Source organism: Nicotiana tabacum, chromosome 15 (assembly GCF_000715075.1).
Source record: "Nicotiana tabacum cultivar K326 chromosome 15, ASM71507v2, whole genome shotgun sequence".
Classification (NCBI taxonomy): Eukaryota; Viridiplantae; Streptophyta; class Magnoliopsida; order Solanales; family Solanaceae; genus Nicotiana; species Nicotiana tabacum.
In genome coordinates, this window is record NC_134094.1 from 50,750,398 (window position 1) to 50,822,486 (window position 72,089).

The window sequence follows — 72,089 nt, forward strand, 5'->3', positions numbered from 1 at the left end:
CACAAGGTTATTCATATGAAGTTATTTTGTAGGACTTGCCTAATTGTTCTTCTACTTTAATCTATTATTGTTAATAGTCTCTCTATTATTTGCTTTCTGCTTTTTACTTGTACAAATTTATAAAGTGAGTGTGTTTTCTTATCCTTTTCACTACCTTGATGGGGTTGGGCTCGATACTTACTGAGTACATATGGTCGATTATACCCATAATATATTTCTAAGCTTTTTGTGCAGATTTATGTAGTGGTACTAGTGGAGTTCCAGAGGTGCTTAGTCGTTACTAGTTGGAGACTTGAGGTAGTGCTGCATACTCGTTCACATGCTCTGGAGTTAACCTCATTATTTTTTTCTACTATTTACTTGATCCAGATAGTATTTTATTTATTTTAGACCTTGTATTTGGCACTATGTAGAGCTCATTCACTCAGTGACACCAGCGCTGGGGAGTGGTATAAACAGTTGTGGTGGTTGTGAACTTATTATGCTTATTTAGGAGTTTTTAATCTTTATTTATGACATTATGCTAGGTGTTTAATTATACTTTTATTATTGTCATTAAGTGTTTGTGTCACGACCCAAAATCCCACCGGAGTCATGATAGCGCCTAACACTAGTTGCTAGGCAAGCCAACAACAAATATGCGGAAATAACCTTAACAATAATAATAAATACTCCCAAAAAGAGGAATGGTATAAATAACTGATGTTAGATTGTCAATACAAATGAACCCCACCCCCACCCCCACCCCCCAAAAAAAACAATTTGGTGTCACCGAATGCACGAGACTTTATATAATACTATCTACAAAGTCTGAACATAATACAATAATGTCTGGAAGACTGAACAATAAGAACATAAGATAAAAGGGAGGGCTTCAAGGACCACAAACGAAACAACAGTGCCATGTCGAAACCCCCAAGCAAATCCGGATATAGCTCATTGGCAACCTCTGCTATCAGCAACACATAGATCTGCACACAAAGTGCAGAGAGTAGTATGAGTACAAGAGACCACATGTACTTAATAAGTAGCAAGACTAACCTCGGAATAAAAGAAGTGACGAGCTTGGCAAGGTCTGGTGATCACTTTCCATAGCCAACAAAAATAATAATAGCAGAACAGTAGCATATAGAGAAAAGTAGCTCAAATAACATTAGGCACATCTTAACACAATTAGAGAAGAAATAGGCATGCTTTTCAAATATAATAGTCAAGGCATCAACTTCTACATAATTCAGTCAGACATGTAATTAATAAGATAAAAATGTAAAGCAAGCTCTAAATATTAAGTGGAGACATCAAATTAAATTTAGCATGAAAAAAATTGTAACTCTATGCTTGCATGTTAGCTATACATGCCAAATTAACAAATATAACAGTTTAATGATCAAGTATATAAAATCTCAGTATACTGAAAGTGTTTGGCACACATTGCCCCTCAATCATAATCTCAACACTATCACGGTGCCTAAAAGATGTCGTGGATCCTCACATAAACACCTACACACACTCTCAGCACTGTACAAGTGCCTGACATAAGTCCCTCAACCAGCACATAACGTGTGCCTACACTCACATGGCTTAAAGTAGCATGGGTTATCACCTGACTCTGAAGGGGCAGATCCTAGCCCAAGCACTGATCGGATCAAAGTCAACGATCATCATAACTCAACCCAATATGACCTGGCGCACACATCACCTCACTATCAATATCACTCAGCCTAATATAGGCCCTGGTGTACCCGTCACCTCACTATCAATATCAATACGGCTCTATGGCCCAAGATCGGTCATCAATCAACTCAAGTTTCAAGATACTCAAATCTCACACTACCAAAATCAAAATACCGCACGGAATATTCCAATGTGCCACATCTCAGCTCAAACACGTGTCACATAAACAAAGACACCAACAACATATGAGATAACACATAAAAAGTGCACAGAGACAAAGATATAACATGTGTATGTAATATCATGAGTGAAAAATAAGACTACAATTAAGGCAAAGAGTCCCACATTGCAAAAACATCCCTATAGCCTAGACATGATTTCTAGCCCGAATAATAGCCCACGTAGTCATACAAGCGGAGAAAGCACGAAATCAAAAAAGAGTGATAGAAAAATATGGCATATAATGGCCTAAGAACTATCCGGATCATGAATAACCATGGTGCATACATATACGCTCGTCACCTTACATATACGCCAACCCCAACAAGTAGAAAATATCATAGCCAATGAAGAAATTATCCTCAAATCAAGCTTAGGAGAGATACTTACCTCATCCGGACTAGTCGTCAACCTCGAATCGCATCAAAACCTCAATCTAGCGCTCCAATTGTGCAAATCCAATCCAAACATCATCTAAGGAAGTCAACAATGCCTTGGGAAGAGATCCCAATCCGTAAAGCTTTGATCTTTGAAGAAATTCTCAAAAGCCAACATAGTCAACTGAAGCCCACATGCTCGAAATCCGAAACCAATACAAAATTTGATGACCCATAATCTACGAGTCCAAATATGTATTTAGTTTCCAAAATTGAGTTCAAATCGGTGCTCAAATCCCCAAAATACACTCTCTTATGGTGTAGGCAAAAATCCCAAATTTCCTTTCAAAATTTCAAGTTTTAGGTGTAGAAATTCATAATTAAGCAAGAAATAAAGCAAAATTCAAACAAAAATTTCTTACCTCCAATGTAGTAGTGAAATTACTCTTCAAATTTGCCTCGCCTCAAAGTCTAGGGCTTAAAATATGGAATAATAGGAAAAAAGTGCCCGAAAATAGCAATATAAATAATCTACCCAACAGTGTTCTACATGATCGCGGCAAAGCCATTGCAATCATGATTCACCAATCCACACAGCCCCTGAATCCCTTCTACATGAACACAGCTAGAGTCACGCGAACATGATGGCCAACTGGCCCCAAGCTACGTGAATGCGGAAGACCAGTTGCGAATGTGATCTCTGCTGATACCTGAACCCAACACACCGCGAACGGGATGCCGGATGCGCAAACGCGATAAACATTTCTCACAACACTCCACGAATGCGCTTCCCCTAATGAGAACGCGATGCATAAACCACCAGGGACCCGAAAACACACTTCACGATTGCAAAGATCCTACCATAATCATGATGCTCATCATAATAGCACCAGAATCAGCAATGCAACCAAAATGGTCTGAAACCACCCAGAACCACACTCGAGCCCCACAGGACGAAATTCAATCATGCCAACAATTCCAAATACGATATCCAAACTTATCCAAAGGTTTGAAATGCCATAAATAACATCAAAATCGATAATAGAAGATCAAAATCATTTCTTAACTTTAAGAACATCCTACTTCCGACAAAGTGTCCGATTCATGCCTAACCAATACGGATTCCAACCAAACTTTGCACACAAGTCCCAAATGACAAAATGAACCTAATCTTACTTCCAAAACAACAATATGCCTGATACCATCAAAGTTAACTCTCGATCGAACTTATAAACTCTCTAATTCTTCAAATTACCAAATCTCGGCAAATAGAACCAAAAGCTTTTTGGAACATCCAAATACAAATCCAAACATATGCCAAGGTCCAAATAACCATACGAACCTATTGAAACCATCAAATCCATTTCCAATGATGTTTACTCAAAAGTCAAATCTTGATCAACTCTTCTAACTTAAAGCTTCCGAGTTGAGAATTACTCTTTCAAATCAACTCCGGACGTCTCGAATTGGACAACCGCATCATAACCTATACCTTTCTTTGTGCTTAAATGCACAACCCCTCTCTTGGTGCGACCTCCTCGAGCGCACTGAAAACGTGCAACTTCAGACGAAGACCAAAGTGAAGGCGACAAGCATGTAAAAGCAAAGTAAGCAAAGTCCAAGACAATCGAATACATGACTTATGGAAAACAAAAAGGAAACTCTGCAAAATCAAAAGGAGGATCCAACAAGACTAAGAAAACTTCCACAAATTCAAAGGAAAAAAAAAGGAGAAAACTCCTCAAATTCAAAGAGAAGAAACTTCAACAAAGAAGGGAAAACTCTTGCAAAGCTAGAGAAACCTCTAAAAAATTCCAAAAATGGAAGAAGAACCTCTGACAAGTTCGAAAGAAGTCAAAACAAAAGCAAAGAAAGGGACATCAAGGCAAAAAGATCAAGTGTCGAAGCGTGGTTTAAATACCAAAAATCTGGACACAGTGCAGTGCTCAAGTGTCATGGCCCAACTCTTACCATAGGTTGTGATGGTGCCCAACGCTGCTGCTAGGCAAGCCAACAATTAAATCAACCAGTTGATAGATAATTCAAGTGCATCTCAAAGCAAATAATAAAATAAATAACCAGAATCGTTCATTTTCATAAAACAATATTGATATTAATTTAAAGGTTCAAATACGGTCAACTTATAAACCCAAATACATAACAGGATACAGAACAAGAATCTAAATCCCCAAAAACCCGGTGGCACAAGTGTATGAGCATCTAGAAGGAAGTACAATACTACTACAATATTCGTCTGAAACATAAAATAGACAGGATATAGTAAATGAATAAGACAGGGATTCCGTGTGCTACAGATTGTAACATGTAGTGCAGCTCACCAGAAAGTCTCCTCAGCAGATGTGCATATGCGCCAAGATGACCGCCAATTATACATGTCTCAGTACCTGCACAATTAGTATGAGTACGTAAATCAATGTGTACCCAGTAAGTATCTAGCCTAACCTTGAAGAAGTAGTGATGAGGGGTTGATGCTTACTAGTTTTCCAATAAATCCAGCACAATCAAGGTGGGCAAGTATGAAGCATGGAAAGTAAAACAGTGAAAACAGATATATGTACATAACACAATCCTCAACAGAATAGTAAACACAAAATCCTCGAAAGCCGAATACTACCACGAATGGAATGTATGTCAAGTCAATAACTACTAATATATCACGTCTCAAGTCAGATAAATTCTTAGATACACTTACTCCTTATCGAATATTATACACGATTCTACCGAGCCGAACGACCTGGTCCCATAAGAGTGACGGTATAATAACCTGTCGTGGCATACGACCCTATCCCATAAGAGTAGTGTACAATGCTGAGGTCGTATGGCCTAATCCTTAGATGCATCTCATAATAATGTCGAGGCGAACGACCCGATCCCATACGAATATGTTTCATGATACTACTGAGGCGAATGGACCGATCCCATAAGAATACTGTTGAGGCGTTCAGCTATGTCCCATAAGAATATAAAACTTTGATGGGTCACTGGCCCCACTCACAAATATATGTGTGATTTATGACATTCAAGAAACATTCGGACGAATACACACAACGCGGAAGAAATCCGTAAAAGGAAGTATTAATTCCACGACTAATCAAGTAGCTCGTCAAGTATTTAAATAGCAAGTCCAATACTTTACGCAAGTGTAGTCTAAGGCTAAAATGTAAATTAAAGTATTTAAACAAGCAAGGATAACTCAAGTTATACAGTTAAAACATGATGTGATTCTATGTCTACTCGGACATGATCAAGAATCTAGCATAACGCATGGACACTCATCACCTTTTACATGCTCCCATAACACGTAGCACGTAATAAATATAGCACTTACGGAGGTAAATTCCCTATTACAAGATTAGACAAAAGACTTACCTCACTCTAAAATCTGATAATCGGCTCCAACGCCTCTCTAACGCTTCAAAGACATGTAATTTAATAATTAAAAACAAATTCCCAACTCTGCATGAAAAGTCAACAAAGTCAACCCTCGCGCTCACGTGTCCGAATTTCGAAAAATTCTTAAAGATAAATACTACCCATATGTAATGACTCGACCGCCATTTTGTGTATTTGAGCACAGTTTCCCCATTTGAAGCTTCCCATGTGTGTAGTAGTGGCTATGTAACTTGGGGGATGGTTGGTTTTGTTTTGAGGAGGTTTTAGATTGATTTGGAATGCTTGGTTCTTAGTTTGGAAGCTTAAGTTAGAAATATTGACCGAGGTTTGAATTTTATAAAACAAAAGCTCCGAAATGGTATTTTGATGGTTCCAATATGTTTGTATGGAGATTTTAGACTTAGATGTATGCTCGAAATTATATTCAGATGTTGTTAGGTTGATTTGGATATTTTTGCCGAAAGTTGGCAATTAAGGTTTAGAAATTTTCTATGTTTGACTAGGGGTTAAATTTGTGGCTATCGGGTTTGGATTTTTATTTTAGGACTTCAAATACATCTTTTTGTCATTTGGAACTTGTCTGCAAAATTTGGCGTCATTCTGAGTTGGTTTGATAAGAATTGAATGCTTTGTTGTGTTTTTAGAAGTTCTTGAGTTTCATGGCGATTCTTATGTATTTTGGTGTTTGATTCAGGTTCTGGATATTATTTTGGTATTTTAATCTTGCGAGCAAGTTTGTGTGATATTTCTAAACTTGTGTGAATATTTAGTGTGGAGCCTCGGGGGGCTCAGGTGTGTTTCAGACGCGTTTCGGAGTGTTTCGGGTTGTTTTATAATTTTTCTGGTTCATTGCTTGTGCTTCATGTGTCGCAGAGATGAGATCCTGTTTGCATTTGCGGACCTCGCATTTGCGAGGTAGGCACCGCATTGCAAGGTTTGACTGTGTGGACTGGCTTCGCAATTGCGAAGCCAATGCAAAATTTGCGATAAGCTTCTAGGGGCTGGGTAGGTCTCTTTTGCGACCCTATGGTCGCTTTTGCGATAGGCCTGCCTTCGCATTTGCGATGCATATATTGCATTTGCGACAATTCCCATTGCTGGAAAAGTTCACTTTTGCGATCCCTGTGTGGCATTTGCGGAGGTCCCATTTACGAACCTCTGATCGCAAATGCGGCATCTGCAGCTGGTTTTAAGGATTGGATTTCGGGACTTGGTGGGAGACGATTTTTGGAGTGAATTTTCACATCTAGGTATTGGGTAAATGATTTTGACTCAATTTCAACATTTTAACTTGACTTCTTATGGATTTTAACATCAAAATCATAGGATTTGAAATGAATATTTTGGGATTTTTTTACTATGTTTTAAAAAATAAAAATTTGAGATTTGAGAGTCGAATTGGACTCGAATTTGAAAATCAAACATATATTTGAACTCGTGGGGCTGTGGGTAGTCGAAACCTACACTTTTGTTGACTTTTTAGGAAATGTGTAAGGATCTTAACTTTATTAAAATAAATTGGTCTCTCGTGCATTGTTTGATATTATTAATTCATTATTGGCCAGATTTGAGCCGAGCAGAGGTGAATTTTAAGGAAAAGCTATTTTGGAGTGTTGATTTGGAAATTTGAGATAAGTATCTTGCCTAACTTTGTGTGGGGGAATTACCCCTTAGGATTTGGCTTAATTGCTTATTTGTGTTATGTGTAAATGATGTATACACGACAAGTGTGTACAAGGACATATGTGTGTCGGATTGACCCGAGGTTGCTCTATTGCCTTGTTTATATTTAGAGATCTCTCCACAACATGTTTTCGCTTTGGTTTATTATTTGAGTTTATGTTCCATGCTAGAGAACACAATTTAGGTTTGTAATTCCTAATTGGCCAAGTTGGACGTTTGTGAGATTGTTGCAAATTCGACATAGCTTTCACGCTTATGTGTTGAACACCCATCCGCATTTCCTTATTGAACTGTCCTTGTGCACGACATTGGCAGATTATGACTTTATGTCTCGGTGACAATTGTTGGCATGTTGTGTTGTTATGATTATGGAACATGCGGACTTGTTGGGCGGATTGTTTGGGGTTTTGCACTAGGTTTCTGTCGTGTTATTGTTATTGTTGATATTGCACATGTGGCGTGACAAGGCGGGCTATATATCTGGTTTGCATATGTAAAGAGACAAGGTGGGATGATTATTAGAGCGTGTGTGGTGAGACAAGGTGGGGATTTACTTTGGTGTTGCACATGCGGTGAGATAAGAGTGGCTATGTAGGGATGATATGTGATGGCCTTGGGGAGTTTATTGATGATGTTTGTGTGGTGGTGAAAATGGGTATTCTTGTTTGTGATTATGACTACTTTGTGTATGTCATGCATTATACATGATTTGTTTTGTGATTTCTTACATGTCAATTTATGCCTCTGTTATTACTTGATGTTCCGGTTGTCAAGATAGATTCACCTACGCGGAGTTGTCTTGACTTTATTTGATTCTTAAAAAGTTCTATTGAACGTGTTATTTGGAAATTGGTATGGAATTGGGTTACTATGTAGCACGAGGTCTTTTCTGTGCAAGTGTGACTTATATTGTGGCACGAGGTCTTTACCGTGCAAGTGTGACAGATATTGTGGCACGAGGTCATTGTCGTACGGGGTGTGATGTATGTTATGGCATGAGGTCGTTGTCGTGCAAGGGCGGTTGGTAATGTAGGTACGAGGTGCCATAGGTGTGCGATCTATTTATTGACTCGTTGTTGAAACTAAGCCTTTACTTGTATTAAGTTATTATCACTTGTTCTGATGAGATTACAGCAATCACTTTCTATTATTCTTCTTGTTGCAGTCTTTGATATGTTGTTCATGTTATTTGACTTGTGGGTGTCTGGACTTGAACCTCATCACTACTCCACCGAGGTTAGTCTTAATACTTACTGGGTACTGACTGTGGTGTATTGATACTATTATTCTACACATTCTTTGTACTGATCTAGGAACTTTAGAGCGTGTCGGTCATTAGTGAGCTGATTTTGAGTTGCTGTAGAGACTTCAAGGTATATTTGTTGTTCCACTCAGAGGCCTCAGAATCACCTTCTACTGTTCCCTTTCTACTATTTATTGTACTTCAATAAGTTCTGTATTTTAAGACTCATTATGTACCTCTTGTAGAGCTTATGACTCAGTATTACCGGTTTTGGGATTGGGATTATTGTATTATCATATTAGTTATGTTATAGGCCATTTTCACAATGTTATTTAATTATTAAGTTGTTATATTCTATTCGGTGTTGTTGCGTGATAGGATTACCCAGTCGTATGGACTAGGTGCCATCACGATCCTCAATGTAGGATTTTGGATTGTGACAAGTTAGTATTAGAGCTCTAGGTTCATAGGTTCTACGAGTCATACGAAAGTTTAGTAGAGTCTTGCGGATCGGTATGGAGACATTTGTACTTATCTTTGAGAGGCTATGGAACTATTAGGAAATTTTACTACTTTCATTCCTTATCGTGCGGATTTATTGATTTTGGAGTTTGAGCCTTTGTCCTTCTATTCTCTCACAGATGGTGAGGACACGAGCTATAGTTACTGATGATGCCTTCCCTAAGGCCGGTGTTGATAGCGGCTGAGGTATAGGAAGAGGCCAAGGAAGGGTACGTGCTACGGCAAGAGTACCTGCCAGAGCATCAGCTGAGGAGCCACTTGTATCGCCGGTTGGGGAGCAGGCACCCGAGGCGCTTGCTGCTACCCCTGGACTCTAGGAGATTTTAGCCCACTTCTTGATCATGTTTTCTACCTTGGCTTAGGCATGATTGATTCCAATTGCACCAGCTACTTCTCAGGCCAGGGGAGGAGCTCAAACACCCATTGCCCGTACTCCAGAGCAGCGGGCTCATGTTGATCAGGCTCTAGGTGTTATGCCAGTATAGCCCGTAATTGTGGTTCAGCCTAAGGTCAGGCCGGTGGAGTAAGAGGAGGAGTTGAAGCGGTTATAGAGGTTCAAGAAGTATTTTCCTCCTACTTTCAATGGCATAACTTCTGAGGATGCATAGGGTTTCCTAGACAGTATCACCATATTCTACGCACTATAGGCATAGTGGGGTTGAGTGGGGTCGCCATTACTACTTTCCAACTGATGGGGCCGGTATATAGGTGGTGGCAGACTTATAAGGAGAGTAGAAGAGTTAGCGCAATGCCACTTACTTGGAGCTGAGTTCACTGATCTATTTTTGAGGGAGATCGTTCCACAGACCCTCATGGATGTGTTGTGCATCAAATTTGAGTAGTTGCGCTAGGAGAGTATGACTGTGTCTGAGTATGCTATGAGTTGTGCATCGAGTTTGAGCAGTTGCGCTAGGGGACTATGACTGTGTCTGAGTATGCTATAAGCTTTGCTGAGTTATCTTGTCATGCACCTGCTTTGGTTTCCACTATTAGAGAGAGACTCCACAGATTTATTGAGGGACTCAATTATGGTCTCAGATTTAGGATGGCACTAGAGTTGGAGACTGATACTCCATTCTAGTAGGTTGTGGAGATCGCTAGGAGGTTAGAGCGTATCCACGATCTAGAGAGGGAGGATAGGGAGGCTAAGAAGCCTCGTAGATCTATAGGATCTATTGATCTCTATTTCGGGGGCAGGATACATCATGGTAGAGGTTTTGTTTGTCACCCAATTAAGTTTGCACTTCAGGCTTCACGTGGTGATCCAATTATCCATAGAGTATCTAGAGCACCTACCAAAGCAACAGCTGAGGAGCCACCAGTAGCTCCGGTTGGGGAGCAGGCACCTGAGGCACTTGCTACTACCCCTAGACTATAGGAAACTTTAGCCCACTTCTTGAGCATGTTTGGTACCTTGGCTTAGGCGGGATTGATTCCAGTTGCACTAGCTACTTCTCAAGCTGGGGGAGGAGCTCAAAAACCCGTTGCCCGTACTCCAGAGCAGTGGGCTCATGTTGATCAGGCTCCGGGTATTTGCCAGTGAAGCCTATGATTGTGGTTTAGCCTAAGGTCAGGCCGATGGCATCAGAGGAGGAGTTAAAGCGGTTAGAGAGGTTCAAAAAGTATTTTCCTCCTACTTTTAGTGGAACCACTTCTGAGGATACATAGGGCTTCATAGACCAGTGTCACCATATTCTACGCACTATGGGCATAGTGGAGTTAAGGGGGGGTCACCCTTACTACTTTCCAATTGATGGGTCCGTTATATAGGTTGTGCAGACTTATGAGGAGAGTAGAAGAGTTGGCGCAATGCCACTTACTTGGGCTGAGTTCACTGATCTATTTTTGAGGGATATAGTTCCATAGACCCTCAGGGATGCGTTGCGCATCGAGTTTGAGAAGTTGCACCAGGGGATATTGATTGTGTCTAAGTATGCTATGAGGTTTGCTGAGTTATCTCATCATGCACCTGCTTTCCTTTCCACTGTTAGAGAGAGACTACGCATATTTATTGAGGGACTCAGTTACGGTCTCAGATTTGGGATGGCATGGGAGTTGGAGACTGATATTCCATTCCAACAGGTTGTGGAGATCGCTAGGAGGTTGGAGCATATTCACGATCTAGAGAGGGAGGATATGGAGGCTAAGAAGCCTCGTGGATCTAGAGGATCTATTTATCCCTATTTCGGGGGCAGGGTGCATCATAGTAGAGGTTTAGTTGGTCATCTAGTTCAGTCTGCACTTCGGGCTTCATGTGGTAATCCAATTATCTACGGGTTCTAGAGCACTCATTCTAGACAGCTCCCACAACCACGTCAGTAGAGAGGCTGCTTTGAGTGTGGGGGTATCAGGCACATAGTGAGAGATTATCCAAGGCTTCGGGTGGGTGTGCCTCTGCAGTGTATTGAGGATATGGTTCCCACCCCAGTTGCTCCTACACCTGCACAGTCAGTGAGAGACGGGGGACATGCAGGTAGAAGGCATCCTAGAGGGGGAGGCCAGGCCCGTTGTGCTGCTTTCCCTAGTAGGACCGAGGCTGCTACACCAGATGATGTCATTACATTTATTGTTCCGATTTTTCATAGAGATGCATCAGGTTTACTTGATCTGGGTCCTACTTATTTGTATGTATCTTCCTATTTTGCTTCATGTATGGATATTCTTCGTGATTCATTAGTACCCTTGTTTATGTTTCTATGCCCGTTGGGGATTCTATTGTACTAGACCGTGTCTATCATTCTTACTGGGTCGCTATTAGGGGTCTTGATACTAGGGTTGACCTCATGTTACGTAATATGGTGGATTTTATATGTGAGTTTGGGATGGGTTAGCCCGACTTGCAGTTGAGGTGCTCTACAGGCATGTAGAGTTCGTTACTTGTTGTGTTTTTGTTATACGGGATTGAGATAGTGAAAGTTTTTCGGTTGATGGGATGTTTATCCTACTTGTGATTCTAAGTTGAGAATGGGGTCCTCGTGTTTTCATGTGGATAGCTATGTTTGGACCGCACTACGTGCCATGGTAGAGTTATGTTAGGATGAGATTCTTTGTTGTTATTTTGTGTGTTTTGCTTCTCCCTTGTGGAATGGATTCATATTATGATACTGTTGGGGAGTAGTACTTGTTGAACTTGTTGGATAGTTGTCTCATGTGTTTCTTTCTCCATCTTTAGTTATATTCGAGTTGTGCTTGTTGTGGTACGGATTGCGACGTATGTGACTTGGTGGCATTTAGGTATGGCTAGTCAATCATATAGTTTGTACTGAATGAGATGAGATCATTGGATCTAAAATTAGTGCAATCGGACTTTGATGAGGTATGTCTGGATAAGAATGTCGTTGATCAACTTAGAGCTTGGCATTGGTTTTTGGCGGGCGAGAGAACTCCACGACTTGTTGGTTGGGCAAGTAGTATGAGTTTTCACATGTTTCTTACATCATCATCAGTGTTCTGAAGGTTTGGAACAAGGTTCTACCTGATATGAGGTTATTTACCGGTACTGGGTTTGGTAACGGGTAGCTATTGTGGTCGATGGTGTTGCTATGGGCATATGAGTGGTGAGTGACGTTGTGTGGTTATACCTTGTGCATGTATTGGGGTCTATTATAGCTGTTTGGGGTCGATATGATGTGTATATGTGATGATCGGGTCTTAGGAGGAGGTGTGGATGTTGAAATTTGGTTCCAAGGCTTATCAGTAAGGGTGGAAGGAATAATCTTCATTCGGGATGATGTTGACGGGCTAATGTGAATTGGGGTGATGTGGTATCACCATGGGTATGTGTATGGTGAGTCTATAATGTGATTTGATGGCTCTGGAGCAACTCTTGGCATGTTCGAGGATGAACGTTTGCTTAAGAGTGGGAGAATATAAGGACCCGACTGGTCGTATTGTGTATGAGAATACCCATCGAGCCAAAATGTCCATACTCACTAGAAACACGTATATCAACCACAAACATGCCAAGTGCATAAACATAACATTGGGGAGACAGATAACATCATGTGCCACAAAGGGCCAAGCAACACTAAGGTGCAATAAACAACGAGCATCACGAGAGCCATGTTACTCATATAACACCACAAGCCTACACAGGACCATAACACGCATGTGAATAATAAAGTTGCCTCACAACTCACATAGTATAAAGGAGTAAAACATGAAATAGATGACGACATGAATAACATCCACCATGCCTAAGGACTAATCCAAAGGCAAATGCTACGCTGAGTAAGCATTTTTGATCTTGTGTAGAATATACATTCACGTTAGGCCTGCCAATGGATCTCTAAACCGATTCCGAACATCTCAAAAAAGATAAGTATCCTTTCAAGATATACAATGACCATATCCATGACAAATACAAACAACTGTCAAATCCTGAACAAACTTTCATAGTCCACAACCATAGGAATAGTGCGCTTCTCAGTCATAAACTCTCCAATCCGCAGCAGTACTAGAAGCTCCATACCTGACCACAATCTCTACTACTTAAAAAACTGACATGTCACACCTACACAATCATCAATGGGAGATACTCCTACAACCTTCTGTACCATGTAACAAAATCTGTACATCCATGAGCAGCAACATGTTATAGCACTAGTGCTAACAAAAATCCACAAATCAATACACAATGCCTCATCCACAGAACAAACCATTCATAGGCGACACAAAAATAGCGCCAGCATAATCTGAACATCTAAAATCTCTCCTACTCCTTCGAACTCAAGACATCCTTGTCAAAACTGAATCGCAATCTAGACTCCTCAAATCCCAATTCTACACCGCTCACTGCACATATCATGTTATTATGCGAGTGTACCGTAATTTCATCATAACTCCTGAATCACCATTGGAATAAATACTTTATCGGCTAGAAACCTCCATTAGATAACTCATTTCAGGAGAAATTACGACACGCAAATGATTTCCCATAACCGCAAAAGATACAAACCTCAAGTCATGGTCGAAACCATCATAACAACTTTGCGACCCGTTTGCACATAATCGAACCATTAATACCGAGTCTCCTAAATCTACCGAGTCACGTAGACTGCCAAACTCACAAGTATAGCCACGAACACCTATATAGCTTTATCGCAGTGAAGGAAACGATCGTTTCCCTTACCATGTAGATCTAAACCACTACTAAACTGACCCAACTTCTTCAAATTTCCTCTTGGCTTGCTTTTAAGACAACATTTCTCTTCACATCACATAGTGGATTTCAATCAACCCTCATCCCGAGTGACCCTAATTCACAAGACCACATCGTCTCGATACCCATAAGCCATTTTACACCCTCTCATGCACTCAATAGCACCTCCAACTGATACACTTGTTCCGATGAGACCTTTTTGCTAATCCAAAACTGTTTCTTCCATCTCCCTAACACTGCACTGCAGACCCAGTGATAACTTAGAGATACTCCAAGTCTATATCACAATCCGCTGCAATACTCAATCCTTAGCTACAAAACGAACCCGAAAATCCTTAGCCAAATAACCAATGCTCTGTTAGAACACGAACACTCTAAAAGAAGCAACCGAATAAATCTATTCCCTTGCACATCAGGTTCACAAGGAAGTGTAAAATCTGAGTCATTCCACAATCTTCACATGAATCAATAAGCCAAAATGTAGCACACATCCATCAGATTCCTTGCTTGAATTAATTTTGATGTCCTCCTCTTCAGTCATAACTAATTCATCAATGTACCAAAATCCAAAAACTGTAAAGACACGTGACCACGTGCCCTAATAACCGATGGTAGGCTCTCCCACTTGGCGTTAATCTACGATGACATAGCCCAAGAGCCCACAATAATTTCTCCTCCTTAGCTACGATATGATCTCGCACTGTTACTCATCTGAATTCTCCTAAGCCATGTTGCACTAAGTATAACATATCCCAAATTATCAGCCCTAAATGTATACTCGACCTCATGACAGTCACGCCATCACTCTCAACTGATCCTAGCCCACAAAGTAGTACATGCCATCGGTTGCCTAAAAAGGTAAACCCTACGTAGGAACCTCATAAGAAATTATGTAACCCCTAACCTTCTCACAAGAGATAGTCCACATGTATAACCCCATCTTGACATCTTCCAATGACTTTGCCATAGTTATAATAATTATAAAACCAATTAATTATCCTAGGTCCACACTCATCAACCAGCCGTAAGAATTTGTTCATCCCATTAATATCAACTAAAGGCCCAACAATATGTTAAAAAGCTCGAAGCTATATTGCATCCCAAAATGATAATCAAGCATTCACATTCCTCTACATTCTGAACAAACTCTTTTCGTCACATTTGAACTTCCTAACTATAGAAGCCACTTCAAGGATCATATCCCTCGAACTATCAACACTTGAAACACCGATTCGACCTTGAAGTCGCAATACACCTTCATCTCCGATAACTGCTTCTTATGTACCACTTTGCAATGACGTGCCCCCAATGGCAAACAAATAAAGACCACCATACAAATGAGCCTTAATGCTCTCAAACAAGAACAAAAACACAACAATACAGACAAGAAGCTCATCAACTTCAAAAATGCCCAGTCTCGCCACATTGTCGGTCAAAGCCTGAACATATGTAGCCTAATGCCCCTCATGCGCTGGAATTAAATACCGAACTGCCAACCACAAACCGAATAATCCTCCTCCTCACGCATTCACTGACGCACCACATAAGTAAACACCCCACCATTCACACTGTTGTACCCTATTTTGCACAAGTCAAAACAAACTACAAGTTATAGTACTCTACAAGGTTAATTGAAGTTTAGGGTTGTCACCTAGTATTTAAGGTATACTAGGACACCTATGTTAACACTATGTAATATATGGTTTGTTTATAGTCTACGTAACCAGTTGAGATTCTAGGTAAGGGTTCAAATTATCTCGAGGGGAAGATGTTAGGCACCCCTCAAGATCAACAAAATATGGTTCCGGTGTACTCGATCAAATAAGGGAGGGAAGGTTCAAAGATAACTAACAAATACTCAACAACTAGTGCAAATAATAAGAGAATGACTCACGTATATTCAAACGAATAGTAATGATATTAATGCTATCAAATATGTAATGAATTATGAGTGGATGAAGTATGCAAGTATTTTTATGTTTTTAAAATTAAATGATTAAAATATGTTGACTCATATGAAATATATGTATAGTGGACAAGGGAATTGTATTCCAAAGAGTAAACTAAGTATGAAAGTGAGTTCTTGGTAAAGAAGAGTAAAATATTTGACAAAATGTAGTATGTAAAAGAATTAAAATATTTAAACGATGGTACTTTAGTGTCAATTGAATAGTATGAAAAGAATGGTACCTAAAGAGTGCATGTTAACTCAAAGTGTTTGAACAAAATCTTGAACTTACAAGAATAAACTTGAAGAGGTGTGACTCATAATTAGAGCTTAACGTTTAAATGGATGACTACAACAAGAGAAAACTTATACTAAAGAATTGAGAAAAGGGGGAAAGAATATTTATTTGTAGATGAATAAATAGTTAGTAAGTAATTTGACCAAAAAGTGGAGGAAGAATTATCCTCGGATAATCTTAGTGTGTAATGGGTAAAGTAAAAGAATTTATTTGATGAATAAAGAATTGATTTAATGAATGAATACAATATAAGAAAATGTATCAAGATGTTTATGACATAAGAAAATTATTATATCAATATAAAAGAAATATTTGCATTAAAAAATGAGTTATCATTCAATGAGTGACTAAAGACAATCTCTGGAGTCATAGTCTTGAAACACAAATTATGTGAGCCTAAGCCTAAATGACTATAAGGCCCAATTCTCTAACAGAATAGTGTAACAATTCAATTACAACTTCTTTACAAATTATGTGTCAATTAAAGAATAATTTACATGTAGAGTGGTTCGAAAAGATGCTCATATAATTTTAAAACAAAGACAAATTTATTTTTTATTTTTTGGAAAAAGATGACATGTTTTTATTTTTTTATGTATATGACTAGTTTAATTAGTTAGGTATACATCCGTTCTAATTAATTAACCATTTTAGAAAATATATTCAACATTCCATACAAACTTTAAAAATTACTTAACACACAATATTGCAAGTTAATAAGATTATTAAATTGATGCAATTCCATAAGTGTTCAGCAAACCAGCAATATCAAAGTAAACAAGCAATACGACATATATCTATATTTTTACTATACTTCCATTTTTAATACATCATAGAATAGGAAGTACGACGTGGGGAGCTTGACAAGGATTTGTCTTTTCTTCTTCGGGTGTCATCTCCTGAAAGCAATTCCATGTGATAGTACCTCGCAACACAAGAAAAGTGAAATTATTAGAAAAGTATAAAGTAAGACAATAAACAAATTTATTGTTTGAAATTATTTTATTTAAAGTCGTTTTTCGTACATTGTCGTTTAGAAATGATTTAAGAAAATATTTTGGAAAATTGCTTTTGTTTTTGAAAATGTCTAAAAAATATTTTTGGAGGCTCGGATAGTGTATGCCATAGCAAATAGACATTAGAATGTGAACGCCGACTTGGTTGCAACTCCGGCGGCCAACTGTCTTGCCTTCCGAAGCATGTATTATCGCATTCTCATCCTTTATTTTTTCTTTAGCTTTCGTCGTCACCTCATAAAATATATTTCTTTCCGGATCCGAGGGACAGTGTAGTATCTTGTCCTTTATCAGTTAAAAATCATCGCAAGGCCTTAAAATTTATATCTTTTCAAGGGTCCCACAACATAATATTCCTCCGATAATCTTTAAATACAAATGGGTCGACAGATTTTCCCGCGAGACAGCAAACAGTAGCGTCCAAATAGTAACGGAAGAACAATGTCCAAAAACATCACCAAATTGCTAGCAAGGAACTGGAATCAAGCCAAACATATTATGCCCAAAGTGATCATAACGACAGAGGTACTAAAATACTGTAACACAAAAAACAAATGAGTTATTCACTAACAGCAGAGAGATGCCGGAACAGTGATAACAGGAGGAACAAACCGAAAGATCAGTAAGCATCTAGTCAAAAGAACATATAATGCAGTAAAAAGAAACACAAGAGAGGTTGCCGGAAATGACAAACATTGCCGGAAATCATTGTTTCCGGCCAACCTACAGAAATAGCAAAACATCACCATATTTGGATAGCCATGTCAAACCTGAGATGATGTTAGCTCTGTCTCAAGGCCACTACTTCAAAGGTCGGACCGGAGCAGCAGCAAAAAGGACCAACAAAGCGTCAAAGGTCGCTGGCGTTTAATCTTTCCGGTCAAAAGCTCTATCAAATGGATGGCGTTGCTTCAACAGAGTTTATCGGAACGGCGCCTTAGAGTAAAGTTCATCGAACTTCTCTTTTAGGGAAGATCCGCTTGGAACAGCCCAAATCTGACACTTTTAATGGTGGTCGGCCATGGCTACTGCTAGCCGTTCTTTGGCGACGAATGAGGCGACGAACGATGAGAAAAAAATAGTAGAGTGGCGTGAGAGAGATTAAGCATAGTGGTGAAACTGTGGCCGACGTCCGGCGATTAAATCCGGCAATGACGACCAGTAAGCGATGAGGGAGGGAGGCCCCAAAATGAGAGAGGCGGTTGTGTAGCTCTCAAAGATGAGAGAAGTGAGGTTGATAAAAATAATATGGGTTTTCCCCCTTTTAAGATATGATGGTTCCTTGGGTGTGTCAGTGTATTTTTGTTTTTGTAGTGTGTATAAAATGTGGGGTCGTGGGGTAGAAAACTTAGGGACTTGGCTTTGAAGTAAAAAAAGGTAAAAATATAAAAGAAAATAAATGATCAAAAATGAAAGAAGGTCATGTCCCATCGATGTCATGTTACATCAATGTCTTATCGTGTCATTGTCTAGTCACAAAAAATGTCTCGTGCACTAAAAAAAATTAGAATTAGCTACGAATGTCGTTACAAATCTGTCGCTAAAATATTTGTCGCCAATAGAATTTCTTGATAATCCATTGCTAATTTGTCTCTAAATAAGATTAGCGACGGAGTTTTCTGTTTAGCTACAGAATTTGTCCGTCGCTAAAACCTGATTTTTTAGTAGTGGTCACATTGAATGTTGACGGGACATTGAATTAGACCGGACTTGATCCATATTTTAAAATTAATTATACTGGCTTCCATATAATTAATATACTGTGCTACGAATTAAAAAATAATTATTTAATTAAAAAATCTTATTGTATTCTTTTAAAATGTAACTACCACAATTGTGTGGTAGTAATTATTATTTTATTTTTTTAAATGTAAATAAATTGATAGAATATCATAATATTTAATAAATAGGACAATTATCAATAAATTATTTAAAATTTAGAAAAATGCACAAAAATGGTAGTATTTAACTAATTGCAATAAAATTATAAAAATACTTAGAGACCGGAGATGATGTAATAAGAGCTAAGAATAATTATCAATAAATTACATAAGAGCTAAATAGTGTGCAAAATACTATATTTTATTATTTTTTGATTAGGAAGCCTGTAGAAATTAATTTTTAAATACGGAGGTTCAAAATTGAGTGTCAACAGCTGCCCCTCTTTGACCGGAGATGATGTAAGAGTCTTATAGCGAAGAAATTGACAACTTACTCGATTTTGACCTGACATGACAGAGCGATGGATGAAGAGATTTTGAAGATTGTGACCAAACTCTGGTATTTGAGTTGCCCACATATCTCGGGTTGTACGAGAATCAGGTCACGTGTAGTTATGAAATGCAACTAAGTACCACTTATGAATCGTAGCCTCATGGAGCGGAAGACAAATGTTCGAGGATAAAAAGGTTCGTGTGATCTCGACATTGCTTCCAAAATTGCCCGGTGTTGGACTGTGGTAACACTAGGACATGGATGTTGGATGATGGGTGGATTGATCGATGGATTTTGATGTGGATACGGCCGGGCTCAGTTTTGTGTTTTCCTACATATCTCGGATGTAACGAGAATCAAGCCAATTGTAGTTTGTGAAATTGATGGGATGATTTGATTTTTTATTTTAAATATTGCCCCAGCATCAGGCTGTGATGACGCTAGGTGTTTTATTTTGACTATGTGGGTTCGGATTACCTACACACCCCATGCCAATGAGGATATAAGAACGATATTTGGGGACATGTCGCCGAGTGTTGTTGGAAAGCTTGACGTCGGTCCTCAAAATCTGCCCCAGTTAGTGTTAGAAGATAATTACACGTTGTGTCGCGTCTTTGATCAGGAGAGTTGACTAAAATATGGTCCTATGTTGGAACTCTAATTCGAAAGGGAACCGGGCTAGATACCGATCCGAAGTGATCTGAGCACTTTGAATTTTGAAGAAAATCCAGGTTGGGTATTGGTTTGAAGTGATCGGAGCACTTTGAATTTTGAAGGAAATTCAGGCTGTGTACCGGTCCAAAGTAATCAGAGCACTTGGATTATTAAAGGAAATTCGGGCTGTATACCTGTCCAAAGTGATTGGAGCACTTTATTTGAAAGAAACTCGGGTTGTGTACAGTTTCGAAGTGATATCAGAGCACTTGAATGAAAAAACAAAATCCGAGTTGCGTACTGGTCTGAAGCGATATCGGAGCACTTGAATAAAAAAATGAAATTCGGGCTGTGTACCAGTCTGAAGCGATATCAGAACACTTGAAATCTAAATTACATGTATTTGAAGGTGGGTCCCTATAAAATTGACTTTGAAATGAAATGTCTATTAGGGAGCCTGGAAGAGCAAGAAGCTATTTTTTTTTCTATGTGAGAAGATTGATGAAGAGGGTTCTGTTATTAATGACTCGGGCAACCTACGTATCCAAATGGAATCAGGCCTTCAATTGCAATTGATGCAAAATGATAGAATTTTTGAATGATATGGCCGGATCTAACTAAGACTGCAAAACATAGTTCGATTGCAAAAGATAACTGAATCTGATGTGGATTGACTGCGTATTCCTACCGAAGGAAATCAAATCGTAGCATAGTTCCGAACATATAGAAATGATTTTTGGTTTTCTATTATAAGAGTGGAACCGGACTCTACGTGGATTGCCTACGTATCCTCCCACGGGAAGTCAGGTCGGGCGTTGTTCTATTACAATAAAGACTAACTCTACCATCAACAAAACTTGACTTTATTTTTTGTATTTTTGTTTCTTGGTGTTTGTAGTTTTTTTGTGGAGAATACTTGAAAATTTGAAGAGTAAAGAAAGACTGATTTATTGATCAATCATCTTTTTAACTTGACTTTGGTTGGTACCAACAATTAGTATTGTGTATAAGAATTTCTACCATATACTTTTCAGCAAACTGGTACCAGCTCATGGGTAATTCCTATAGCTTTGAGTAGTGCCTCAAGTATACCTAAGTTCGACAAGATTTGTTCATCTTGCTTCAATCAAAAGTTTCGAATTCTGCCTATCCTTATGTTTCAAGTGTCCTCACCACAATGAAAGTCCTAATTTTCACATATTTATGAAGTATATATGTTTTTAGGACATTTTTAGAAGTACACTCATGCTCAGAAAGATATTCTATCACGACGCAAAACCCACTATGCTAACGGTGAACTACTAGCTTACTTATTCATTTTATTATTTTTGAAATCAAGAATCTTATTGGATAGAGAAATTAATGCATTAAAAATCGTAGATACATACATTTTGGATAAAATATAAAGTAAAAGTGTGTCAATGTTAACCAAAACCATAAACAAATTCTAGAACATCCCAAAACCCGATGTCACAAGTACATGAGCGTCTACTAAAGAGTGCAATAATAATACCACAACCGTCTGGAAAAATAAAATAGACAGGATTAAGTAAATAAATAAGATGGACACTCTGAGGGCTGCAGTGCGTAGCATAGGAAGCAACTCACCATAAAGTCCCTTCAGCAGTTGTGCCTACGCGCCAGGATGACCACCAAATGAACCTGTCAGATCCTGCACGTTCAGTGCAGAAGTGTAGCATGAGTACATAAATCAAACTGTACCCAGTAAGTATCTAGACTAACCCCGGAGAAGTAGTGACGAGGGGTCGACATCGACACTTACTGGTGGTCCAATGAATAAAATGCAGGAATCATAAGCAGGCATGAAATACACCAAGAATCAATAGACTAAGGAAACAGTAGATAACGAAATCCGTTAACAAATATCATCAGTTTAAAAATCCCCAAGTACCACATGCTATCTCAACAAATAAGAACCATCAATTAAATATCCGATCTCAGGTCATAAAGAGAATATTATATAATTTCCAAGTTCAATCAAGGGGGTAATCTTGTGGGTATTCGGACTCCTAGCGATTTTACGCACGAATTATGTCGAGGTCGTTCGCCCCTATCGATATAGTCGTGCACATACACTGCCAAGGTCGTACGGCCCGATCCATGGATGCATCTCATATATGCATATACTGCCGAAGTGTTCGGCCCGATCCCGAGGAATAGAAGAAACTTATCGACTTACGAATCACATATTTACTATACAAGGTCAGAGACGTAACGTAAACATGTTATTTACAAAACCGATGCCCATCAATCTGAAACTAGTCAAACAATGTGCAAATCAATAAAAATACACTCCACTGCTGATAGTTTAACAATTTATAACCATCCTCTACTCCGTTCGAAAAGTCAACAAAGTCAACCCTCATGCCCACGTGTCCTGATTTCGAAATTTTTAAAAAATAAATATTACCCATAACACCAAGAACCCAAATATATCATTTATTCTTAATTCCATGTCCAATTTCGTGGTCAAAATACAAAAATACCAATTCGAGGTCTTCTACCAAGAATCCCGCATTTACCACTTAAGTTCTTCAGTGAACAAGCCTAAATTCGTGTATTTAACACACAAAGTGTAAAAATGACTTACCTCATGATGATGAAAATGGCGCTCAACAATCACTCCAAAGTCGGCTCTCATGGAAGAAATGAAGTGAAACTGAGCCAAATCTCCGATTTAAAACAATACTGCCAACCCGACCTTCTTTGCGAACGCGGCCTTACCCTCGCGTTCGTGAAGAGCAACCTCCACAAGCTCCAAAACTCCTGAATGAGAACGTGAGACAGGGGTCGCAAATGCGATGCTTCACCAGGCGAACACGAAAGCCAAGCTTCCAGACCCAGCCTTTTCCCCTCAGCGAACGCGATATCCTATCGTGGATGCGGTGCGCATCCGCCCACACCTTCGCGAACGCGGGATCCAATTACGAACGCGATGAACTAAAATCCTCCAGCTCAAATCCTTCTTCGCGAACACGAGCAACCCTACGCGTTCGCGATAAACAACACCAGAACCAGCAAGAACATCAGTAAAACATGGAGAAATGATCCGAAACTCACCTGAGGTCCCCCGGACGCTGTCCAATAACACCAACAAGTCCCAATACATTATCCGAACTTATCCAAATGCTCAAAACACTATGAATAACATCATAATTATGAATCGACGATCAAAATCCTTCTTTTAACTTTTAAGCATTCAAACTTCGACAAACGCATCCAAATCATACTTAAACATTTCGGAATGACGCCAAACTTTACATACAAGTCACAAATCATGATACGAACCTATTTCAAGGCTCGAAACCCCAAACGGACATCGATAACACCAAAGTCCACTTCAAATAAAATTTAGAAAATTCTAAAACTTTTAAAATGCCAACTTTTTATAATAAGCGACGAAATGCTCTCGGACCACCCGAACATGAGCCCAAGTCCGAAATTATCATACGAACCTGTTGAAACCTTCAAATTTTGATTCCGAGGTCGTTTAATCTAAAGTCAAACCTTGGTCAACTCTTCCAACTTAAAGTTTCCGAATTGAGAATTTTCCTTCGGAATAAACTCCGAATTTCCCGAAATTCAATTTCGACCACATGTACAAGTCATAAAACATGAAGTGAAGCTACTCAAGGCCTCAAACCGCCGAACGACATGCTAGAGCATAAGATGATCGGTCGGGTCGTTACATTCTCCCCCACTTAAACATACGTTCGTCCTCGAATGAGCCAAGAACTGTTCCGAAGTTGCCCAAAATTGTTGATTAACACCTCGTGCACCTACCCGTGCCACCACAACCCATGTGAGCACATTAGCTTGAGCCAGACTGAAGATCCTTCCTACTACCTTTAGCTCACAAGCCTTAGAAGCATATTCCAACATCCGAAATTCTCTACGAGACCTGATTCTAACATACGAACACCATATCAATTTTAACCCGTTGTACCAAATATGATCATGCATCCATGCTGAAACCACACAATGCACCGCATAATTCGTATGCCAATAATAAAATCCTCCAACCGTAAAAGCTTCAAATCCACTAACATGATGCCCGTAGTATACCTTATAACGCGCATAAGCCCTAATCCAACCCTCACGATTCTGCAATGATGAAAGCGACCCGTAGATGCTCATAACTGCCTGCCATATCAATAAATCATGGAGTCTCTCTGCTTGACAAGAACCATTACATTATTCTGAACTGAATAGTGATATTATCTCTTTAATATATCATCTTTCTCGAGCCATCAACATTAGAAACACTGATTCGACTTTGAAACCGCTACACACTGCCATCCGACAATCGCTTCTTAAGCACCATTTCACAACACCCTGCCCCGAAGGCAAATCAAAGAAGACCGTAACACCGATGAGCCTTGATGTGTTCCAACAAGGACGACGACACCACGCCACAATTCGTCCACCATCTGTCAGAGTCTGTTCATTCCCCATTAGCATCAACCGAAGGTCCAACAATACATTCCAAAACTCAAAGTCATATTGCATCCCAAAATGATAATCAAGCTTTCACACCCCTCTTCATTCTAAGCAAACTCCTTTCCGTCGTATTCAACCTTCCTCAGTACAGTAGCCACCATCCTAAATGAAATTCATAGACTTAGTCATTGTCCACCATGATTCCCAAATCACTCTAAACTTTCTCAAAGCATGTGGATATCCTACCACAGAATCCATATGCTACTCTGCAGCACCACTACAACTCCTCAATGCCCAATTCAAAACAAGCTCTCAACATCATATAAGAATGAGTAGGAAGGAAATAAAGGCATAAGCTTCAATGGAATCAAATCTCACGACGAAGAATCAAGAAGGAAGGTGCTCCTAACAGACCTGTAGCCTCTCAAAGATAACTACAGACGACTCCGTACCGATCCACAAGACTCTAATAGAATTGCTCATGACCCGTGAGACCCAAGTTAACCTAGAGCTCTAATACGAGGCTGCCACGACCCAAAACCCACTATAGGTCGTGATGTCGCCCAACGTCGTCGCTAGGCAAGCCAACGGTAAATAACCAGCTTACTTATTCATTTTATTAATTAATGCATTAAGAATCATAGATACATACATTTTGGATAAAATATAAAGTAAATGTGTGTCAATGTTAAGCAAAACCATAAACAAATTCTAGAACATCCCAAAATCCGGTGTCATAAGTGCATGAGCGTCTTCTAAAGAGTGCAATAATAATACAACAACTGTCTAAAAAATAAAATAGACAGGATAAAGTAAATGAATAAGATGGAGACTTTGAGGGTTGCGGTGAGTAGCATAGGAAGGAGCTCACCATAAAGTCCACTCAGCATTTGTGCCTATGCGCCTGGATGACCACCAAATGAACTTGTCAAATCCTGCACATTCAGTGCAGAAGTGTAGCGTGAGTACGTAAATCAATACGTGACTAGGAAGTATTTAGCCTAACCCCGGAAGAAGTAATGACGAGGGGTCGACATCAAAACTTACTAGTGGTCCAATGAATAGAATGCAGGAATCATAAGCAGGCATGAAATACAATAAGAATCAATAGAACAAGGAAACAGTAGATAACAAAATCTTTTAACAAATATCATCAATTTAAAAATCCACAAGTACCACATGCTATCTTAACAAATAAGAACCATCAATTAGACATCCGATCTCCGGTCATAAAGAGAATATTACATAATTTCCAAGTTCAATCATGGGGGTAATCTCTTGGGTATTCGAACTCCTAGCGATTTTACGCACGAATTATACCGAGATCGTACGGCCCGATCCATATAGTCGTGTACGTACACTGCCGAGGTCGTACGGCCCGATCCATGGATGCATATTATATATACATATACTGCCAAGGCGTTCGGATGATCCCTAGGAGAAGAAGATACTTAACGACTTACGAATCGCGTATTTACTATACAGGGCCAAAGACGTAACATAAACATGATATTTACCATCAATCGATTATCTTACAAAATAGCTCACGAAATTGAGATTTGATCTAACATGATATTTATCATCTTTTACTTATAACCTTCAAATAATTAGCCTAACAATTAAATTCAAGTAATACAATTTATTGCACTACCTGGACATAAACATGAATCTTGCTACGTACGGACTCTCGTTACCTCGTGCGTACCTAGCCCCCACAACAAGTAGTACATATCAAATACATCACCTAGGGGGTAGTTTCCCCCTTACAAGGTTACACAGGAGACTTACCTCGCTCTGAAGTTTCATAACTGGCTCTAATGCCTCTTGAACACCATAAACCAATGCCCATCAATCCGAAACTAGTCGAACAACGTGCAAATCAATCAAAATATACTCCCATACTTATAATTTAACAATTTATAACCATCCTCAACTCTGGTCAAAAAGTCAACTAATTCAACCCTCGGACCCACGTGCCAAAACATGGAGAAATGATCCGAAAACACCCTGAAAGTCACACGAGGCCCCTAGGACAACGTCAAATCACACCAACAAGTCCAAATACCTTATCCGAACTTATCCAAAGGCTTGAAATGCCCCTGGGACACTGTCAAATTAAAATCCTTCTTTCAACTCTCAAACACTCAAAGTTCGACGAACGTGTCCGAATTATACTTAAACATTCCGAAATGACGCCAAACATCACATGTAAGTCACAAGTCACGATATGAACCTATTCCAAGGTAACGGTCATCCATAAAAACAAAGTACACTTCAAATCAAACTTAGGAAATTTTAAAACTTTCAAAATGCCAACTTTCCATAATAAGCGCCGAAATGCTGCAGGACCACCCGATACTCAACCCGAACATACACCCAATTCTGAATTCATCATACAAACCTATTGGAACCTTCAAATCTCGATTCCGAGGTCGTTACTTCAAAATAAAACCTTGATCAACTCTTCCAACTTAAAGCTTCCGAAGTGAGAATTTTCCTTTCGAATCAATTGCGAACTTCCCGAAATTCAATTCCAACCACACGTACAAGTCATAAAACATGAATAAAGCTACTCAAGGCCTCAAACTGCTGAACGATAAGCTAGCGCTCAAAGCGACCGGTAATGTCGTAACATTGTCCCCCACTTAAACATATGTTCGTCCTCGAACGTGCCAAGAACCGTTTCAGAGTTGCCCAAAATCACTGATTAACACCTCGTACACCTACCCGTGCCAACACAGCCCATGTGAGCACATGAGATCGAGCCAGACTTAAGATCCTTTCCTGCTACCTTAGCCTAAAAGCCTTAGAACAGAATTCCAACGTTCGGAATACCTTACGAGATCTGATTCTAACATACGAACACCGTATCAATCTCAACCCGCTGTACCAAATATGATCATTCACCAATGCTGGAACCATACAATGCACCGCATAATTCGAATGCCCATAATAACATCCTCTAATCGTAGAAACTGTAAATCCATTTACGTGATGCCCGTAGTATACCTCATAATGCGCATAAGCCCTGATCCAACCCTCGCGATAATGCAAAGATGAAAGCGACCCGTAAAAGCTCATAATTACCTGCCAAATCAATAAAGCATGGAGTCTCTCCGCTTGACAAGAACCATTACCTCATTCTGAACTGAATAGTGACATTTTCTCTTTAATATACCCTACATAATCCGATTGCACTGATCTCATGTCCAATAACCACATCTCACCCAGTCCAAACGGCTCGGGCAATAAGCCACCTTAAATACCAACTACAATCTCATATGACGCCATCAATGCGCCAGCCTGCTACAACTCGCATATGACCTATAAGGAAGAATGAACTCTAGCAAAGAACTACCCAGCCTGTGTAACGAATAAAACGGCCGAACAGATGCTATGAACCTATCTTAGAGATGAGAAACAAGGCACACAAAATAAGTATAAGGAACCGTACTCAACATTTCATTGTTGCGGCGTGCAGCCCGATCCACACATGATACCGTTGCGGCGTGCTACCCGGTCCAAACATCATACCCATGGTGGCATGCCACCCGATCCACACATAACAATCTACAAGGAAATACCTATTGAGACAGAATGCTCTTACCCACGAAATTCCCTATATCGACCACAAGCATGCCAAGTGTGTAAATACAATCATAGGGAGAAGAATGGTGCCATGCTACTAAAATCAAGCACGACTAAGGTGCAATAAATGACTGGCATCTCGAGAGCCATCTTGCTCATTTAACGCCACAAGCTACTCGGGATCACAACACATATGCGAATAGTCAAGCCGTCTCACAACCCATATGGAATATTAGATTGTTACATAGAATAGCTGATGATAAGAATAATATCCAATGCCTGAAGAATCCTCCATAAGCAATGCTATACTGAAAGAACACATCCGACCTGATATAGAGCACCCATTCACATTAGACTAACCAACGAACCTCAAGCCGATTCCGATCATCTCATACTGGGACAATAACCTTGCAAGGATCCATAATGACCTATTCGGGACACACACGAGCAACCGTCCAATCCGGAACAAAATCCCACAATCCACAACCAAAGGAGTAGAGTGCCTCTCACGCATAAACTCTCTCATTTGAAACGGTACCAAAATCTCCATAACTGATTTCAATCTCCAACAATCAAATGACTAACACGTCACACTTATACGATCTTCCCTGGGATATACTCCCACAACATTCCGCACCAGGTAGCAAAATTTGAATGTCAATGGTCATCGACCATGCTATTTCTATAGTTTTAGCCGAGCATCAACATTTCAATACCCAACACCTCTTCCACAAATAGATCATCCTTAGGCTATCCTAAAATAGTGCCAACATACTCCAAACATCTGAAATCCTCCCCCGCTCTTCCGAGGTTGTGACATTCTCATCAGAACAGAACCGCAACCTTGATCCTGAACTTCTAAATTTCAATACTACTCACCGCACCTATCATGCTGCTATGCGAGATCACAAGAATTTCATCACGACCATTGAGCCACCAGTAGAATAAATACTTCATCGGCTAGAAACCCTATATTTACCTCATTTCAAAAGAACAATTGCAACATGCCACCAAATTCCTATAATCGCGGAAAATGCAAACCTTAAGTCGTAGTCTAAACCGCCATAACTCTTTCGGGATCCATTTACACATAACAAGGCCATCAGAATCAAATGTTGCCAAATCAATCAAATTAAGGTGGCTATCAAGACTTCATGTACAACCACGAATCACCTGTATAGCTTAACACACCGAAGGAACTGATCATTTCCACAACCATGCTGATTCAAACCATTACTAACTGACTCAACTTCTTCCACGAATCATGATTGTTGATGAAAATGGCACTCCAAAATCACTCCATAGTCGGCTCCCGTGGAAGAAATGAAGTGAAAATGAGCCAAACCCCCAATTTAAAACAACAATGCCCAGCCCGGCCTTCTTCGTGAACGCGACCTTACCATCGCATTCGCGAAGAGTAACCTATTCCAACTCCAAAACTCCTCTACACGAACGCGAGACAAGGGTCGAGAACGTGATGCTTCACCAGGCCATCTCTTCGCGGACGCGACCACTCCACTTCGAACGCAAAAGCCAAGCTTCCAGGCACATCCGCTCACACCTACGCGAATGCGATAGCCTATCGCGAACGCAGTACACATCGGCCCACACCTTTGCGAACGCGTTGAACAAAAATCCTCCACCTCAAATCCTTTTTCGTAAACACGAGTAACCCTACGCATTCATGATGAACAACACCAGAACCAGCTGCAGCAAAAAAATTGAGAAATGATCAGAAAATACCCTGAAACTCACCCGAGGCCCCCGGGACCCCGTCCAATCATACCAATAAGTCCCAATACCTTATCCGAATTTTTCCAAAGGCTCGAAACGCCACGAGTAACATCAAAATTACGAATCGACGATCAAAATCCTTCTTTCAACTTTCAAATACTCAAACTTTGACGAACGAGTCCGAACCATACTTAAACATATTAGAACGATGCCAAACATTACGTACAAGTCACAAATTATGATACGAACCAATTCTAAGACTGGGAACCCCAAACAGACATCAATAACACCCAAGTCCACTTCAAATCAAACTTAGAAAATTCTAAAACTTTCAAAATGCCAACTTTCCATAAAAAGTGTCGAAATGCTCACGGACCACCCTATACTCGACCCGAACATACGCCCAAGTCCGAAATCATCATACGAACCAATTGGAACTTTAAAATATTGATTCTGAGGTCATTTACTCTAAAGTCAAACCTTGATCAACTCTTCCTACTTAAAGCTTCTAAATGGAGAATTTTCCTTCTGAATCAACTCCGAACTTCCCGAAATTCAATTCCGACAACACGTACAAGTCATAAAATATGAAATGAAGCTACTCAAGGCCTCAAACTACCCAACGACGTGCTAGAGCTAAAAAAGAGCGGTGGGGTCATTACATATTCAATGCATGTGATTGAGACACCATATGATGGACCTTTATAGGAGTATCCACTAATGTGAGAACACTTGGAGTAGGATCATTTAGGGCTTTGTTATTGTCTTGTAAAGTCGGCTGGGGACGGGTAGGATGTTTATCTAGGCTAAAAGTAACTAATTCCTCCTTAAGCACTGCACTGTATCCGTGCCTTCGACGTTCAAACCTTGTTTCGACGCTTGATTTTGTTCGGTTCGATGTTCCTTTCTTTTGTTTTGAATTCTTATTGAACTTGTAGGAGGTTCCGCTTCCTTTTTGGGATTTGTTTCTCTTTATATATATTTGTTTCTCTTTTGAAGTTTCTTCTACTTTGCAGTAGTTTTTTCCTTCTTTTGTTGGAGTACCTCCTCTTTGAATTTGTGGAGTCTTCTCCCTTTTATGGGATTTTTCATCGAATTTGAGAAAATTCCTCCTTTAGACTTTGTGGAGTTCTCGCTTCCCCTTTTTTTTTCCTGAAGTCATCTTTTGATTGTCTTGCACTTTGTATCTTTTTCTTTTCATGCTTGTCACCTTCAATTTGGTCTTCATCCGAAATTGCACGTTTCTAGTGCGATGGAGGAGGTCGGGCCAAGAGAGGGGTAGTGCATTTAGCATAAAAAAGTGTGTAGCCTAAGACACGATTGTCCAAAGAAAAAAGGCTTAATGCTCAAAGGGGGAAATGCTAGGGATCAACATCATTTGGTGGGCTAGAAAGGCTCAATCCGGTCAAAGAAGGCCTACGATTCATTCCTAAATCAAGAGTTACTCAGTATTTCGCCTTAATAAATATTAGGGCCATGTTCTAGATCTACAATGCAATGCAATAAATTTAATCTAGGCTCACCACACATTACACATGAAATGATGAGGTCGGATTTGTTCTTACCCTAACTGTAAGCACGAGATTTTTCAAGCATCACCAAGGCATAATTGAGAGGTACCACAAGAGTCTATGGTTTTCCCGAAGTTGTATCTCTCCATCATACCACATATATACCTGTTACTTTCCCATGTACAGTCCTAACTGTGTTAATACCAACCAAGTCAATATTTGATGATTTTTCCTCTATTTTCTTTCTTTCTTCTTTTTTTTTTTAATTTTACTTAACATATATACTTTATTTTTGAATTTTTGACTTAATCAATTATTTTGTGATTTGACTTGATATATATAATTTTTTGAATTTTTGACTTAATCAATATTTTCTTTGTCAATTTTGTTTTTAGCAAATCCATTGGCAAGGTGCCTAGGGCTAGTTTTTTTATATATAAAACTCAAAATAAAATAAAGTGTCAAGGAGGTCTTACAAGATGAAAGAAATATACTTTGACGAATATATAATTCCTATTATCAATGTTGGGCAATGTGCTCGACACTGATATCACAAAAAGTAGGCTAATAAAGCAGTGAAACTGTTTTATAAAAACTAGCCATGCTAAATCTTCATAATTGAAGCCCATATGTAGCCTTCTTTTGTTGCAATTTTGACTATCTTCCCTTTGTTGTATCAACTATGAACTTAATGAAATCAGTCATGAATCTTTCAAATTGATTTGCAAACCTGTATCTGCATCTTCCTCAAGTGTGTAACTCCTACGATCATCCACATAATTTGTAGCAACTTCTATTGCAAAGCCTACTGTGTTGGAACACCCTCGTCTTTCCAGAAAAATATCGTGACTATCCTTACCCTCTGCCAATCCTATCCCTTAGTATTATTTGACTGTCATGATTCCTAGTATCCAGTAATGCAACTGCATTCTCACAGTTTCTTGGACAGCTATACTTGCTTCTCAATGAGACTAAGTTCCAGCATTTTCGAGCATGTGTGAGTATACACAGTTTGAGCAGGTAGTCGTGTGATCTCCAGCAGCCATCTGTTGATGTCAATAGTTGGCACCATTCTTGGAATGTAGAGGTACTGATATTCATTAGGGTGATGTTCCACGATGCATCCAGTGCTCCCAAGTTTGAGTTCTTAAAGCCCAAGTCATGTAGTAAATCGATTAAGCTTCTAGGCAGCTTTCTCTTGCATATCCCATATTTAGACGTATGATCGTGTGATCTCCAGTAGTAATCTATGGTAACCATTGATTGGAACTATTCTTGGATGTAGAACTAATAAGGTGTATTGGTGTTTTGCAACACAATGCACCCATTGTTCCCATATTCGACTGCCAAAATCCCCTGTCGATTAACTTTCTGGACAGAATTTTACATGTTTCCATGCTTATGACTACTATTAATACTCCTTCAAGGGAATGAGTATCAACTGCTAATACCACCCTTTGAATTTGTAGCAGATAGTAGGACATGAATACAGTAAAGATCCCTGCAAAAAAGAACACAAAGTTAGTATAAAAAAAGATCATCATCTCCTCCTCCCTAAAGACTTTAGTATGATGATCTGCAGCAACATATTATTCTGCACAGCTATTCGCCTGGCTCCCTGTATGTGATGTCAATGCTATTGGGTGCATTAGCTTTCTCCACAACACACCCCTTGATCCTGTTAACTCCAAACTGCATTCAATCCTCATTGCTTCAAGTAACCATATTTCTGCAGTTGTTTCCAGCCTGTTACTCCTCCTTGTTATGTCCTCTCCTCCTAATTTCTTGCTGCTTTTACTCTTAGATACAGGCATTGTAATTTATCATTATTCACTATCCTCCTCCCTTGATTATCTAGCTCCCAAAAACAGTGAGCCTCAATAGATCCAACATCTAATGCATAATTAGCTAGATGATCAGCCAATCTACTTTTCTCCCTTAATGTATGGGCCACTGTTACGTTGATTCTTGCCATCATTTCCTTAATCTCCTTTACCTGTGCAGTAATGGTCCATGGCACACTCCATTCTCTACTTATCACATTTTTGAGCATCATTGAATCAGTGTGAAGCTCAATAAGCACATAGGCATTTTCCACACAAAACCACAAGGCTTCCAAAATTGCCTTTGCTTCAGCTTTAGTATTTGTCCCTTCATGTACCTCCTTTCCACATCCATACATTACATCGCCCTCCTCATTTTGTAGCACAAAACCAATGGAACTTCTTCCAGGATTTCCCCTAGAAGCCCTATCTGTATTAACCTTGATCCACCCTGGACTAAAATATTCCCACATCACCTTAGTAACCTTCAGTTTAGGTATATAGGCCTTCATCATATTCAGCGGTTCTGTCCATTTATGTGGTACATTTTGCAGGCCTGGATTTCTAACTCTGACTAAGGATTCCATAGTCGTGGAAACCTGATAGATGACTCTACTTATAGATACTGCATCTCTATATTTGTAGATGTTTCTTCTCTTCCATAACTCCCACACAATAACAGCTAGTAAAGCCTGCACAATAGGCTGCAATCTAAGAATCACATAAGTAGTCCAGCACTTGGTCACAACTTGATAAAATGTAATCCCATCCAATGCAATACCTGCATGCCTAAGAAAATATTTTCACACTCTATTAGTAGCATATGATGTAAAGAAGAGATGCTGCCTTGTCTCGTCCTTTGGTTCAGCACAACACCAGTATTTAGAAGCCATTAGGTATCCCACTCTCCTGAAAAAAATCATCCAAAGGCAGCTTATTTCTCCATACTTTCCACATGAAGAAAGGAATCTTGAAAGGCAGGCCTTTCACCCATATTTTCTTTTAAGCATTGGCAGGTTCATTTCTTGTTCCCTAGTATTCCCATGCTGACTTTACACTGAACTCTCCCCTTGTTTCCAGCATCCATTGAGGCTTCTCTAGAACATCATGCACCATTGGAGGCTTCATATGCAGAAGAATATGCTCTGCAAATTCTTCTGGCAATATCTCCAAATTTTTATCTGCATTCCACACACTATCATCCATCACATCATACACATTATGGACTATTTCATCTACTCCACACTGTTGAGGAACAAGGAAATATAAAGCCCCCAGTCTCGTCTAGTTATCAAACCAAAAATGAGAGGATCCCATCTTTGGAAACCAAGTAATTTGGTGTTCAATTAAATCCCTGCACTCCAACATCTTCTTCCAAATCTGAGACCCCGCCCTCCATGGTAATATCACCGCATTTAGTTTCTTGCAATATTTTTGACTCATAAAGGCACTCCAAAGGCTTGGCTTAGTTCGAAAATGCCACCACAATTTACAGAATAGAGCCTTTGAAACATTATGTAAAGATATAAAACCAATGCTCCCCCCCATCACATGGCATGCACAAATTATTCTAAGAAGCCTAATGTCTACTACTGCCACCTATAGAACTGCTCCAGAAGAATTGAGCAAAAATCTTGTGCAATTTGTTGATGACATTATTTGGAGGATTAACTGCTGATAGTAAATGAATGGGCATGCTTTTAAGCACATGAGAGATCAACACTTCTCGACCACCTATGGATAACAATTTAACATTCCATGCTTGCAGTTTATCCATCACTTTAGTGATCAATTCTTGATAGTAATTCATCTTCCTCCAAGCGTAAAAGATAGGACATCCTAAATACGTAAATGGAAATTCCTGTCTACTAATTCCAGTGATCCTTTCCACCTTTGTAATTACCTCCATGCTAGCAGAATAATGCATATACATGGCTGATTTACTCTTATTCACCAACTGTCCGGATGCAGCTTCATATGCTCTTAAGACCTCCATCACCAATTATAAAGAAATAGTGCATGAAGAGGAGAAGATAATGGTATCATCCGCATATGATAAGTGATTGATTTTAGGACTCCACTTAGGTAATCCAAATCCACAAAAATATGGATTCAAATGCAAAGTATTTAAGCCCCTGGACAACGCTTCAGCAGCCAAAATGAATAAAGTCGGTGAGATTGGATCCCCTTGCTTGACACCTCTAGTTGATTTGAAAAACCCATGAGGTTGTCCATTTATGAGTACCGAATACCAATTGTTTGAGACAATTCCAAGCACAAGCCCTATGAATCTCTCGCTAAACCCCATCTTCCTTAATACCTTTGTCAAAAATAACTAAGAAAGTCTATCATACGCTTTGGTCATATCAAGCTTAATAACTACATTAGGTCCAACCTTAGTTCTTAACCTAATGTCCGTTATAATTTCTTGAGCTAGAAGCATATTTTCAACAATGTTCCTCCCCTTCACAAATCCAGCTTGCTCCTTAGATATTATGTTAGGAAGCAATCCTACTAACCACTCATATATCACCCTTGAGATGATTTTGTTGGTGAAGTTGCTAAGGCTTATGGGCCTCATGTCTGATAATGTTGTCACCTCTTTCTTCTTTGGCAATAAAACCAGATTTGTGTGTGTAACACATTTGGGCAACTCTTGGCCATTGAAATAAGCTCGAACCATATCAAAAATGTCATCCCCAATGATATCCCTGCAAGCATGATAAAAACTGCATGTGAATCCATCTAGACCTCCAGCACTTTCTCCGTTAAGACCATAAACAGATATCTTGACCTCCTCTTTAGTTGGCTATTTGATCAACTCTGCATTCTGTTCCATCTCTATCAATCTTGGTACATGATCAATTATGCCAAATGTTGAAGGGATAGTTGTTTCTGTGAACTGATCCTTGAAAAATCGAACTGCCTCCTCAGCCATTTCATCCTTTTCTTCTATCTGATTTCCAGCACTATATTGGATCCTTTTGAGCTGGAGTAATTTCCTTTGACCATTAACCTGTATATGAAAGAACTTAGTGTTTCTATCTCCATCCTTGAACCATTGCATTCCTGACTTTTGTTTCCAGAATTCTTCTTCAATAGCAAGATATCTGATTATTTCTGCCTGCACCTTTTGTAGTCTTTCTCTATCGACCTCCAAATCTTCATTTTTTTCGTTTTTGAAAGATTTTGCCAAAAATATCATTTTCTTCCAATTAATTCACTAATAATTCATGAATATAACCATTGAATCATGAAATATAATCACTTTAGGATATAAAATACTTACCCAAGTCCAAGTCATGTAGAACTCCTCAAAATCGCCCAAAATCCGAGATCCAAAATCCAAAACGAAAATGGAAAAATGACCAAGTTTCGATCTTTAAGTCTTCTGCCCAGGTTCGCATTTGCGGACAAAACCTTCGCATTTACGAATGAACTTTAAGCTCCAATGTACAGTGTTCGCAATTGCGATGGATAGTGTTCTCAATTGCGAATAAACAGTGTTCACAATTGCGAATGAACAGTGCCTCACCAGAAACCAGCAAACCCAAACTTCTCCAAAATAATCCGAAAGCACCCCGATCGCTACGGACACAAACCATATGTGAATTTCAATCATAAAATACGCTATGGACCCGATCGCACACTCAAAACACGTAAAAGAGGCCGTCTTGACCCGATATTCACCATGATCAAACTCCAAATTTTTAACTTTACTAGTCTCTCAACCAATGATCCAAAATACACCTAAACCCTTCGGTAACCCATCAAATCATAACAACAAGTCCAAAAACATGATACAAACTTATTCAAGGCCTCAAATCACATCAAACAATACCAAAACTATGAATCGCGTCTCGAATCGAATTATGAGTTATGAAATTTCCAAATTCTATAATTTGCATTGTAGCGTATTAAATGAATTCGGAATGACTTCAAATTTTGCACACAAGTCATAATGGACATAATGGAACTGTTCCAATTTCCAAAATCAAAATACGAGCTCGATATCAACCAAGTCAACTTTCCAACTTTTCACTAAAATGTGTTGAATTGTCCTACGGACTTCCAAATCCAAATCCGGACACACGCCTAAGTCCGAAATTGCCATACGAAGCTATTGAAATTATAAGAATTCCATTCCGGAGTCGTTTGATCAAAAGTTAAACCCCGGTCAACTCTCCCAACTTAAAGCTTCTAAATTGAGTATTTTCCTTTCGAAACAACTACGAACTTCCCGAAATCCAATTTCGACCACACGTACAAGTCATAAAACATGAAGTGAAGCTACTCGAGGCCTCAATCCGTAGAACGAAGTGCTAGAGCTCAAAGTGACTGGTCGGGTCGTTACAGTTCGGTCCTCATATGCTTCCATGATTAATTGCTACTTGCCTTAATTATCTTACTTGTACACTTTAGTTGTCATATATTTGACTTGTCCAATTTCTTGTATTAATTGTAGCATTCCTTGATTTTGTACGAGGTCCTTTTATGGCTTATTTTTTAGATTCTTTAATCGTAGAGATTCTTGTGAATTGGGTTGTTGAATTGCTTACATTTGTTGATTTTATTTATGGATCGGGTTGCACGCCGCAACGGGGGGAATAAGGGAGGATTGATATTGATATGATGAGATCGGGTTGCACGCCGCAACGAATTTTATATGTGACTTTGATATGGTAAAATAAGGGAGGAATATGATATTGACTCTGATTATATGGTGGGATCGAGTTGCGCGACATGTTATTATTGATATTGATATGGTGAAATAAGGGAGGATTATATTTGTACTGTAGGATCGTGTTGCTTTCCCCAACAGGTGAAATAAGGGAGGATTGTGTTTGTACTGTGGGATCGGGTTGCGCGCCACAACAGATTGTGTGTTTTGTATTCATTGTCGTATTGTGTTAGCTTTCAATGCTTTCATACGAGATTCTGAGTACAGGTGTTTCTGGCTTTACTGATTTCAAGGGTTGAGTTTATTTTCATAAGTTAACTGCCTTACTTTTCCCACATTTCTTTCCTATTATTATTATACTGCGTACAGATTATTGTAAGTGACCCGCTTTAGCCTCATTACTACTTCATCGAAGTTAGGCTCGGCACTTACAGAGTAGATGGGGTCGGTTGTACTCATACTACACTCTGCACTTCTTGTGCAGATTTTGGAATCGGTCCTAGCGGCGATCAATAGATTGCTCATATTGATATCCAGATTGGAGACTTGAGGTATAGCTGCTCGACATTCGTAGCCCTAATGTCCCATTCTACCTTATTCTAGCTGTTTATTTCATTTCAGATAGTTTTACTTTCATTCAGACCACTATCTGTATTATTCTAGTCGCGCGTGCACTTGTAACACCAGTTCTGGGATTGTATCTAGATATTGCGGTTATTATGGATTTTCACACTCTATTTCAGTTCTATTTTAGTTATTACAGTTTAATTGGTATTAGTTAATTTGATTTGTTAAAAATGGCTAAAAACTATTCTAACGTTGACTTGCCTAGCAAGTGAAATGTTATGCGCCATCACGACCCAGAGGATAGAAATTCTGGGTCGTGACAACAACCCTCATGTGACTTGTGTGTCATTGTGTACAACCAAGAGTCGATAGAAAAGTGATGACAATTTAATAAGGTAACATCAAAAGCATTTGACAAAGAATATACAACACAGTCATATGTAACAGAATATATAACATAGACATGTGAGAAGCATATACAACATGAGCATTATAGAGAATACGCCGCTTGAAGCGTGTGACATAGAATATACTGCTTGAAATGCATAACAAGAATATACCGCTTGAAGCGCATGACAAAGAATAGACTACTTGACGCATGCGACGAAGAATATACGGCTTGAAGCAAAGAATATACAACTTAATGCAAAGAATATAGAGGTTGAAGCAAAAAATATACAACTTGAAGCAGAGAATACACGATTTGAAGCAAACGACAGAAAGAATAGAATTTGGAGTATTAGAGAACCTGTAATCCCTAAAGCAATTGATCAAATCCGCTGTGGTTAGAACCTGAAGTATCCCCAGCAGAGTCCATGTTATTGTACCATATTTTGCACAAGTCAAAACAAACTACAACTTATAGTACTCTACAAGGTTAATTGAAGTTTAGAGTCGCCATCTAGTATTCAAGGTATACTAGGACACCTATATCAACACTATGTAATATATGCTTTAATTACAGTCTACGTAACCAGTTGAGATTCCAGGCAAGGGTCCAAATTATCTCGACGGGAAGGTATTAGGTACCCCTCAAGATCCACAAATTATGGTTCTGGTAGACACGATCAAATAAGGGAGGGAAGGTTCAAAGATAACTAACAAATACTCAACAACTATTATGAAGAATAAGAGAATGACTCACGTATACTCAAACGAATATTAATGATATTAATGATATCAAATATGTAATGAATTGTGAGCGAATGAAGTATGCAAGTACTTTTGTGTTTCTTAAATGAAATGATTAAAATATGTTGACTTGTATCAAATATATATAGTGTAGAAGGGAATCATATTCCAAAGAGTAAACTAAGTATGAAAGTGAGTTCTTGGTAAAGAAGAGTAAAATATTTGACGAAACGTATATGCAACAAAATGTAGTATGTAAAAGAATTAAAATATTTAAAGGATGGTACTTTAGTGTCAATTGAATAGTATAAAAAGAATGGTACCCAAAGAGTGCATGTTAAGTCAAAGTGTTTGAAGAAAATCTTGAACTTACAAGAATAAACTTGAAGAGGTATAACTCATAATTAGAGCTTAAAATTTAAATGGATGACTACAACAAGAAAAAACTTATACTAAAGGATTGAGAAAAAGGGGAAAGAATATTTATTTGCACATGAATAAATAGTTAGTAAGTAATTTGACCAAAAAGTGGAGGAAGAATTCTCCTCAGATAATCTTAGTGTGTAATGGGTAAAGCGAAAGAATTGACTAGATCAATAAAGAATTGATTTAATGAACGAATATGATATAAGAAAATGTATCAAGATGTTTATGACATAAGAAAATTATTATATCAATATAAAAGAAATATTTTTGTTAAAAATGATTTATCATTCAATGAGTGACTAAAGACCATCTCTGGAGTCATAGTCTTGAAACACAAATTATGTGAGCCTAAGCCCAAATAACTACTGTAAGGCCCCGTAAAATATTTCCTAAAAACCGAGTTCCGTGAAGTCGGGGTAGGCATAGAAGTTAATAATAGTAGAAATTCTTAGGACTATTCCTAAAAACCGGGGTTCAAACTTTTTAGATTGAACAGCGCACTGGGGAGTTGAAGAAAAATATTTTGCAGAGATAGGCATTTCTGCGGCCCATTATATGGGCGCATAATCACTCTGCGGGCCGCAGAGTGAAGCTGCTACTTGGGCCATTTTTATGATATTTTCGCGGCTAGTTATGCGACAACACAACCATTTAGCGGGCCGCACTTTTGTCACACAATCAGCCTTAGAATTTTTGCGGAGGGAGGTTCTGCGGGCCGCATAACGGCCGCAGAGTGAAGTAGGCCATCCCAATTCCAAAGGCCATTTTTCGTGGTCATTTCGCAGACCGCAGATCCTGCCCCGGGGCTTCATTTTTGGGTTTTTGTACCCCATCCCTACTTCGATAAAACATATGCCATAGTCAAATTTTAGCAAATTTCTAATACTTTTAGAGTGAGAAAGAGTGCTTAGTGTGGGGGAGTAACCTTCAACCTATTATCCATCAATTCTTGCTCAACCATTGAGGATTAACAAAGAAAGTATTCATCCTAGAGGTAAGAATCTATGTCCTAGCTATCAATTTCGAAAATTTACAAAAAATGGGATAATTAGAAAGACATGTGTGGGGGTTGTTATCTTGCATGCATGTGTTATCAAAGAATGCGGGAAGGTTGTGAGCTAAAAATGAAAGAGAATGGGTTGGAGAATGAATGAATCTTTTATAGAAGGGCCTTAAAAACAATAATGCAAACCTACTGTTTGATAATGTGCTCAAATGAGCTAGAATCATAACCATCTTCCTAATTTTGGTCCAACTTGTTATATTTCTAAAATAGATTGAAGTTGCTAAGAATTACAAAACGTTTTAAAGTTTAAAGGAAGCTTAATTGAGATATGTTGGCTAAACCCCCTTCTTCTTAGAATCGAATCCCATTGTGTTCATGTAATCGGTGTAAGTCCCAAATTGATCATAATAGAATTGGCTATTCTGAATGTGCCTGTGTTAAAGGATATATGCTCAATATGTATTGTAAATTCTTCATCATACCACCTTATCATTGAAGATGTGTTCAAAATATAGAATATGTGGTAAAAATGTTAAGACTTCAAGTCAAGATCAAAATAAAGGTTATTATATCCAAATTGTATGAAAAGCCTCTATGTGCCTAAGATTCCCAAATTGCTCATATGTGAATTTAATGTCTTGAATGGGAAGCCTTACTGTTGTTGATAATGATAATGATGTTTGAATGTGGAAAAGGGAACTGGAATTATGAAATACGGCCAAGAATAACTTTATAATTGTGGCCACTAGTGCCAATGAATTGAAAGGATGTGAAAGAAGTATGATGTGAGATGATTGACTGAAAAAGGTAATGTCTCGGGTGAGACGGCCTAGCCGACCGGGCAGTGACCGGACGCCATGCCGCACACATAGTGGTGACTGTGCTGGAAATTATAATGAAATTACGGTTATGGTTGATGTTTCAAATGAGACAACCTAGCCGATCGGGTCGTGATCGGACTCCGTGTCAGAATACGGTGGTATTGTGAAATATGGTAGATCGGCACTAAAGATCACAAAACCTAATAATATGGAAATTGACTTGAAAACTTATGTGATCCTTAACTTTATGTTTTAGTATTATTTGAAGCTCTTATTGAATTCTTGATTGTTTCCCCTTGTATTATTATTTATTCTATTTAGATGGTGTTTAGTTTTACATACTAGTACTATTCGACAGTACTAACATCCCTTTGGCCGGGGGCGCTGCATCTTTAAATGGATGCAGGTGGTTCCATAGCAGGCAGTGTTGATTAGCGATAGTGGTACATCCTCTTCCCAGCAGACTTGGTGAGCCCCACTTCATCCCGAGGTCATGTATTGTATCTTTTGTTCATATTATTATCACGTTTTGAGGTATAGCCAGGGTCTTATTGCCGGCACTATCATAACACTCTTTTGTATCTTTTAAAGGCTTCGTAGACACCATGTGGGTTGTACATAGGTGCTAGAAAAGTCAAACAAGTTATGTTATGTTTTGATCACTTGTTCCACTCAAACTATAAGAATATGTGTTTTTTGAGACTTAAAAGTGAAGTAATTAATGAAATGATTTAGTATTGTGTACATGATCTCCCTACTGTCTAATTAACGAAATTATGTCTTCTCTTGATCATGGGTGCATTGGGTAGAAAGCGTCTAACAGGCTTGCTTGATTGGGTTCACTCGGTTGGACGCCGGGCGCGCTTTCCGAGTTTGGGGCATGACAAACTTGGTATCAGAGCCTAAGATTTTAAAGTGTCCTAGGATGTCTCAGAGCCGTGTCTAGTAGAGTCCTCCTTATCTTTGTGTTGTGAACCACATCTATAAGTTGGAAGCTACTTGGACATTTAGGAACTATGGGGATCTATCCAGATGCTGATATAGATAGTGGCTTCTCAAGCCCAGAGATCAAATATTGCACACACTTCTTCTAGCCAACAAGGGGATTCTAGTGGTTCCAAGGTGAACAAGTTTCTTCGGTTGGATCTTACGGTGTTCACATGTGCTAATCTCGAGGAGGATCCATATGACTTCATTGATGAGATGCATAAGACTCTCCGGGTTATGTCGCTACAAAGACGAAGGGAGTGGAGTTGGCCGCCTACCACCTGAAATGGGTGGCCTATTCTTGGTTTAAGCTGTGGGAGGACTCTCGGGAGGAGGGGTGCCCTCCAGCGAGGTGGAGTGAGTTTGCTGACGCTTTCATGGACCATTTCTTGCCGGCCGAGACTAGGGAAGCCCGTGCCGCAGAGTTTGAGAACCTTAAGCAAGGAATTAAGAGTGTATGGGAGTATCACATGGAGTTCGCACATCTGTCTAAATATGCCATTCTCATGTTGCATATTATGGAGGTTAGAGTGTGCCGGTTTGTGCAGGGCCTTAGCCCCTTGGTTATCAATGAGGTCGCTACTGCTGCCTTGAATTCAAATATGAACTATGGGAAGATGGTAGCATTTGCTCAAGCTACAGAGAACCGTAAGTTGAAGAACATAATGGAGGGAGAGGGTACCAGCAAGGCCCGGTCCGCGGGCAACTTTGGGGAGTCATTTGGTGGGGGAAGATCAGCTTTTAGGGGAGCGTCATCAGGGCCATCCTAGTCTTTTGCTCAGTCTTCAACCAGTGCACCACCAGCAGGGTCCAGTCAGCAGTAGGGGAGTCATTTCGGGCCCAATCAGGGCTGCAGGGGACCCCAACAGTAGGGCCGATCAGGAGGGAGATTCCAGCAGCAGCGGAGGCCCATGCCCCTGGTGTGGGAAGATGCACTTAGGGATCTGCTACATGGACCTACCTATATGTTACGGGTGCGGATTGAAGGGGTTATATTCAAAGAGAGTGTCATTCATTCCGCCAGGGTGCGGGCAGGGGCACAATACAACCATCCATTTTGCAGCTGCTACATCTTCAGCACCCCCTCCAGCTCGAGGCACTCTAGCACCAGCAGGGCGTGGTGCAGCTAGGGGTGCTGCGCAGAGTTCAGGAGGACCCAGCCATTTCTATGCTATGAGTGGTCGCCAGAGTGCAGAGGTTTCTCTAGATGATGTCACAGGTATATTGACTATCCAATCTCATGATGTATATGCTTTTATTGATCTCGGTTCCACCTTGTACTATGTTACTCCTTATGTTGCTATGGAATTTGGGATAGAACCGAAACAGCTTCCTGAGTCATTCTCTATATCAACTCCGGTTGGTGAGTCTATTGTGACCACACGAGTTTATAGGGGTTGTGTTTTCACGGTGCATGGTCGGGGCACCGTAGCCGATCTCATTGAATTGGGGATGGTTTATTTTGATGTAATTATGGGAATGGATTAGCTTTATTCATGTTTTCCCAAGCTCGATTGCCGAACTAGGACTGTAAGGTTTGAATTTCCAAATGAGCCAGTTGTTGAGTTGAAGGGGGATAATGTAATGCCAAAAGGTAGGTTTATTTCTTACCTCAAGGCCACGAAGATGATTAATAAGGGGTGTATCTATCATTTCGTCTGGGTTACAGACACCAATGCTGAGGCACCTACACTCGAGTCTGTGCCAGTTGTGAATGAATTTCCAGAGGTCTTTCCTGATGAGCTCCCTATGATTCTGCCAGATAGGGAGATTGATTTTGGGATTGATATGATGCCAGGCACGCAGCCTATATCTATTATGCACTACAGGATGGCACTAGCAGAATTAAAGGATCTAAAGGAACAAGTGAAGGATTTGTTAGAGAAGGGTTTCATCCGACCGAGTGTGTCACCATGGGGCGCATCGGTTCTCTTTGTGAGGAAGAAAGATGGATCACTGAGGATGTGTATTGACTACCGGCAACTCAACATAGTCACAATCAAAAACTAATACCCATTACCAAGAATAAATGATTTGTTTGATCAGTTACAGGGCGCTAGGTACTTCTTCAAAATTTATTTACGGTCCGGGTACCACCAATTGAAGATCAGGGAGCAGGATATTCCAAAAATAACTTTCAGGACCCGGTATGGGCACTTTGAATTTCTGGTAATGTCTTTTGGGATAACAAATACCCCGACGACTTTCATGGATCTTATGAATCGGGTTTTCAAGACTTTTCTTGATTCCTTTATGATATTATTTATTGACGATATTCTTGTGTATTCACGAAGTCAAGAGGACCATGCCGATCATCTTAGGGCAGTTTTGCAGACTCTTCATCAGCACCAATTGTACGTGAAATTTTCAAAATGTGAATTTTGGCTCGAGTCTGTCACATTCTTGTGTCATGTTGTCTCTAGAGAAGAAATTAAGGTTGACCCTCAAAATATTGCAGCGGTGAAGAATTGGCCTTGACCTACAATGCCAACCGAGATTCGCAGTTTCTTGGGCTTACCAGGGTATTATAGGAGGTTTCTGGAGGGGTTCTCTACTCTTGCCTCTCCATTGACTAAATTGACTCAGAAAACGGTTAAGTTCCAATGGTACGATGCTTGTGAAAGGAGCTTCCGGGAGTTGAAATCAAGATCGACTACGGCGCCGGTGTTGACCCTGCTAGAAGGTACAGATGGGTTTGTGGTATATTGTGATGCTACAAGGATCAGGCTTGGGTGCGTGTTAATGCAACATGGCAAGGTTATAGCTTATTCTTCTAGGCAACTCAAGAATCATGAGAAGAACTATCCAACACATGACTTGGAACTTGCGGTGGTGGTTTTTGCATTAAAAATTTGGCGTCATTATTTGTATGGGGTCCATGTGGATGTATTCACGAACCACAAGAGTCTTCAATATATTTTCAAACAAAAAGAGCTGAATCTGAGGCAGAGAAGATGGCTTGAGTTACTCAAGGATTACACAATCGATATTCTATATCACTAGGGGAAAGCCAATGTTGTGGCGGATGATCTTAGCCGGAAATCTATGGGTAGTTTGGCTCACTTGGAGGCATGTCGAAGGCTGTTGGCCAGGGAGGTTCACTAGTTAGCCAGCTTGGGAGTTCGTCTTGCGGACTCTAGTGAAGGAGGGGTAATTGTGCAAAATAGGGCTGAATCATTGCTTGTCGTGGATAACAAAGAGAAGCAATACGACGATCCATTGTTGGTACAACTGAAGGAGGGGATTCAAAAACATAAAACTATGGCTTTTACTCTTGGCATGGATGATGGTACACTAAGGCACCAAGGGCGGCTATGTGTTCCAAATGTAGATGGTCTCTGGGAAAGAATCATGACCGAGGCTCACACTTCTAGGTATTCCGTGCACCCAAGTTCTACGAAGATGTATCATGATCTCAAGGAAGTCTATTGGTGGAGTGACATGAAAAGGAATGTGGCGGACTTAGTGGCAAGATGTCTGAATTGTCAACAAGTGAAGGCCGAACACCAACGGCCTGGTGGGTTGGCACAGAACATAGAAATTCCAATATGGAAGTGGGAAATGATTAATATGAATTTTGTGGTAGGATTACCACGCACTCCACGCAAGTTTGACTCAATTTGGGTGATTGTGGATCGACTCACGAAATCAACACACTTTTTTTCGGTTAAATCTACCAACACAACGAAACAGTATGCTCAGTTGTATATCAAGGAAATAGTCAGGCTGCATGGCACTCCAGTTTCTATCATTTTCGATCGAGGGGCTCAGTTCACGGTAAATTATTTGAAGCAATTTCAACAAGGTTTAGGTACTCAGGTGAATCTTAGTACAACCTTCCATCCACAGACCGACGGGCAGGCAGAGCGGACTATTCAGACACTTGAGGACATGTTGCGTGCTTGTGTTCTTGACTTCAAAGGTAGCTGGGATGATCATTTGCCACTCATAGAGTTTGCTTATAATAAAATAGCTTTCATGCTAGTATTCAGATGGCACCATTTGAGGCATTATATAGTAAGAGATGTAGATCTCCCATTGGGTGGTTCGAGACTGGGGAAGCTGAGTTGATAGGACCAGACCTCGTGCATCAGGCTATGGAAATGGTTAAAATCATTAAGGAGCGACTGGAAAGTGCTCAGAGTCATCAAAAATCCTATTCGGATGTTCGTCGCAGAGACTTAGAGTTCAAGGAAGATGATTGGGTATTCTTGAAGGTTTCCCCCATGAAGGGTATAATGCGGTTTGGAAGGAAAGGGAAATTGAGTCTGAGGTATATCTGACCGTACAAAATCATTCAGAGGATTGGTCAGGTGGCGTACAAGCTTGAGCTATCACTCGAGATGTCATTAGTGCACCTGACATTCCATGTATCTATGTTGAAGAAGGTAGTTGGAGATCCGTCAGCTATTGTGTCGGTTAAGACCATTGAGGTTAATAAAGAACTGTCATATGAAGAAATTTCAGTTGCCATTCTTGATAGGCAAGTACGAAAGTTGAGGAATAAAGAAATTACCTCCGTGAAGGTGTTGTGGCAAAATCAGTAGGTTGAAGAGGCTACTTGGGAGGCTGAGGAAGAGGTGAAAAAGTAATATCCTTACTTGTTTGTATAAGCTATGTAACCTTTCTATAAAACTGTCGCCTATGTGTTATTGTATCACTTGTTCGGTTAATGTAAAGGTTCTTCTTTCTAAATATATTGTATGTGAGGATACGGTTAGTGTTGTTATGAGTTATGTTACGTCATTGGATTATATATATGTTTTGAGGATGTGTTTTGGGGGCTCTCTGATAGGTGGATAGGCCAAGTTACAGGGGAACTTGGGCGAAATTTTTGGAAATTCAGGGAGTTAGTTGAATTTGGGGCTGTTGGTGTGTGATATGAAATCTGAGTTGCATAGGATCCTAATAATGAGCCTTGATCCTCATTCGAGGACGAATGATCTTAAGTGGGGGAGGATGTAAGGCCCCATAAAATATTTTCTAAAACCGGGGTTTCGTGATGTCGGGGTAGGCGTAGAGGTAAATAATAGTAGAAATTCATCGGACTTTTCCTAAAAACTGGGGTTCAAACTTTTTGGATTGAACAGTGCGCTGGGGAGTTGAAGGAAAATATTTTGCAAAGATAGGCATTTTTGCAGCCCATTATGCGGCCGCAAAATCACTCTACAGGCCACAGAATGGCCACAGAATGAAGCAACTACTTGGACCATTTTTTATGATAATTTCGCGGCCAGTTATGCGATCGCACAATCATTTCACGGGTCATACTTTTTTCGCACAATCAGCCTTAGAATTTTTGTGGAGGGAGGTTCTGCGGCGCATTATGCGACCGCATAACAGGTCTGCGGGCTGCATAAAGGCCGCAGAGTGAAGCAGGCCAGCCCTATTTCGAAGGCCATTTTTTGCGGTCATTTCGCATACCGCAGAATCATTATGCGATCGCATATGCGATCGCATATGCGACCGTGGATCCTGTCCCGGGGCTTCATTTTTGGGTTTTTATAACCCAACCCTACTTCGATAAAACATATCACATAGTCAAATTTGAGCAAATTTCTGATACTTTTAGAGTGAGAAAGAGTGCTTAGTGTGGGGGAGTAACCTTCAACCTATTATCTATCAATTCTTGCTCAATCATTGAGGATTAACAAATAAAGTCTTCATCCTAAAGGTAAGAATCTATATCCTAGCTCTCGATTTCAAAAATTTACAAAAAATGGGATAATTAGAAAGACAATTTTTGGGTGTGGGGGTTGTTATCTTGCATGCATGTGTTATCAAAGAATGTGGGAAGGTTGTGAGCTAAAAATGATAGAGAATGTGTTGGAGAATGATGGAATCTTTCACAAAAGGACCTTAAAATATTAATGCACACCTAGTGTTTGATAATGTGCTCAAATGAGCTAGAATCATGACCATCTTCCTAATTTTGGTCCAACTTGTTATATTTCTAAAATAGATCGAAGTTGCTAAGAATTCCAGAATGTTTTAAAGCTTAAGGAAATCTCAATTGAGGTATGTTGGCTAAACCCCCTTCTTCTTAGAATCAAATCCCACGGTGTTCATGAAATTGGTGTAAATCCCAAATTGATCATAATAGAATTGGCTATTCCGAATGTGCTTGTGTTGAAGGATATATGCTCAATATGTATTGTAAATGCTTCATCATACCACTTTATCATTGAGGATGTGTTCAAAATATGGAATATGTGTTAAAAATGTTAAGACTTCAAGTCAAGATCGAAATAAAGGTTGTTATGCCAAATTGTATGAAAAGCCTCTATGTGCCTAAGATTTTCAAATTACTCATATGTGAATTTAATGTCTTGAATGGGAAGCCTTATTGTTGTTGATAATGATAATGATGTTTGAATGTAGAAAGGAGAACTGGAATTATGAAATATGGCCAAGTGCCAAGAATGACTTTATAATTATGGCAACTAGTGCCAATGAATTGAAAGGATGTGAAAGAAATATGATGTGAGATGATTGACTAAAAAAGGTAATGTCTCGGGTGAGACGGCCTAGCCGATCGGGCCGTAATCGGATGCCATGCCGCACACATGGTGGTGACTGTGCTAGAAATTATGATGAAATTGTGTTTATGGTTGATGTCTCAAATGAGATGACCTAGTCGATCGGGTCGTGATCGGACTCCGTGTAAGAATATGGTGGTATTGTGAATTATGGTATATCGGCACTAAAGATCACCCAACCTAATAATATAGAAATTGACTTGAAAGCTTATGTGATCCTTAACTTGATGTTTTAGTATTATTTGAAGCTCTTATTGAATTCTTGACTGTTCCCCCTTGTATTATTATGCATTCTATTGAGATGGTGTTTAGTTTTACATACTAGTACTATTCGACAGTACGAACGTCCCTTTGGCCGGGGGCACTGCATCTTTAAATAGATGCAGGTGATTCCATAGTAGGCAGTGTTGATCAGCGATAGTGGTACATCCTATTTCTAGCAGACTTGGTGAGCTCCACTTTATCCCGGGTTCATGTATTGTATCTTTTATTCATATTATTATCATGTCTTGAGGTATAGCCGTGGCCTTGGTACCAGCACTATCATAACACTCTTTTGTATCTTTTAGAGGCTCCGTAAACACTATGTAGGTTGTACATGGGTGCTAGAAAAGTCAAACAAGTTATGTTGTGTTTTGATCACTTGTTCCACTCAAACTATAAGAATATGTGTACTTTGAGACTTAAAAGTGAAGTAACTAATGAAATGACTTAGTATTGTATACATGATCTCCCTACTGTCTAATTAACGAAATTATGTCTTCTCTTTATCATGGGTGCATTGGGTAGAAAGTGTCTAACATGCTTGCTTGACCGGGTTCACTCGGTTGGCCGTAGGTTGCGCTTTTCGAGTTTGGGGCGTGACAACTACAAGGCTCAATTCTCTCAAAGAATAGTGTAACAATTCAATTACAACTTCTTTACAAATTATGTGTCAATTAAAGAACAATTTACATGTAGAGTGGTTCGAAAAGGTGCTCATATAAATTTAAGACAAAGATAAAATTATTTAATTGTTTTTGGAAGAAGATGCATGTTTCATTTTTATGTATATGACTAATTTAATTAGTTTGGTATAAACCGGTTCTAATTAATTATCCATGTTACAAAATATATTCAACATCCCTTATAAACTTCAAGAATTACTTAACACACAATATTGCAAGTTAATCTGATTATTAACTACATGCAATTTTCTAAGTGTTTAGCAAATAAGCAATATCAAAGTAAGAAAACAATACGACATATATCTATGTTTTTACTATACTTGTGATTTTGAATACATCCTAAAATAGGAAGTGTGAAGCGAAGAGCTCAATGGGGATTTATCTTTTTATCTTCGGGTATCGTCTCCCCAAAGCAACTCCATCCAATTGTACATCGCAAGACAAGAAAAGTAAAATTATTAGTGAAGTATAAAGTAAAACAATAAACTAATTTATTTTTTGAAATAATTTTATTTAAAGACGTTTTTCGAACATTGTCGTTTAGAAATGATTTAAGAAATACTTTTGGAAATTTGTTTTTTGTTTTTGAAAATGGTTAAAAAATATTTTTGGATGCTCAGATAGTGTATGCCGTAGTAAATAGAAATTATAATGCACACATCGACTTGGTTGCAACTCCAGCAGCTAACCGTGTTGCCTTCCAAAACACGGTTTATCGCATTCTCGTCCTTTATTCTTTCTTTCGCTCTCATCATCGCCTCATAAAATATATTTCATTCTGTATCCGAAGGACGGTGTAGTATCTTGTCCTTTATCAGTTAAGAATCATCACAACGCCTTAAATTTTTCATCTTTTCATGGGTCCCACAACATAATATTCCTCCGATAATCTTTAAACATAATGGGTCGACAGATTTTCCGACGAGGCAGCAAACAGTAGCGTCCAAATAGTAACGGTAGAACAATATCAAAAAATATCACCAAATTTCGAGCAAGCAATTGGAATCAAGCCAAACATGTTATGCCCAAAGTGATCAGAACGATAGAGGTACAAAAATATTGTAACACCAAAAACAAACGAGTTATTCACTAACAGCAGAGGGACGCCGCAACAGTGATAACATAAGTAACAAACCAAAACATCAGTAAGCAGTTAGTCAAAAGAACATATAAAGTAGTAAAAGGAAACACAAGAGAGGTCGCCGGAAATGGCAAACATCGCCGGAAATCAGTATTTCCGGCCAACCTTCAGAAATAGCAAAACATCACCATATTTAGAAAACCATGTCATACTTGAGATGATGTCAGCCCCATCTAAAGGCCACTACTTCAACGGCCGGACTAGAGAAACAGGAAAAAAGACCAACAAAGCGTCAAAGGTCGACAACATTTAATCTTTTCGGTCAAAAGCTCTTTCAAATCGACGGCGTTTCTTCAATAGAGTTTATCAGAACAACCCCTTAGAGTAAAGGTCATCAGACTTCTCTTTTAGGTCAGATCCGCTTGGAACAACCCAAGTCTGACAGTTTCAACGGTGGTCAGCCATGGCTACTGCCAGTCATTCTTTGGTGATGAAAGAGGCGACAGACGATGAGGAAGAAACAATAGAGTGGCGTGAGAGAGAGATTAAGGACAATGGTGAAACTGTGGTCGTCGTCCGGTGATTAAATCCGGCAATGACGACCAGTAAGCGGCGAGGGAGGGAGGCCCGAAAATGAGAGAGGCGGTTGTGTAGCTCTCAAAGATGAGAAAAGTGAGGTTGATAAAAACAATAGGGTTTTCCCCCATTTAAGATCTGATGGGTCCTTCTGTGTGTCGGTGTATTTTTTTTTTTGTAGTGTGTATAAAATGTGGGGTGTGGGGTAGAAAACTTAGGGACCAAATTTTGAAGTAAAAAAAAAGGTAAAAGTATAAAAGAAAATATATTGTCAAAAATGAAAGAAGGTGAAGTCACATCGATGTCATGTTACGTCAATGTCATGTCGCGTCAATGTCTAGTCACATCAAATGTCTCGTCACATCGGATGTTGACAAGACATTGAATATGACCAGACTTGATCCGTAATTTAAAATTAATTCTACTGGCTTCCATATAATTAATATACTCTGCTACGAATTGAAAAATAATTATTTAATTAGAAATTATTGTAGTATTTATTTAAAATATAACTACTACAATTCTGTTGTAGTAATTATTATTTTATTTTTTAAATGACAATAAATTGATAGAATATCATAATATTTGAAAAATAGGACAATTATCAATAAATTATTTGAAATTTAGATAATAAAAAAAATAAGGTAGTATTTAACTAATTTCAATAAAATGATAAAAATTTCTATATTTTGTAAAAATAAGAATAACTATCAATAAATTGCATAAGTGCTAAATAATGTGCAAAATACTATATTTTATTATTTTTTTATTAGGAAGCCTGCAGAAATTAATTTTTAAATATATAGGGTCAAAATTGAGTGTCAACACACACCAGCACTACAAGATAACAACGCAAGAAATATCACAATGCACTTTGTATAGACCCACAACCATGGGCAGCACCAACACTAGCTGAAATTATCGAACACCCCTCTACGAGGCAATGATAGTAGTCTGCCATCGTAATGCAGGGAAAAACATCCTGCACCTCACTTGTAGAACAACTACAACTCCTCGATACCCAACTAATATCAAGTGCTCCACATCCTATTCCAATGAGTATGAAGGAAATGAAGACATAAGCTTTAATCGAAATAAAGTTGCACGACAAAGAGTCAAGAAAGGGATGTTCTCCTAACCGTCTGGTAGCCTCTCGAAGATAAGTACAGACGTCTCTGTACCGATCCGCAAAACTTTACTAGACTTGGTGATGACTCATGAGACCTAAGTGAACCTAGTGCTCTGATACCAAGTTGTCACGACCCAATTCCCACCATAGGCCGTGATGACAACCAACGCTGTTGTTCGGCAAGCTAACAATTAAATCAACCAGCTGATAGATAATTCAAGCACATCTCGAAACATATAGTAAAATAAATAACCAAAATCATCCATTTTCATAATAAAATACTGATATTAATTTAAAGGTTCAAACACAGTCAAATTTAAACCCAGATACATAACAAAATACTGCCAAGAAAAAGAATCTAAATCTCCAAAACCCAGTGTCACAAATACATAATCCTCTACCAGGAAGTACAACACTACTACAACATCTATCTGAAACATAAAATACATAGGATATAGTAAATGAATAAGACGGGGACTCCGTGTGCTGCGGACCGTAACATGGAGTACGACTCACCACAAAGTGTCCTCAGCAGCTATGCCTATGCGCCAAGATGACCACCAAATATACCTTTCTCAGTACCTACACAATTAGTGCACAAGTGTAGTATGAGTACATAAATTAACGCGTATCCAGTAACTATCTAGTCTAACCTCGAAGAATTGGTGATGAGGGATCGACATCAACACTTACTAATGGTCTAATAAGTCAAGTACAATAAAGGTAGACAGGTATGAAGCATGGCCAGTAAAATAGTGAAACACAAAATCCTCGAATACTGAATACTACCATGAGTGGAATGTATGTCAGGTCAATAACCACTAAAATATCACGTATAAAGTCAGATAGATGCATAGATACGCCGACTCCTTATCTAATACTACGCACGATTCTCCCAAGGCGAACAACCCAAACCTATAAGAGTGATGGTATAGTAACCTACTGTGTTGTACGGCCCAATCTCATAAGAATAGTGTACATTGTCGAGGTCGTATGGCCCGATCCATAGATGCATCTCATAATACTGCCGAGGTGAACGACTTGATACTATAAGAATATGTTACATGATACTGTCAAGGCGAATGGCCCAATCCCATAAGAATATGTTTGTTTACCCTAAAAAATGAATAACAATTAAATTTATATGTAGTTTTAATGATACGCGGATTAATTCAATACAAATTATAAATTACGTTAGATTAAACAGATAAAGGACGTAATGAATTGTCAACCCAATTAAGGGGAGTGATTCCGGACTCAGTAACAACTTTAATGAAATGCCTGCCTTCGATCCCGGGCTCACGATAATGAAGAATTCATGAACAAAATTAAGAACTTTGAATAACAAAGAAAATAAAAGTATATTGCCTTGAAATGCGTGTTACAATTATGCCTAATAAATAGTTAGACTCCCCTTTATATAGTGGGGGAGTTTTACTCTAAGTACAATTCCAAAAGAGGTAAAAATCATCCGTTTTACTAATCACTGATTTTCTGCCGATACGTATCGAGATTCACGCCGTAATATCCGGCTGGGCACGGATATCACAGCCTTTTGTATGTCGTGCTCGATTATATGGTAATGCTCTCTGATGTTTTAGTGTTCTAATCAGGCCTGGGGGACGTGGCCCCGATTCTTTCGAGGGCAGGTGTATTGCCCGGACCTTGACTCGACGAGCTCTTTGCCCCAACTCCGGTTCCTTACAGTCACATCTCTGCTCTGTTTACTTCATCGGGAACCGAGGTGTCCAAAGGGCTTAGTTTCATCCATATACAGATAGTCCCCTCGTTTCTCGGAGTGTAAGTTTATGGAAATGATGAGAAACGACATATGTACTTTGATTCCTTCTTCAATACACCGTGACAAAAACAACAAAGAATCTGAAACGTCCCGTCAATCGTGTCATTATGACTTGAAACACGCGTCAGCCGTCAGCAGGTTGTCCCTGAATGTGAAACGGTGCGAAATATCTATAAATACTTTCCTCCTTCGTTCATTTTTTACCTTTTGACCAAGCTTCTACCTTCGAGTTTTCAAGATATCACTACCCTTCTTCACACTCTAATATTTTCGCCTCCGTTCTTCAAAACATCTCAGTAAGTTACAAGTTTTTACTTATTTTCTACCTAAATCAGCGCACTTGACCTTTCATCTTTCAACCTCTCTTCATATTTTTCAAGATTTTTCCAGATAACAATGGCTAAAACTTCCAAATTTGTTCCCCAAAAAGTCACTTCTTCTTCTTTACAGCTGACTGCTGAAATTGATGAGACTATTCCCGATGTGGTCGTCCTCGATAAGCTGCTGAGGCGGGTACCAATGAATCGACTGCCGAGCCTCCCTTGAAAATGTTCATTCCCAGGGTTGTTCGGTTACCGATGACATTAAGATTGAGAAGCCCTCATCGGTGCAGGGCCGGTGTGAGGGAGTATCAAGATATATATGCTCCATTACCGAACACGTCCTCCCCGCGTTACGAGAGGACTACAACTGGGCGAGTAAAGACGTAGTAGTCCCCGAGCCTGCGGACGCCATCACTACCCACGTGGAGGGTTATCTAAGTGTTTACACTTATCCCTTCACATTGGGCCTGGTGGACCCGGTTATCTTGGATTTCTGCAAGAGGTACGAAGTATGCCTCAGTCAAATCCACCCTTAACTATGGAGGATCGTGATCCTCCTTTGTTATTTCGTGAACAAGACCGAGTCTCATCGGTTCACCATCGATCACCTTCTCCGCATATACAGTCCCCGAAACTTTTGAGGGGGACTTATAAAGCTCACAAGCCAGGCCATTAAAGCCCCATTATCGAGCATCGATGAGGACTGGGACCGAGGCTGGCAGGGACATTTTGTTCGAGTGAAGATCGAAGACTTGGTTACCCCCGAACTCAAGTCGTTCCCCGAGAAGTGGAACGCATCTTGTAAGTATAGTTTCCCCTTGAATGCCATTTTACCTTTATCGCCTCTTTTCTTACTGGTATTTATAGTGGTGCAGCTGTCGCTCGAGTCCAAACACGATCCCTCAGCTCAAGGAGTGGATGGAGGGCACTTGTTCATAGATGGCTTATTCAGAGTGCTCATGGGGCAAAATCTCGAGGGGTAGTTGGGAGGCTCGTTCTTATGGTAAGACCCTTTCTCGGATAGGTAACATCTGGCTCTCTATTTTGCATCATACTTACCTTCTTTTCTTCACTTTTTATTTTGCAGGTTTGCCTAAGACCATTGAGATTAAGCCTTTAGTAGGGGACGAGGATCCGTCCATTGACCTTCTACTTTGGGGCAGCTCGGGGCTGCAGCAGGAGAAAAAATGAAAAGGAAGGCTCCGGGTTACCCGAGCTCAGAGAAGAAGAAGCCAAATAAAAGGTTGGCCTGTAAGCCAAAGGAAAGTTCTAGCTCTCAAGCGCCCGACTCGGATTTGCTTTATCGGCTCAGGGATAAGCCCGACGAAGATGACTATTTCGTGGCCCAAGGGACGACATCCCCCAAGGAGTGAGCGGCTGTTGAAGAGAAGATCCATGAGGATGATCCCTCTCAGGCCCGGGGGGTCGATGAGGAGACCGGGGCTGAGACAATTCCAGCCACGCCCCGAAGGAGGCACCCGGTGTAATAGAGATTTCAGGGTCACCTTCCTATACTGAGTCCATGCTCAAGGAGGCCCGAGCGGGAAAGGAGAGGTCTAACGAAGGGACTCATGGCACGGATGATCCCCTTCGTTCCTTTTTAGATGGTGTGGACTCGTCCGTTTTGGAGGAGTTTTCCAGGCTGGGCGGCCTGGAGGTGCCTAGAAAGGGGTCGTCTTCAGAAGTCGGCGGGCTAAATTCTAGCTAGAAGTTAGTCAACCAATTACCTACCCCGAGCGTAGATCCTGGCCGCAAGAGGTCGATAGTTATCACTATCCCGGAGGATGCTCGGGCTCTTTCCGCTCCTGTGGGAGTAGTGAGCCACCTTCGATGCCTAGTGATTGAAAAAGAACAGGCAAAAATGAACGAGGTAGACATACCGTGCCTGTTCAACGAGGCACAGCAGGAACTAAATCGGGTAAGGTATCATTACGATTTTTCAACCTTTGACTTAATCCTTGATATTTCTCATATCTTCTTTCTTTTACCCTTTGGCAGGCCTCGGTGCTCCATCCCGAAATCGTTCTTCGATACCGGGCCGAGGTTAACCAGCTCAAGGCTGAGATGAAGGAGCTTGCTGAGAAAAGAGACACGTATAAGCTTCTCAGCGAGCACCGCGAAGGGTTCATCAAGAATCTCCAATCCGAGCTGGATGCGGCTCAGAAGGAGCATGCCGATTTGGTTAAAAAGGTAAAGGTTTTCAAAGTTAGCAATGAGTACTTAGTCATGGCGACTAACGACCAAACCTCGTAGGTTCAGCAGAAGATTGACCGGATCGACCAACTCCGAGCTGAAATGAACAAGGTCCAAGCCATGGCCGATGTCTGGGTGGGAAAAATGGACCGAGTGGCTTCAGAGAAGGAGACCGCCCAGTCACAGTTGGCATCGATAGAAGTTCAACTCCAAGTGACAAAAGAGGAGGCCGAGCGGGATGCCCTCGGTAGTGAATGTGAAGTAGTAAAGGCCCAGATGCGCACAACCTCTGCCGATGCCGAAGAGATTGTGGCCCAGTATAGAGCTGATGTCGAGGCATCCGAGGCCCGTCTGAAAACCATTATTGAGTACTTGAAGCGATTGTCTCAAAGAGAGACCCTTGAAGAGATCCATGCCCGAGGCTTCGACCTATCTACCGAGATCGAGGAAGCAAAAAGGCTCGAGGTCGAGGCCAAGAAGCTGGCCGATCCCGAGGATGAAGAAGGCTCTGAGGGCTCCGACGAACCCGAAGATGAAGAAGGCACCGATGGCTCTAGTAACGAGGCAGGTTATGGTGAAGATCGGGCGTAGGTGCCTTAGGAATTTTTGTCTTTGTTTTTGCACCTTGTACATTTATTTTGTTGAGGCCGTTTTCATTGGCCTTTGTAAAGACATTCTAGAATGTATATATAAAGTTTTTTCCCTTTTGGCAATTTTCAAGTCTATTACCTTTAGCATCATTTTTACAATTGCAATGATTTCAAATGCCTTAGCACGGAATAAAACGTAGTAATAAGTTGTTTTTTGGAGGTCCGAACAAGACTTGTTCTCGATGCAAGTTTTGTTTGAAACTTGTCGGGGCTCCGAATGACCGAAAGCTTTCCCCAAAATGCTTGTTTAAGTGTTTTTAGGCTATAATTTTACCGAGGGTAACCTTTGAACTGGTTTGAAATTTTGAAGGCCTTATGTTTTGATTACGGGCTTCAGACATCTCCGTGCCACTTTTAGGGTGGCCGTAGTCTTTTAGGTTTGGGCACTGCCTAATAGGTCTTGTGCCTCCAGGTTTTAATAACCTGAGTCGTCTGAACTTATCAAGGACGGCAGTCCCCTAGTGAGGGTAGCCCCTTGGGCTTAGATAGGGATGTTCCTTGGGCTCGATAATTCTCGGGCAGTAGTAGCCCTTAGTCTAGATACTTTTAAGAAGCAAAAAATATTTGTTAGCAAGGTAGAAACTTTCTTCCATTTTTTTTATGTAACGTACAAGATTTTATAAAATCTCATATTGCGGCCGGTATGACCTACGCAGGCACAGATCATTTGATCATTTGGCCTTTATAATGAATCCTAACTACCGCGCCTAGACTGATCGAGCACAGAGTTTCCTTCCTTGCTAAAAATCATGACCCGAGGGTGATGGCCCAAAGTACTCAAGGTCGATCGTAGAGAGGGCTCGGATACTGTTGACGTGACCATCGACTCCGATTCAAAACCGGTCTTTGATTCTAAGTTAGCACGATCCATTGTTACCTTGTTAAAAACCTTAACAAAAAACCCATTTGGGACAAAATCGGTTCATGGGAAAAAGAGTGCAATGCGTGCCTTTAGGCCTAACACAACTACATCATCCTTTCGCTGTTGCCTGCAAGTGTTAGTCCAATTCGCAATATATATATATATATATAAGAATGAATGGGGTCGTACCTTAAATCGTTTTAAGTGGGTAACGTTCCAGTTATTCGGTAGCTTCTCACCGCTCCCTGCTTCGAGCTTGTACGAACCTTTACCGGTAATCTCGATAATTCGATATGGGCCTTCGCAATTCGGTCCCAGATTCCCTTCGTTCGTATTCCGGGTATTCAGTGTGACCTTTCTAAACACCAAGTCCTCGATATTGAAGTGTCAGAGGTTGGCTCTCCGGTTGTAATACCTTTCTATCCACTATTTTTGGGCAGCCAACCGGACGAGGGCAGCCTCGCGCCTCTCATCCAATAGTTGCAGGCTCATGCTCATGGCCTCACCGTTCGACTCTTCGATCACATATCGGAACCTGAAACTCAGTTCTCCTACTTTGACCGGTATTAGTTCTTCGGCACTGTATACTAACGAAAACGGGGTGGCCCCGGTACTAGACTTTGAGGTCGTACGGTATGCCGAAAGGACTTCAGGCAAAATTTTCTTCCATTTTGCTCTGGCATCGGTCAACCTTTTCTCAAGGTTTTGGAGTATGGTCTAGTTTTTAGACTCCGCCTGCCCATTCCCACTAGGGTGATAGGGTGTTGACAAGATCCTTTTGATTTTATGGTCCTCAAAAAATTTGCTTACCTTGCTGCCGATGAACTGTAGCCCGTTGTCACATACAATCTTAGCCGGCATCCCGAACTGACATATTATTTGGTCCCAAATAAAATCAATAATTTGTTTTTCTCTTACTTTCTCAAATGCATGAGCTTCAACCCATTTAGAAAAATAGTCAGTCATAAATAATATAAATTGAGCCTTACCGGGAGCCCCTGGCAAGGGACCGACGATGTCTATTCCCCATTTCATGAATGGCCACGGTGACAAAACTGAATGTAGTAGCTCCCCGAGCTGATGGATCATTGCTGCGTGCCTCTAACAGCCGTCACATTTTTGCATGAACTCCTTCGCATCTTTCTCCGTGTCGATCCAGTAATAGTCGGCTCTAATTATCCTACGAACCAACTATTCGGCCCCTGAATGGTTCCCGGATGTACCTTCGTGAACTTCCGTCAAAACATATTCGGTGTCTCCCGATCATAGACATATGGCGAGTGGGCCATCGAATGTTCTTTTGAATAGGGTGTTATCTTCAGACAGGCTGAACTTGGCCGCCTTCGTGTGCAGGGCTCTCGATTCTTTAGGATATGATGGCAGCTTTCTAGTCTTGAGGTAATCTATAAACATGTTTCTCTAGTCCCAGGTTAAGCTTGTCGAGTTTATCTTGGTGTGGCCTTCTTCCACTACCAATTTCATGAGTTGTACGACCGTTCCCGAGCTAATACATCATCATCCACCGACGACCCCAAGTTAGCTAGAGCATCGGCTTTGCTATTTTGATCCCGGGGCACGTGTTGTAGGGTCCATTCCTTGAATCGATGTAGAGTTACCTGTAGTTTATCCAAGTATCTTCGCATTCGCTCCTCTTTTACTTCGAATGTCCCATTGACTTGATTCACCACAAGGAGGAAATCACATTTAGCTTCGATCACTTCGGCCTCAGGCTTTTAGCCAATTCGAGACCTGCAATCATGGCCTCATACTTGGCCTCATTGTTAGTCAATTTCATAGTTCTAATAGATTGCCTAACTGCATTACCCATGGGCGGCTTCAACACGATGCCGAGTCCGAACCCCTTTGCGTTCGAGGCACCATCCGTAAAAAGGGTCCAGATCCCCGAGAAAGTCCCCGAGGTTAACAACAATTCCTTTTCGACTTTAGTATTAAGGTCGGCGTGAAATCGGCCACAAAGTCTGCCAAAATTTGACATTTGATGGCGGTTCGGGGTCGATATTCAATACCGTACCCGCTAATTTCCATGGCCCATTTGGCCAATCGTCCCGAGAGCTCGGGTTTGTGCATTATGTGCTAATTTCCGAATGCACATTTCTCAGGTTCGGCTTCATACTATATTTCTTCGGTATATTGAAGGTTTCCTGCAAATGTTCCAAATAGTCCTCTGCTCGCAGGGACTTAACTAACATGTCGTCAATGTAAACCTCCATTGATTTTCCTATTTGCTCTTCGAACATCCGATTTACTAGGCGTTGGTAAGTGGCACCAGCATTTTTTAGTCCGAATTCCATTACATTATAACAATATGTTCCGTATTTAGTGATGAAGGAAGTCTTTTCTTGGTCGCCCGGGTCCATCCGGATCTGATTGTCCCCGGAATAGGCATCGAGAAAGCTGAGTATCTCGTGGCCGGCCGTTGCATCGATTATGTGATCGATATTAGGCAAAGGAAAAGAGTCCTTAGGGCATTCCTTGTTCAAGTCTTTCTAGTCTACACACATTCTTAATTTATTTCCCTTTTTAGACACTACCACAATATTTGCTAACCAATCCGGGTACTTAACTCCCCGGATATAACCTATTTTAAGGAGTTTGGACACCTCGTCATTGATGAATGCATACTTGACTTCAGACTAAAGCCTCATTTTCTGTTTAACCTGGTGAAACTTCGGATCTAGGTTCAGCTTGTGGGTAGTTATTTCCGAAGGGATCCCTGTCATGTCAAGATGGGACCAAGCGAAACAATCTATGTTAACTATAAGGAATTTAATGAGTTTTTTACTGAGCTTGGGAGTTAGCCCCGTGCCCTGGTATACCTTCCGATCAGGCAGGTGCTCAATCAATCTGACTTGCTCCAGCTCCTCGACCGTTGACTTGGTGGCATCGAAATCTCCAGGGGCTATGAAAGACCTAGGGACTCCGTAATCATCGTCCTCGCCTATAGGGACTCCGTAATCATCGTCCTCGCCTATCTCCTGCCTTTCTTGCTGGGTCGGGGCTGGTGTCGGTGATTGCTATTTTGTTTCTTCCTTGGTGACCGAACTAGGGTTCATTAATGTCAAGAGTTCGGATATCGGGACCACCTCATCCACTGCAAACATTTCTTTTATGGCTAGTTGCTCCCCGTAAACTGTTTTGATTCCCCCTGGTGTGGGGAATTTCAATGCTTAATGTAGCGTCGAGGGTACTGCCCTCATGTTGTGAATCCATGGTCTCCCGAATAGAGCATTGTATCTCATATCTCCTTCGATCACGTAGAACTTTGTTTCCTGAACGGTTCCGGCGGTGTTTACTGGCAGGGTTATCTCCCCTTTAGTTGTTTGGCATGCCATGTTAAATCCGTTTAAAACTCAAAATGCGGGCACTATTTTGTCTTGTAGACCCGGCTGTTCCACGACCTTTGATCTAATGATATTGGCCGAGCTACCTGGATCAATTAACACATGCTTAACTCGAGATTTATTTATGAGTACATATATTACCACTACATCATTGTGTGGTTGTACGGTTCCCTCCAGTACGTAATATCGAGTCAGTTTTCCCTTGTAATACATACTTTAGTGCTCTTTAAAATCAGCGCTTGGGGGACGTCAACTCCTCCAATGATCATGTTAATGACGTGCTGAGGTTCCTCTTGCTCGATCTGATTGTTGGAGTCCCTATTCCTGAAGTAATTTTTGACTCGATCACTCAGAAACTCTCGGAGGTGTCCGTTATTGAATAACCGGGCTACTTCTCGCACTTGTCGGTAGTCTTCGATTTTGTGGCCGCGAGTGCCATGATACTTATAAATTAGGTTGGGGTCCCTTTGGGATAGATCAGATTGCAACAATCGAGGCCAATTAGTATCTTTGATTCGTCGATGGCTGATATGATGTCGGCAGCATCGATGTTGAAATTATACTCCGATAACCTTGGTGCTTCCTTGGACCCGATGGGTCTTTCAAAACCGTTTTTGCTCGTGAGTCCTTGGTTATTATGACCTCGATCGCTTCTTCTTTCATTACTTGTAGGGTTGCGTCCGGACCCATTACTCCTTCGATCCCCATTGTACGGTTGATACCGATCTCTGTTTGATCTTGGTTCATGATCGATGACTCTTTTGGATCTATCACTAGTTCGAACAGGTTAAACGGATCCGTAAGGGGCCCCGAGCTGATCGTCTTCGACCCTGATTTTTGATTGGTACCTATTATGGACGTCGGCACAAGTTACCACTGGATATTCTAACAAATTTTTCTTCAACTGCTGCAAAGCCAATGAGCTTTGGGGGTTGAGTCCTTGGGTGAATGCCTATCGTCCGCGACCGGGGGCAGATCCATTAGTTCTATTTGAAACCTCGACACAAATTTCCTGAGTATCTCGTTATATCTTTGCTTCACCTTGAAAAGGTCTGACTTCCGGGTGTCGACCTTGATAGCCCCGGCGTGCGCTTTTACAAAAGCATCTGCAAGCATAGCAAACGAGTCAACAAAGTTAGGGGGTAAATTGTGATACCATATCATAGCTCCTTTTGACAAGGTCTCTCCGAACCTTTTCAGTAGAACGGATTTGATTTCATCATCTTCCAAGTCGTTCCCCTTGATGGCGTATGTGTAGGAGGTCACATGTTCGTTTGGATCAGTCGTTCCATTATACTTCGGAATTTCTGGCATACGAAACTTCTTCAGGATCGGCTTCCGAGCTGTTCTCGGAGGGAAAGGCCTTTGGTCAAACTTCATGGAATCCAGGCCTTTCAGGATCGGTGGTGCTCCTGGGATTTGATCGACCCTGGAGTTATAGGTCTCCAGTTTTTTGTCGTTGGCTTTGATTTTCCTTTCTCCCGATTCCACCCATTTTGTCAGTTCCTCTAACATCTTTATTATCTCGGGGTTGGTCCCGGGTTCAGCCTCAATCGGTCTTTCTGTGACTGGTTTATTTCTACGAGTGTTTTCCCGTGATGGTTCAGACTCAACTATGCTGGGGCGCAGCTCCGGTTCTACAACTGGGCTATCGCTTCTTGTTGAGCCTGTAACATTTTGAAGATCACCCGCAAGTTGATCCCATTGCCTTCGCCGTCGTGTGTACTCCGGGCTATCGATCGGGCTCCCCCGCGAATGCTGTTTTTGAGGTAGATTGGAAAGTTTGCTTCGATAGCCACATGTGAGTTAGCATCAATCGGGTCCGCGGCTGGAACTCCGTAGGGGTCAACAGGGGACACCTCATTGCTGGGCGCCACATTGTTGTTCTCGCCATGGTGACCGGATTCAACATCAACGTTCAAATGGGCAGATTGGGAATTTTACATTTTTAATTTGACCTGAAATGTGGAGCTCAAAGAACAAGTGTAAAATAGAGTGTGTTATGGAAATTTGAATCAGATTGACACTATTATCCTTAGCCCCACGGTGGGCGCCAATTTGTTTACCCTAAAAAATGGATAATAATTAAATTTATAAGTAGTTTTAAGGATACGCGGATTAATTCAATACAAATGATAAATTGTGTTAGATTAAACAGATAAAAGGACGTAATAAATTGTCAAACTAATTAAGGGGAGTGATCCCAGACATAGTAACAACTTTAATGAAATGCCTGCCTTCGATCTCGGACTCACGATAATGAAGAACTGATGAACAAAAGTAAGAACTTTGAATAACATAAAAAATAAAAGTATATTGCCTTGATATGTGTGTTACAATGATGCCTAATGAATAGTTAGACTCCCCTTTATATAGTGGAGGAGTTTTACTCTAAGTATAATTCCAAAAGTTGCAAAAATCTTCCATTTTACTAATCACTAATTTTCTGCCGATACCTGTCAAGATTCATGCCGTAATATCTGGCTGGGCATGGATATCACGACCCTTTGTTTGTCGTGCTCGATTATCTAGTATTGCTCTCCGATGTTTTGGGGTTCGAATCGGACATGGGGGACATGGCCCTAATTCTTCCGAGGGCAAGTGTATTGCCCAGACCCTAACTCGAGGGGCTCCTTGCCCGGACTCTGGTTCCTTACAGTCACATCTCTGCTCCATTTACTTCATCGGGAACCGAGGCATCCAAATGGCTCGGTTTCACCCGTATATAATGTTACATGATACTACCGAGGCGAACGACTTGATCACATAAAAATACTGTTGAGTCGTTCACCCCGATCCCTTAAGAATATGAAACTTTGATGGGTCACTAGCCCCACTCATGAATATACGTGTGACTTATGAAATTCAAGAAACTTTTGAATGAATATGCACAACGCGGAAGAAATCTGTAAAAAGAAGTATATTTTACGACTAATCAAGTAGCTCGTCAAGTATCTAAAATAACAAGTCTGATACTTTATGCAAGTCTAGTCTCATGCTAAAATGTAAATTAAGGCATTTAAACAAGCAAGGATAATTCAAGTAATATAGTTAAAACATGGTGTGAGTCTAAGTCTACACGGACATGATCAAGAATCTAGCATACGCATGGACACTCATCACCTCATACGTGCGTAGCTCCCATAATATGTACCACGTAACAAATATAGCACCTACGGAGGTAAATTCCATCTTACAAGGTTAGACAAGAGACTTACCTCGCTCCAAAATTTAATAATCGGCTCCAACGCCTCTCTAACACCTCAAACCAATGCCAAACAATCTGAAACTAGTCAAAAATGTGCAAACCAATCAAAATATACTCAAAGACTCGTAATTTAACAATTAAAAATAAATTCCAAACTCCGCACGAAAAGTCAACAAAGCAAAACCCCAGGCCCATGCGTCTGGATTCCGAAAATTTCTTGAAGAAAAATGCTACCCATAACGCTACGAACTCAAATATATAATTTATTCTCAATTCCATGTCCAATTTCATGGTCAAAACTCAAAAATAACATTTCTAGGTTTTCTTCCAAAATCCCACAATTTATACAAATTTTCATGTTCAAATCCACATATAATCCATGTACTTAGCTCACAAAGGAATCACTTACCTTGTGATGGATGAAGAAAAAACCCCTTCAAAATCGCACCAAAATCGGCTCCAATAAGTAAAATGAGATACAAATAAGCCGAGTCCCGATTTGCATTCTTAAACACTGCTTAGGCATCCTTCTACTCGATCGAGGAAATAGCACGACACTCGTGAAGGCCAAACCAGCCTCGCCAGAAAACATTATCTGTGAAAGTGAGTATCAAGCCCGCGATAGCGAACATCTGCCTACCAAGCCACGCGATAGCGAGCCCAGCTCTGCGAATGCAAAGGCCAATCTTCCAGCCGCATCGATACGTCATCCGCTATCGCGACATTGCTTACACGATTGCATAGATATACTCTATGAACCAGGCCAGCCCCACTAACACCTCGCGTTCGTGACTCCTCCTATGCGAATGCGTAGAATCACCTGACCTCCAACTGCGATCGTGATTGCCTTTCTGCGATCGCGAAGAACAAAGTCTTTACCAGCTCCACTTACCTATTCGCAATCGCGGTACCTCATCCGCGATGGTGATGCATGCCCCTGATACCAGAAACTGGCAGCCATTAAACAAAGGGAATTGTTCTAAAACCATCCCGAAACACACTCGAGACCCCAGGACCCCGTCCAACCACCAATCGGTACCCATACCTTATCTAAACTTATCCAAAGGCTCGCAACGCTAAAAATAACATCAAAACCAAGAGTCGATGATCAAAATCATTTTCCTTAACTTTCAAACCTTCAAATTTGCTGAGAGAGTCTGAATCATATTTAGACATTCTAGATTATGACCAAACTTCACACACAAGTTCCAACCAACTAAATGAACCTATCCAAGGTCTTCGAACACCGCCCGGAGTCTGATAATGTCAAAGTCCACTCTAAGTCAAATTTAGTTAATTCAAAACGTTCAAAATGCAAACTTCCAATAATAAGTGACGAATCACTCCCGGACCACCCGATATTCAACCTGAATATATACCCAAGTCTGAAATCATTTTAAAAGCCTATAGGAACTTTCAAATCCTCCAATCCCTAATTCATGTTTGTTTTATCATGTTCACTAGCCCATACCGATTTCTATTACTTCGGGTGGTCAAACATAGCCTTCTGGTAATCACGTTGGAGTCACCAACCTATTTCTCAAAATGAGGATATGACTTTATGGCTTATAATATTTTATTGTCTTAAGGCCTTTCTCCTCTTGTCTTTTCCTTCACTTGACTATAGAATCTGTCATCCTATCATATTTTTATTATCGTTATCACCCATTTATCACATTTTACTCATAATGCTTTGTTTACTCTCTTCTTATTCTCCTGCTAATATTTCTGTCTATCCCTTTATTCTAAAAACTTCAACAAAATATTCTTTCGCTTTTACCTCCCCTTGCTCCATCTCACTGGTTCATCGGTCGCCTAACATTATTTTTTTACTAGGGAAGGGAGTCATACTAAGGTATACATTTATCCCTTCAAGGATTCCAGTGCCTATCTTTTGAAATTTCTGTACATTCTAGCATTCATATCTGACTTTACTATTCTAAAGTGCACAACCTCGGTGTCTCACAAAGAGAACTAGTATCACATTTGCAATATCCTTCAAAAATGTCAGCTAACGCTAACAATCAATCCACCATTTTGGGTTACTCTGATCCCTAGCAAGATCCTGATATTCCATCTTTCTCTTAAACTATTTCTTTTAGCTCCCATAGGGCATAGCTGAGATGGGTGTGGCCAATTCTAAATAACTCTGTTACTATTGAAGATAACTCAGAATGCTTATACTTCTCTACCTAAATTTTAAATACTGATAATCTTCACTAACTGGGTACCTCGTACCCTTCTTCACCGTGCTTCTATTACCTGTTGAAACTTATACTTTGACCTTCTAATACTCCCATGACATGCTATTCACGGGGTGCGCTAGATATTCCCATCGTATGGTCTTAAGATGGAAATTTTCACATCTGGTATGCACGATCTGATAGGGTCTCAAATAGAGCCACGTCGTCAAGAACTCTATCTCTATTAGCGCCCATACCTGTTGCTGTATTAGCCTTCTGGCTAGCTGTAATCTTTCTAATTACAAGCATCTCTGTATCATTAGCAAACATAAGTCCTGAATCAAACTCTTATGACTCAGCTCTATAGTATGATTTGGATTTGAAAGAAGGGTAACAGACTCCTAAATGCCTTGTAGCTTCATGTTTATATAATGTGGTGTGCAACACATCTATAAACAATACTCAACTAGACACAACTTTTACACTCCCTAAGGCAGACCTGTCTTATACCAAGTTTGTCACGCCCCAAACGTTAGGAGGCGTGGTCGACACCCGGTAACATACTCGTCCCAAGCGCACCACTCTGTAACTGAGAATTCTGGAGGGGTAGCCCTCAATTTAGGCCGACAAGGCCTAACTGAAAGCTGACAATACCAATCAAGGCCGACGAGTCCATATTCTGAATCACCTGAAAATAATGTCTATCTCATTTGAGGGGTACATATACCAAAAATCTCATACACATAATTTTGCATGCTGACGAGGCTGCCATGAACGTCTACAACCAGCAATACCAAACTAAACACGCACATAGAGTTGGCAAGGCCACAATACTAACATATAAAATACACATGATTCGTCTACAAGCCTCCAGAGATAACAGAACTGCTTCACGATGGGCACAGGGCCTCGACCTACCATCAAACCTGTATATACAAAATGAACTCCAAAGTCTAGACCCAGTAACTTTGGGGGAGTGGAGCTTACCAATCAAGTTGATATTTGGTTGTCTACAAAACAACAGGTGCACAAACGTCACCAACGAAACTAATATTTAACATGACGAGCGGTAAGCTTGGATTGGAACCAAACCCCAACTCCTTTTCCCATCTCCCTCATATTTACAACACCATCAACAGGTCCAGAATATAAAGTAACATCAAACAGCCCAACAAGATATAGCAATAACATGAACAACTTCTAGTTATTGTGTGGTAACTTCTTCTCCTTATTACAACTTCATCAACACACTCAACATATTAACAAGAACAAAAACAATAAAAACATTATAACCAAGCTATTCCCCATGATTTCAAGCCATATGAAGTCATATATACAACTCCAAAATAGTCCAATAAGAGATAACAACTTCTTATACCACTTCAAGTGCTATCTTGTAGTTCTTCATCCAAATAACTTTACCAACACATAAATAAGCTTAAGTACAATAAATTGTCACGACCCAAAATCCCTCCTCAGGAGTCGTGATGGCACCTAGTCCCTTGGACTAGGTACGCCTAACACATAGAGAGTTATTTAACAGATTTATACAAATCAACAATTTAACATAAACCAAAAATTTCTATACAAAGCCAACAACCATCAATAGATGTACAATATCCCAAAACTGGTAGTACAAGTCATAGGTTCCACTGAGTTCGCTAGAAAATCTCTAGGTACAATTGTTTTGGAATAGAAATAAATAGCACAAAGTAAAATTTTAGAAGGTGACTCCGAGGCCTACGAACGCGATGGCAGGTATACCTTGAAATCTCCGCTGTAACTCACAATCGGCTAACTAATGACCAGCGCACTCCGAAGTACCTAGATCTGCACAAGAATGTGCAGAAAGCATAGCATATGTACACTACAGCGATACCTAGTAAGTATAAAGACTAACCTCGGTGGAGTAGGGACGAGGAACAGTTAAGACACCTACACATAATAACCTGTACAAGTACGAATATGAAACTATCAAGGAACAATATCAATATAAAGCTAAGCATGGTAAGGATAACAAAACAATACTTGCGATAGAAAACTAGAAGCAATAATTAGCAACCAACAACAATAGGTAATACTGTTGTAAAGTAAGCAGAATATAGTTTAAGTCCGGTGAAACCAAGTAAGGGAAAACATGTAACAACTCAATAGAACAACCGCTCTCACACAAGGTTTATACAAGAATTTCTTCGAGGTACCACACCTCATAATCACGATCACGGGTCTCAAATCAGGAACCTTAATCGCTTGGCATCTTGTGCCCACATTACAAACCACATCCGCACGGACAACTCACGGGCTGAATGGACAACTGACGATCCTTAATATAACAACTCGCACCACATGTGCCCATATACCACCACATTTCCTTAAAATAATTTCAATACCAGAGCCACACATAGCCCTTGGCTCTACTGAGTTCGCTAGAAAATCTCTAGCTACAACTGCTCCAGAATAGAACTAAATAGTATAAATTAAAATTTTAGAAGGTGACTCCAAGGCTTGCGAACGCGATGGCAAGTATACCTTGAAGTCTCCGTCGCAACTCACAATCGACTAACTAATGACCAGCACACTCAGAAGTACCTGGATCTGCACAAAAATGTGCAGAAAGCGTAGCATGTGTACACCACAGCGGTACCCAATAAGTATCAAGACTAACCTCGGTGGAGTAGTGATGAGGAATAGTCAAGACACCTACTAGACATAATAACCTATACAAATACGAATAGGAAACTAACAATATCAATATAAAGCTAAGCATGGTATGAATAACAAAACAATACTTGCGATAGCAAACTAGAAGCAAAAATTAGCAACCAGGAACAATAGGTAATAATGTTGTAAAGTAAGCAGAATACAGGTAATATCCGGTGAAACCAAGTAAGGGAAAACAAATAACAACTCAATAGAACAACCACTCTCACACAAGGTTTATACAAGAATTTCCCCGAGGTACCACACCTCATAATCACGATCACGGGTCCCAAATCATGAACCCTAATCGCTTGGCATCTTGTGCCCACATTACAAATCACATCCGCACGGACAACTCACGGGTTACATGGACAACTCACGTGCCTATACCATTAATACCTCATGTCTGCATGGATAACTCACGTGCTAAGATATTGACAATATCTCATATCCGCACGGACAACTCACGTGCTAGCAGTAACAATACCTCAATACCGCACGGACAACTCACGTGCCAATAGTTGCAATATCTCATATCCGCACGGACAACTCACGTGCCAATAGTACAACTCACGCACAGAAGACAGGTATACAAGAATGCATGTAAATCATCTATAAACATCAAGGTTCATATTCTTAGGCTGATATGAGTGACTAATTACGGTGTATGCTTGTGCAAGTGTTCTAGCACAGCTCGAGTCAACAAGTAAGATCAGAGACAACGAATGGCACATAGGAAACAACACAACAAAACCGTAAAATGTATGACTCACACAAGGTAGGCACACTTCTACACAAATATCATCAATAACAATGCCTCCAGGCCATCACAGATCATCACAAGTCATCCCCGACAACCCCCCCTTTGTCTCACCGCGTGCTCAACAATAAAGTAAATATATACCTGGTCTCGCCACACACGCATAATAATATTCCCACCTTGGCTCGCCACATGCGCAAACCCACATATATAGCCCGCTAGTCACGTTGCATGTGAAAATATAAAACACTAACAATAGCACGAACAACTAACGTGCGAACACCCCCAACAATCCTCTCAACAATACCACGTGTGCAATAAACATAAAACAATATAACAACTCGCACCTAATGTTTCCATATACCACCACATTTCCTTAAAAATAATTTCAATACCACAACCACACATAGCCCTCAGCTCAACAACACTGAGTACAATAACAATGACAATAACTCGGGAGTAAGACAAATAAATCAACAAAAGAATTACAAAAGCACAATGAAACGGAAGAACGAGCTCACAATGAAAGACGTAACAAGTAATAATGGCTTCAAATAAGAATGACTCAACAATAGGAGAGATGATGTGTATCAACGATATCAAATAAGAATAACTC